General features: G+C 38.4%; 4 protein-coding genes across 5 annotated transcripts in view; 1 reads left to right on the top strand and 3 right to left on the bottom strand.

Moving 5' to 3' along the window:
* Window positions 1-41642: 41642 nt before the first annotated feature.
* LOC110702698 lies at window positions 41643-42362 on the bottom strand. The gene has a single exon (XM_021880453.1). The coding sequence runs from the start codon at window positions 42360-42362 to the stop codon at window positions 41643-41645; it is 720 nt and encodes a 239-aa protein (XP_021736145.1).
* Window positions 42363-42511: 149 nt separating this feature from the next.
* On the bottom strand, window positions 42512-43078 carry LOC110702699 (zinc finger MYM-type protein 1-like). Its single transcript, XM_021880454.1, has one exon. It carries the CDS (start codon window positions 43076-43078, stop codon window positions 42512-42514), a length of 567 nt encoding a protein of 188 aa, XP_021736146.1.
* A 3843-nt stretch (window positions 43079-46921) lies between these two features.
* On the top strand, window positions 46922-50961 carry LOC110702719. Its single transcript, XM_021880472.1, has 4 exons — window positions 46922-47232; window positions 49086-49381; window positions 49557-49673; window positions 50291-50961. The coding sequence occupies exons 2-4, from the start codon at window positions 49379-49381 to the stop codon at window positions 50750-50752; spliced, it is 582 nt and encodes a 193-aa protein (XP_021736164.1). The 5' UTR covers window positions 46922-47232; window positions 49086-49378; the 3' UTR covers window positions 50753-50961.
* A 13697-nt stretch (window positions 50962-64658) lies between these two features.
* Window positions 64659-66359, bottom strand: part of LOC110702720 (nuclear transcription factor Y subunit B-10-like) — a 14919-nt gene continuing 13218 nt past the window's right edge. The window contains exons 8-9 of one of the 2 annotated variants that reach the window (XM_021880475.1): window positions 65830-65883; window positions 64659-65713 (exon numbers count right to left, since the gene is read on the bottom strand). In XM_021880475.1, the coding sequence (XP_021736167.1) occupies window positions 65874-65883 (10 nt within the window). In that variant the 3' untranslated portion in view covers window positions 64659-65713; window positions 65830-65873. Of the gene's footprint in view, window positions 65884-66359 lie in introns of both variants that reach the window. The other variant, XM_021880474.1, reaches the window with a different exon arrangement.

Below are 66359 nucleotides of genomic sequence, written 5' to 3' on the forward strand. Positions count from 1 at the left end.
GAAAGAGGTTGTGCTGGCTGGGGATGAGGCCAAGAAGAAAGTTGATGAACTTGAGCTCAAGGTCAAGGACCTCCAGGCTGATCTCAGAGCTCTGGAAGGAGCTGACAAGGAAAATGCCAACCTCCGCCAGAAGAACAGCGAGCTGACTGTCCAACTCACTAATATTCAGGCGGCCCACAAAAAGGAGCTGAACGAGGAACTCAGCCGCCTGATTACAGAGAATGAAGCCGACTGCGAGGAGCGCATGAAGCTGGCTTGGGCCTCATCCATCCGGACTCTGACTTTGACTATTTCAACCTCCGTTACTTGTATGCTTCTGAAGTTTATGAAGCTCGAGTACTCGGCACTCCTGCCCCTCCTCCTTTCGACGAGTGGGCTGAGAAGGGGTTAGGGTCAGAGCCGGATGGGGTGCCAATGGGAAACCAGCCGGAGCAGCTGCAGGAGCAGACGGCTGAGACTCAGGTTGGGCAAGCTCAAGGGTTGGAGCAGCCTCAGCAACAAGAGCAACAGCAAGATTGATATTTTCTTTCTTTTTTTACCGGCCTGCGTGCCGTGTATTTTCGATGTATCTTTCCCGGACAGGGGTCCGGCTAACATTTCAATTAATCTATTAACCGACACAGTCGGTTTTTCTATCTATTATTAGCATTTTTTTTATATGCATTTTTAAAAGTATTTCAGCCGTTCTATATATGCCGGATGAAGAAGCGATACCACAATATGCCCCTGAAATGGCTACCTGTTTACCCCAACAGTAGACTGGCAGTCGTTTCATGGAAGCCGGATGGGGGGTCAGTGACTGAACCTAACCTTGCCCCGTCTGGTACAATTATATATAGGATGGGATGTAAAAACGTTTAGGTGGTTACGGTGGCCCATTAGGAATTTCATTTTTCCGGATGGACCTCTTTTGGGTCCTTGCCGGATGAATGCTAGATGCAAAGGATCATTTCTAACGGCTGCAAAATTGTTTTAGACAAATGCCGTTGAGTTATTGGATCGCTAGAACAATGTTCCACCCAGAAGGGAGCTGTTCTCTCCAGTGATTCACCCGGATGGACCTCTTTTGGGTCCTTGCCGGATGAATCTCAGATGCAAAGGATCATTTCTAACGGCAGCAAAATCGTTTTAGACAAACGCCGTTTGAGTTATGGGATCGCTAGAACAATGTTCCACCCAGAAGGGAGCTGTTCTCTTCAGTGATTCACCCGGATGGGTGTCACCGGATGACTGCTCTTTTTGGAGCAGTGGTTTTAACAAGTGTTCTTCCGTCTGTGTTCTTGCACTAGACAGGTGCAAATACAATTGTATGAATGGAAATTATATGCTTTCACATTTCAATCCTTAGAAGTAGTACTTTTTCAAGTTATCTACATTCCAGGTACGAGGCAGCCGCATTCCGTCTGGGGTTTCCAGGCGGTATGTGCCGTTTCTAACTTCTTCAAAAATCCGGTAGGGTCCCTCCCAGTTTGGGGTCAGTTTCCCTTGTTCGTATGCCCTACCGGTTGCTTCAAGCTTCCGTAATACAAAATCTCCAACTTTGAGGGGGCGTTTAAGCACCTTTTTGTTATAGGCCCTCGTCATTCGAAGGCGGTAGATTTCATGACGCAAGGCGGCGTTGCCCCTTCTTTCTGGAAGAGTATCCAGAGACAGGCGCATGGCTTCCCAATTTGCCTCTTCATCATACAACATGATTCGAAGTGTTGGCTCATATAATTCAATGGGAAGCACCGCCTCTGTGCCATATGCCATAAGGAATGGAGTTTCACCGGTTGACCCCTTCTCAGTAGTTCTGATGGACCAAAGAACGTGAGTTAACTCTTCTGCCCAAAGCCCGCCTGCCTTCTCGATCTTTTTCTTTATGCCGCCTGAGATGAGCTTGTTGAAAGCTTCAACTTGACCGTTTGCTTGCGGACGGCCAACGGATGCAAAGTAGTAGGAAATTCCTTGGTCTTGCAACCAAGTCTTTAGGACAGGCGTTTCGAACTGGGGGCCATTGTCAAAGACCATTGACATTGGTACACCGAACCGGGTGATGACATTTCTCCAAATGAAGGAGATGACATCCTTAGTTTTGATGCCCTTTACCGCCTCGGCCTCAACCCACTTGGTGAAGTAATCAACAGCCACCAAAATGTATCTTCTGCTGCCTGGGGCAGGAGTGTATGGCCCCAAAATATCCATGCCCCATTTTGCAAAGGGAATTGGGCTGTGAATAGCTGTCATATCAGTTGCCGGCTGCCTTATCAGCCGGCCGAACCTCTGGCACTTGTCGCATCTTTTCACCAGATCTAATGCATCCGCCTCTAGTGTAGGCCAAAAGTATCCTTGCCGCCGGGTTCTTTTGGCGAGGGTCCTCCCGCCAATGTGAGATCCACAGAAGCCGGCGTGGAGATCTTCCAGTAGTTCCTTGCCCCGTTCTGGGGTAACACACTTGAATAGCGGCTGCAAGTAACCCTTCCGGAACAGTTCACCCTTGTGCATTGCGAAGCTTAATGCTCGTCTTTTAAGAGCAGCTGCTTCGGATGAGGTTTCCGGTAGAGTGTCGTCTACCAAGTAATTACGGATGAGGTCCATCTATGTGGAGCTTCGATCTAGAACTCCAATGGGGTCATGTTCAATGCTTTTCTTTTCCATGACTTCCCAGAAGACTGATCTAGGCGTATCACATGTGGCGGAGGATGCAAGTTTGGATAGTGCATCCGCCTGATTATTCTCGGATCTGGGTACTTGACTTAGTTTGAATTCATCAAATGCCCCAGCCTCCTCTTTGACCGCCTGCAGATACATAATCATCACCGGATGGGTGGCCTCGTAGTCACCGTTGTACTAGCTAACGATGAGTTGGGAATCTGAGCAGGCATCAACTTTCCTTGCCCCGACTGCCTTACACATGCGTATACCGGCTAGCAGGGCTTCGTATTCAGCTTCATTATTCGAAGCTTGAAACTTGAATCGTAGAGCATACTCGTATTTGTCCCCCTCCGGAGAGTGAATAATTACACCCGCTCCGCAACCATTCAGCGTAGAGCTCCCGTCTACATAAACCCTTCAAACTTCATCAGTTTTATCCGGCTGTATTGGCCTTGTCATTTCAACAATGAAGTCGGCAAACGCCTGACCCTTCACTGCTCGCCTGGGTTCGAAAGTGATTTCTAAGCTTTGGATTTCCACAGCCCATTTAATCATTCTTCCGGATGACTCTAAAGTGGTCATAGGCCTTTTGAGCGGCTGATCAGTGTAAACGGTCACCGGATGTGCTAAAAAATACGGTTTCAGCCGCTTGACTGCTTTGAACAAAGCCAGACCGAATTTTTCGATCATGGGATAACGAAGTTCAGCATTCCGGAGTACATGGCTTATAAAGTATACCGGGAGCTGATTACCGTCTCTCTCAGCAAGGAGGACGGCGCTCAAGGAGTGATCCGAGACGGCCAAGTACATGTAGAGAGCCTCCTGGGGTAAGGGACTCACCAATCTTGGCAAAGAATGCAGGTGTTGCTTCAGCCGTTGAAATGTCGCCTCAGCCTCTTCACCCCATTCAAACCTTGACCTCTTTTTGATTGCTTGAAAGAAATACAGGCACTTGTCACCTGACCGGCTGAGGAATCTCCCCAATGCCGCCAGGCAACCGGTAAGCTTTTGAGCTTCCCTGACGGTACGTGGCGACTGCATGTCAATCACCGCCTGTACTTTGTCCGGATTGGCCTCTATGCCCCTCTGATCAATCAAAAATCCGAGAAACTTCCCGGACTCAACTCCAAAGACGCATTTTTTTGGATTTAACATGACTTTATGCCGTCTGAGGGTGGTGAGAGTTTCTCGGAGGTCGGCTAGATGATTCGCCTGCAGCTTTGATTTGACAATCATGTCATCAATGTACACCTCCACGTTCCTTCCAATCTGATCATAAAAGACCGAGTTCATCATTCGCTGGAAAGTAGCAGGCGCATTCTTCAACCCAAACGGCATCACCTTGTAGCAATATAGCCCTTGATCTGTGACGAAAGCCGTCTTCTCTTGGTCTTTCTTCCACAAGGGTATCTGATGGAAGCCGGAATAGGCGTCCATGAAACTCATCAGGGCATGGCCGGCTGTAGAGTCTACCAAATGATCTATCTTTGGAAGCGGGTAGCTATCCTTTGGACAAGCCCTGTTGAGGTCCGTGTAATCTACACACATCCGCCAGGTTCCATTCGGCTTTTTCACAAGGACGACATTGGCTACCCAATCCGGGTAGTAACATTGCCGGATGAATCCAGCATCCAAGAGTTTCTTGACCTCGGTCGCTGCCGCCTGGGACCTTTCCTCGCCATGGTTCCGTTTCTTTTGCCTGACCGGCTTCTTCTTAGGATCCACAGCGAGTCTATGTACAGCAAGATCCGGACTTACACCCGGCATCTCTTCTACTTCAAAGGCAAACACATCTTTGAACTCCTTCAGCAAAAGGAGCAAACCTGATCCCAAACTTTCAAACGCAGCCGTTCCAACCTTGACGGTTCTGTCTGGCCGACAGTCTTCAAGGACAACATCAATTATTTCTCCTGCCGGCTGAGGGCGAAGGACGTTTGTCCTCTCCCCGGACAGTGATTGCTATTGTTTCTCCTTCACAGGCGCCAGTTGGTCCGCCTTCCTCTTTTTACCGGCTGGCTTTGTAGCCGGTAAGCTTTGATCACAGTCGTCAAGTTCAACAATTTCTTTCTCTTGACCGCCTGTGTCAAGCGTTGGTTTGATGTCCGAGAGGTAACACTCTCTCGCCATCTTTTGGTCCCCACTCAAGGAACCGACTGTGCCATCATCCCTTTCAAACTTTATCAACATTAGAGATGGGATGATGACTGCCTTTGAGAGGTTAAGGGTTGGACGGCCAATAATCAGATTGTAGGCAGTCAGCTCTTCTACAACAAGAAACTTGACAACCATATGCCGGCCCTTACCCTTCTCTCCGAACCGGATGGGTAGATCAATCATGCCCACCGGATGTACTACTCCTCCCCCAAAACCTACAAGAGGGTATGAGGCCGGAAGCATGCTACTGGGCTTATACTTGAGTTTCTCCAAGCACCGGTAGCTGATGAGGTCGGATGAGCTCCCGGTATCAATCAAGATCCGGCCAACTCTTTGATTGGCGATTTTGCACTCGATGACTATGGGGTCATCATGAGGCCGCCTGACCTCGCCCCTATCTCTCTCGGAGATGTTAACTTCCGGAAATGAATATTCAGACGACTGGCCCTCATCCACCGAGTTGACCAGTTTCCGAATGTTGTCTTTTGTACCCCGGATGGTAGGCCCACCTCCCGCAAAGCCACCGGCTATGGTCAGGATGGTTTCCTCATCCGTATCCGATTGAGTAGCCGTCTTCTTTGGGGGCGGTCCTCTTGCTTGTTTAGGTGTACCCCTTGACTTGGAAAGATAAGATTTGAGAGCCCCCTCATCAGCGAGCCGGTCGAAGAGCCGCCTGAGGCTAAAGCAACCCTCAGTGTCGTGGCCAATTTCCTCGTGAAAAAGACAATATTTGCTCTTATCCCGGGCGCTTAGAGGACTCTTCATAGGAGACGGTTTTTCAAGATTCAACCGGTCCTTTACTTCATTGAGAATGGAGGCACAGTCCTTGTTGAACTCGTACTTTGGCACATACGGATCCGACCTCTTCCTTTTCTGGAAAGGTTGTCCGGATGAGTCTGCCGCCCATACCCCCTTTCTCTTGTCTTCCTTTTTGGCCGACTGGGTAGGCCGATTCTCTTTTTTATCGGATCTTTTGTAATCCGTTGGAAGTTTAACAGCACACAATTCCACTGCCTGAATGTAGGCCTCCGCCTTCATGAGTGCCTCGTGAAGAGTGGAGACCCTCTTCCTAACCAAGTCAAACTTAAAAGTTGATCCATCTTTTAAGCCTTTGAAGAAATCAGTATAGGCAACGTCATCAGACAATCCATGGATTTGGATCCTCATCAGGTTAAACCGCCTGACATATGACCGGAGCCCCTCTTTGTCTCCCTGTTGTATTGCCCCTAGATCAAGGCTTGTTTTCTTGGCAGGGATGTTCATAGAAAAGTTGGACGTAAACCAGTAGGCCAAGGTCCTGAAATTATTGATGCATCCGGCTGGGAGGTTACCAAACCAACGTTGAGCAATCCCTTTCAACGTAGCCGGGAAGCACCGGCACCATGCGGCATCATCCAAACCCTGCAAATACATCAGGTTGGTGTATGCCATAAGGTGATCTTCCGGGTTGGTGGTACCGTCGTAGGCGCCTACCAACACGTTTTTGATTTTAGACGGCTGGGTCATCTCGGTGATTTCTCTGGAGAACGCCGTTGGCTGTTCCCCAAGGTTGAGCAGCCGGAGCTGCCAGTCCATAGGCTGGACGGGCGACTGATGCTGCCCCCCGAAAATACCTGCCTGTGCATAGGGGGATCCAAAGGGCGTATACGGTGTTCCATGCACTGCCGGTTGGATCATATGGGGGCCGGATCGAGCGGAAACCTCGCTCTTCCGGCTGTCATTGTTTGTTCTCGAGTGCCTTCCTGAGGTGGCATTGAAGCTGTCTCGAAAGGTCGATGTTGATGCCGACTCGGATCGCTGAGTCTTTTTATCTTGGATGAGCGTCCGGGCATCAGAATAGACTTTCTTGGTTCCATCCGGCTGAATGTGCCGGACGGGCTTTCTGACTCCATCTATAGGAGTGTGCATCTTTGAGAAATCAAAGAGCCTAGCTGGCATGTCTGACTTCGGATGTGGGGTAGATGCTCTACCCTTTACTGTTTTGGCTGTCTTTTTACCGTGACGCCTTTCTTCCGCCTGACCCTTACGGGGGCCGGCTGTGTAGTCCAGAAGGCCTTTGATCTCTCCTTTGAAGCTCATCATCATATTCATGAGCTCATCTCTGGAGACTGGAGAGTCTCCAGCGGTAGAGGTTAACCCAAGCGGCCCCCTAGTTGGCTTGCTAGGAGCCGCCTGGTTCCCTTCCCGTTCTCTCTTATCTTTGGAACGGGTGTTCTTGGTCCTCAAAGAGCCATCCGCAGCAGTGTAGGCTTCCAAGTCATAGTTATCGGCTGTATCTTGGTCCGAATGGACCTCAACCTCCCCAGTAGGCAGATTGCCTTTACCAGGTAGTATAGGCTCAGATGTCATCTAGAAAGTACTCTCCCCACAGACGGCGCCAGATGTTTGGGGGTTTTCTATGTGTCCTTCGGGAGAGTTACAATTTCCTAGCAGACTTCCTTCTTACGCCTGTACCTGCACCTAGCAGACTTCCTTCTTACGCCTGTACCTGCACAAGTAACGGAGACTCCGGATGGGGGGTGGGAGTTCCGCCTCCGAAGATTAAGTTAGTATCTTTTCGAAGTGGAATAAGAACAGTAAAAGCTTCTCGATTCGAGAGCGTTTCAGTAGGTTTGGGCTTTGTTTGGTGTTTTTGTGGTTGCAATTAATGTATGTGTGTCATAAATGAGGTCTACCCTTACTATTTATAGTAAGGGAGAACTGTACCTCAATTAGGGTATAAGGGACACGTGTCTGCAAAGGAATTGGGCCTTTGCAGACCGCTGAAAGATTGACACGTGTCAAGCCTTTATTGGGCCACGTGTCTTAGGGTATTTTCACCCTAAACAGTTATATATATACATTTTTTCCAATGTTTTCTTTTAATGATCATCATCTTTGTCATGAAATTTTCTTCTCACAAACCATTATACATATGTTTGTTGTTTGAAATAGGACATAGTTCAAGACATCTTAATACAATTGGCAACTTAGAATCTAATATTTCAACAAACTTCAATGAGAAAATAAGGCAAGAATATGAAGCAGATTATACTAATCATGATGGGATACCCTCGCAATGTGGTTATAATACCATAATTAGGAGGAGAATTCAAGCAACTCGTCCAAGGAATGAGAAAGGTCGTTGTGCTAATAAAACTAAGGTTTTGAAGCATCGTGTGTTTGTTGAGGTCAATAGATATGGACAACCTGTTGGTGACACAGAGAGGAAATTGTCCTCTTTAATTGGTTGTCTAGCACGAGATCCTAGAAGATTGCCATTAGATTGTTGGGATTGGAGGTTTCTAAGTAAAAAAAAAACAAAAGATTGTTTGTGGGAGGAAGCAAAGGTAATTAGTAAATAATAATTACTATCTAATCTGCACTGACACTTTGTATATTTACTATGTATTTTTTGGTACAGCAATCATTTGAGTTTCCCATAGGACGAGAGCCTTATGATTGGGCAATGAAGACTATGAATTGTGCATGGAGACTCCAAAAATTAGGGGTGAAAGTAAATTGGATAAAAACCGAACCAAACCAAACCAAATAAGCAATTCGGTTCGGTTTTTTTCGGTTTTCGGTTTGGATCGGTTTGAAAAAATGGAAACCGAAATATATCAGTTTGGATTCGGTTTTGGGATTTGAAAAACCGAAAACCGAACCGAAGTTTATTAAGCCCACTAATCCCAGCCCATTTTCCTACATATGTATATCCAAAACCCTAAACTGTTCCCCTCTTTTCCCATTTCCCTTTCACTTTCTCTCGGCACTTTCCTCACCAAATCCTTAGATTTTCCCTCTTTTCTCCCTCACCACCTCACTCCGTCCGTCCACCACCAATCTAGAAGTCCACTTAAGGTATCTCACCACCAGTTCTTGTTTCGGTGTTTGTGCTCTCAACGTATCTCAAAGTTGTTCGCTGGCCGCTCGTGTTCCATTGTTCGTTTTCCCTCATATCACCACCACTTCACCGCCGACCACCACCACATCTCCTCACCACCACCTCTCTGGTCAGTCACTCAAAGGAAATGATATTAGTAAAGAGGTGCAGAAGCAGAAGATTTTATTTTTCTATTTAATTTTTTTATAACTCAAAGGAAATTATATTAGGAAATGAATAGATCTGAGGTTTTGAGCCAAATTATTGAAGGAATGCATGAAGCAGAAGATCTGATTTATTTATTTAATTTCTTTTTTAATCGGTGGACAAATTTATAATGGTTGATTGTATGGAATTAATTCTCAGTTTAGTTTGTGTAATTTTGTGTTTATAATTATAAAGATTGCTTAGTTTTCTTATACTTCAATTTGCATCTGGTAAAAAATTTGGTTTATGGATCGATTTCGGTTTGCTAATCAGAAATTCGGTTCGGTTTGGTTTGGACCGAATTAAAATTTGGTGTGGATTTAGATTGAAAAATGTAAAGCCGAATTATTTCGGTTTGGTTTCGGTTTGGGCCATAATCCAAACCGAACACCGAAATTTCACCCCTACCAAAAATGTGAGTTAAAGATAAGATATTTTGATAGAAGAACCCATGAAGAAACAATAGCTCAAAGGGAATTACAAATACCATATATACCTGAAAACATGTGGAAGAATCTGGTGGAGTTTTGGGAATCTCCTAAAGGCCAGGTAAAACCTTAAATCTAAATCTTGTACTACATAAGTAGAAAATACAACATTTACAGTTACTTTTTTTTCTGCTTATCCTGAAATCAAGTTCGTTTAAATAAACTTTAGGAAAGAAGCAAAAGAAATATTAAAAATAGGAGCAAGTCGATGATGTGTCATTATGCTGGTTCTAAGAGTTTTGCATGTATACGAGCAGAAAAAAAGGTATCTTACCAATATCTATTATTTCATTTTATTTCAATGAATGGATTGTGGTTTGATTATATCATTGTACATTTTTTTTTACACTGTATCAGGAAAAAGAAGGAAAAGAGCCTGATCCTCTTGACGTAAGGCTGGAAACCCATGAACCAAAACAGGGTTCTCGACTTGATAATGCATCAGCTACTGTAAAAGTATGGTTTTGTCTTTATTATATTTGGTTGATTATGGAAACTTAGAGCAAGCTACTGTCAAATTATAAATTATTTTTTATTTTCTTTGGTCTTTTAAAATATGTAGAAGGCAATTCAAGAAGATTTGGCTCGCCTCCCTCAAAGTTCTAGCTCATGTGCTAATGAAGAACAACGCATAGCCATTTTCAGAAAATATGTGGGAGAAGATAAAAATGGTTTTGCTAAGACTTTTGGATTGGGGGTTAAGGTTCCTCGATCTCGTACAAAGAGATGTGCTTTGGAGGAAGAGCGTGCCAAGAGAATTGAAGGTGAGATGAAAGTACAAAACGTGGAGATGAAGCTTGATAAAATGACCAATTTGATGACAAAATTTTTACAGCTTCAGGTAATAAATTTTGTGATATTAATTCCATTGTCTTTATACATTTATTTTCGTTTAATTTACAATATCTCTAAAATTCCACACTTTCTAATATAATTTCAATTTCTTTACCTCCCCTTTCATTTAGTTATTTAGTTTCAGATTACAAGAAAATGTTAGAATACCACAAAGTAAAGTACTGCAGTTGTCTTCTTAACTTAGGTTGTTATTGTTTTTATTATTTATCTTATTCATTTAATGAATGGTTTATTTTATTTTTAGGGTATGTCAAAAGATGAAATTCTTATTCTTCTAGAAGACGAAGATGATGGGGAAAATGCTGAAAATGAGGAAAATGTTGGTAGTGAATGCAATGATGAAAATGAGAAAGATAATTAAGACTTTAATGACTATGGAGGTGAGGAACATGACTATCATGCACAAAATGATGAAGACATGTAATTTTATGATTATGATGAGTGATGAAGACCATGCACAAATATAGATTTTGGGTGGAATGAATCTTGCTTATGCCTAGCTCTATATGATGTACATTTGACAAAAAAATAAAGGTATTTTGTAGACCATAAGCTCTCTTTTGAAACTAACTTGTAATGAAGAGTATTATGGCTCACCTTATTTTGAATTGTTATATTCATGTAAATTAAACAAGTTTCACAATTTATTAATGAAATTTACTTTCTTATAATGGTGTGTGATAGTAGTTATGTGAAATTTTATAATATAGAAAAAAAATAGCAAATAAGCTTAGCTTGATAGTATTACCAACACATTTAGTTCAATGAAACAGTTAAAAAAGACATTGGAAAAAGTTATTACCAATAAACTATATGTATTGGTAAAACCAATACCATCATTACTATATATGTTGGTAAACACATTTCCAACATTGAGTAATTGTTGGTAAAAGCATTACCAACAAAAGGGTATCTATTGTAACAAATAATAATACCAACAGATCTTTAAATAAAAGCAACTCCCCTTCCTCTTTTCCATGATGCTCAGGATAGGATTAATTGGTCTTTAAGCAATTCAGGATCCTTCTCTATCAAATCTGCCTACCACTCTATCTCCCCTCCCCCTAACCTTCCCGCTTCCTTTTCTTCTCAGTTTTCTTGGAAAAAATTCTGGAAAATTAATGTGTCGTATAAATACAAAATGCTTGGTTAGAACATTATTTCGTGGGATACTTCCTGTTGGTTTATCCCTCTCTAAGAAAATCCCTTATTTTGACCCAATTTGTGAAAGATGCACTCACCCTACGGAAGATAATCTGCATATTTTCAGAGAATGTCCGAATAGCTCAGCCTTTTGGTCCATAATTTTTGAAAAAATGCCACAGCATGATTTAAGTCTTCACTTGTTTTACTCTCATGGTTTTGAACAATGGATTCAGTTTAATTTTAAACAACCAAAAGATTGGAAAGTTATTTTTTTAACAACCCTCTGGTATCTTTGGAATATTAGAAATAAAGCTATTTTTGATAACAGCTTCCCCTCCGTTTATTCTAGCTATAACAGATTTTTTGTGGACCTACAAATTATCATGAAAATGTCACAAGTTGAGGCTACTTCTTCACGCTCCAACCCTTCCCCAAGAACTTGGGCTCCTCCCCCAGTTGGCTTCTACAAAATCAACACGGATGGATCATGGATTGACATCAATAATGATGGTGCTGGTGGAGTCCTTCGATGCCACAAAAGGAAATGGCAAATTGGATTCTCTATGCGCCTTAACACTGTTGGGCCAGTTTCTGCTGTGTTACTTGCCATCAGGGAAGGGCTTTCTACTGCGTGGGAAAGACAGATCAGATTTGTTCAGTTGGAGATTGATGCCAAGGCCCTAAAGTATATGCTAGAAAACCCGACAAGATACATGGATGATAAGCTAGCTGCTATTATTGGTGACATCTCCAAGCTTCTTGCAAAAGAATGGGTGGTTAACATCTTACATGTCAAACGCACCGGAAACAAAATTGCCCATGGCCTTGCAAATTTGGGAAGACGCTTACCGGAGGATAGTGATACTGTCTATCACTTCTACTCTCCCTCTTCTCTCACTGAAGTGTACATGAAGGAGCTGACTACCTCCATGGACATGCTCAATGTCGGCTGATCCTGATGTTTCCTCTTCCAAGCCTTCTGGCTACTCTATTTATATTAATTCTGCTGTAGTTTTATTTTTTCAGCTTTCTTTTTATTGTTGCGGAGCCTTTACAGGGCACTTAACCCCCAATTCTGCAATTTTTCCTTTTTAAAGCTTCTTGGGGTTTTATTTTGGTACTATGAACTCTTTCAGATTTGCTGGGCCTCTATGACCAGCTAGTAATATATTGACTTTCCTTTCTTTGTTAAAAAAAATAATACCAACAGATCTTATATATTTGTTGGTCATACTTTTACCAATGGAATTTTTGCCAACAAATGACCAACAGTAAATTATCCGTTGGCAAAGACCATTAACAACAGATAAATAGCATTTCCCAACAAATACTACTCTGTTGTAAAAAGCTATTTTTCTTGTGGTATTGGTTCGGACGAGGTAGTTAATGAAAAGGGTGAAGAGTTCAAAGTAAATGGTCAACGATTGAAGGTGTATCATGAAGGAGCTACTGTTAGGGAGGTGGAGGAAACTCTCCTAACACCACTCTCACCTTAGAGCCAAGCGTAATAGGGTCGTGCAGGACCTATATAAACCAGCGCTTTGCGGGAGGCAACCCGTATTTCTTGCTTTCTAGACTAATTTTTTTTTTCCTTTCTTTTCTTTTATTTTATAATTTTATTTTGAGAGGTGAGGAGAGTGCAATTTTACCTTTTCAAAGTGTTTTTTGCACAGGTTTAGGACAAGTAAAGAGTATTCAAGATAAAAAAGTTAGAGAAGATTGAGTGTCCCGAACTTGGCAGGGGCCCGATCAAGCGGACCTCACCCGATCGGGCGCGAGAGTAAGGTTCAGATCCAGCCTTATCATGCCCGATCGGGCGCGCAAGCAAGCCAAAATGGAGCGAGAAATTTCCCGATCAGGCGACCCCTGCCCGATCAGGCGCACAAGTGAAGGAGAAATCGAGAGAAATATCGCCCGATCGGGAGCAAAATCGGAGAAATCGAGCGCCCAAAAAAAAAAGTAATCCCATGCAAAGCTCGTTCGATCGGGCTAGTGAATTGAGCAAAATTCGACTCCCTCTCACGCCCGATCGGGCGGAGCTCGCCCGATCGGGCGCGCAAGTTGAGAACAGGAGTGTTGAAGGTTCGCCCTTTTTATTTTCACTTTCTTCTTTATTTCTCCTCCTTCAAACACTCTTTCTCTCTCTAAACTCCATTAACAAACACTCAAACCTCATCTTCTCTTCAAGATCTCCTCAAATTCTTCAATCCAAACTGTAGACACCCATTTGTGTCTCCCCAAAACCAAACCCAGTGATGAGTACCTTTCACGTCGAATCATAATCGAATGAAGCGAAAGTGTGGAAAGTTTAGTGTTGCGGATAGTTTTAATTTCTTTTCTCTTCTCTCTGTTTTTGAAAACTTATTTTAAGAAAACAGTCAATCTAGTTTGGTTGGTCCATGATATGGGTCCAATAGTAGTGTAGTTGGATGGGGCTTGACAAGAGCTTTCCAACGATATATTATAAGCACAATTCCGATGAATATTGAGGAAGTTATGGCCAATTTACTAAACTGGGCCCGGTTTGAGCCTTATATGCGGCCCAATGATCTAGGGGAGGGCCTAATATGATTTATCATTCCTAATACAATTAGGAAAGGTTTTAGTCTTCTAGATTCTTCTAGAAGGTTCTTTTTGTTCCTAATTCAATTAGCATTGATAAATTGACTTTTGGTGACTTTTTAGAGTTTTAATTAAAATCAAAGAACGTTTTTGAGGAAAAATACGATTTTATCCTCCTACACGGCAAAATTTATCTGATTTTAGGAAACGCGTCAAAAACAGGATTAGCGCCTAACGCTAGCATTGGAGCATGACGCTAATGTTGGCGCCTGGCCCCAATAAGCCAGCGTTGGCGCCAGCTCTGTTTTAGGTGCGTCAGACTCTGTTTTGATATTTTATCTTTTTGGCTGATTTTCTCTATAAATAACGTCGTAAAAACTCCGTTTTCATTCACCTACAACCAGTTTTCAATTCTCTTTCATTCTCTTCAATTATTCACCATCTCGCTCTCTCTTTTTACATACAAAATTCCGCATTCATTAGATCTAGACACACCTAACCATATTCGAAGTTGCCTTCGCCCTAGACGTGAGAGGTTTAATTTCTGAGGGTTTGGTCCCAAATCTCTCTTTCAATTATTTAATTCAATTGTTTTGTTTATTATTTTCCTTGAAGTTACTAACGCGTGTATTTTGTTATTAGAAAGAGGTACGAGGCATCAAAGTAAGTGCTTTAATGGTTTTTTATTATGTTATGATATAGAGTTCATGCTTAGATTGTTATTTTGATTCCTAGTATCATGTCTAGGGTAATTTTAATATCAAGTATGATTAGTACGATGCCTTTTATGTTTTTCCTAATATTTATGATTGTTATTATCATGTTAAGCTTAAAGATTTGATTTTTATTGCTTAGTCACAAGCTAGGGTTTGTTATTAATCTTGTTAGTATCATGCCTAGGATCTTACTATTATTATGCTTTAACATGATTATTTTAATTATTATGATTGTTATTATGATTATAATTATTGTTATTATAATTATTACTATAATTATTATTTTGATGATTATTATGTTGCTTGATATTTATTTTTATTGCTTGATCACGCCTTTTATGCATGTTTAAAGGGAATTTGTACTTGTAATCACGCTTAATAAGATAATTAATAATCTTGTTAGGGTTAATATGATTATAATTCAAGTGATCGCCAATAATAGATCTATTTGTGCATTTATATTCAACCAACATATATAAACAGGTTTAGGGTTAACCTATTGATTGTATGTTAGTCAAAAAACGCACATGAATACGATCAGAATAAAGTAGAGGCCTATTATTAGGGCAGGTTCAATCTCTTTTAGGTTGGATTTGTACCTTCATCCCCGAACCCTTATTTGGTTCAAGACCTTATGGAGTTGACGATCTCTTGGATCGTTAAGGGGTGTAACCTTCACCCTGTGAACGGTTTACAAGTTCCTAAAACTTGTTGGCGACTCTTTTGCTCTATCTTCTTCCCTTTTGGACGCCACCGTACTTTAGTATATGATCACAGTGGGGTTCAAGATAGGGGGTTAACGCTTGAAATTATTCCCCACAGTTTTTTGGCGACTCCGCTGGGGAGGATTTCTATTTTAATTCCTGAATTTGTTTCGGCAATGATTTAGAATGAGTGGATGAGACTCGAAACGTTCTAAGTATTTCATGTGCGTAATTTTGATTAACATTATTGTCATATGCATAAAAAAGGATCTCATTGGAAAGACCATCCGTAATGAGTTAAAAATATAGGATTTTACACGTAGGAAATTTGAGAAATATCTTTCACAACTAGGACAGAAATAACACTGCACAAAACTGGAAAATTTTATCGAGCACAGAAAGCTGCTGAGGCATGTAGGAATTAGCGCCAGAGGCCAGAGAATTGGCGCCAGAATTTTGACTGTAGCTCTAGACCCCAGCGCCAGGCGCTACAGCTAAAATCTAGCGCCAGTCTCTGTTTGATGGCGCCAAATTCCTCCAATACCAAGCCAGAAATATGAGTTCTAATTTCGACCAGTTTTTCGTATTGTTTGCTCGATCCTACTTCCTGAGTGAATTTTCTCTCACTTTTTTGAAACCCATATGTGTTCTACATATGGACATAACCCTCTGGGAATTCATGCTCCATCTACCCGATTGAACGCTCTGAGCAACAAAGGGTACATCCGAGATGTTAAATTCCCCAAACCATGGAAGCGAGTTTTTTCTAAAACTCGCGGTGTCCCATCCACACGCGCCAACCCTTCACGGTTAGGCTTCCGCGCGGTGCATCCGGACAATTAACCATGGACCCTCTATTGACTAAACCATATCCCGAACTTTAGAGAACTAGAGTCATGGTTAGGTTGCAAACTCATTGCATCATATTGTGCCTACTTGACTAATTGTGCATTATTTGTTGTGCATATATTTTATGTTTCTCTTATCCGTTTGTTTGACTTGTGTTGACATTAAATAAATTAATGACTTAAAGAACTTTGCCTAATTAATTAATTAATTTAAGTCAATAAAGTCTAATACTTTAATCAGAATTCACCTAGTACGACTTTAGGCATACCCTTGTTGATTAATAACACCGAAAACAGTTCCAGATTGAAGCTCCAGCATTGGCGCCAAAGTCTGGACTGTAGCACCGCTCTGTGGAGTGTGGCGCCTGGCGACAGCTCTGTCGTCTGGCGCTACACTACACAGTGCGGTGCCAGTCCTGTCGTTTTGCTGATTGTTCAGATTATTGATCGAGTCATCACCTAGTGTCTAATTAACCAGTTTGCTAATTAATTCGGTTGATTTTCGCGGTCAATCATACCTTGTCGAGTCATTAATTTAGTCTAGTCACATAGTCTAGCCACATGGTCATGACACGAGTGTTAACATGTCACCTACACTCACTAGTCTTAGCACACACTTTGAGTATACATCACCATGACCATGTCTTAGGTTCATGCATGAGTCGGTCTTTCCGTCATTTGAGTTGGGGGTACATTAGATTCCTAATTTTTCATTTCCCTCCATCTACATCATTTTTCTTCACACTTTCTTCCAATCTTTCTTCACTTCCTCCATCCATTTCATGTTGAATAAAGTTTGAGTCAAATAATTAATAATAAATATCCCCAAATTCCTTTTCCACAGTACTTGGTTGAGGAGAGAAGGGCGATTAATCAAGGACAACCTCTTTATTCAAGTCTCACTTTTTGATAAACCGATTCGTCAAAAGAGGAAGGCTAAAAAGATAATGGCAAGTCAAGAAGAAGTCAATGAGCTTAGGAACCAATTGGTTACCGTGACTGAGACACTGAAGCTACTTACACTCAAGATCGATGATCCCGTGAAGCAACAACAAATGAACCTCATGCAAGAAAGTTTGAGAAAGCTATCTAGTGACTATAAATTTCATGGGATGAGTTCACAAGGGGTCTCGCTGGACAAGGAACTTCTTCCGCATAAGTTCAATGCCACTGACATCCCTAAATTCAAGGCAACAGATAACCCTTACTTCCATCTAAGAGCTTTCGAAACTACAATGAGTATTAAGAGTATCAATAATAAGGTTTTCCCCTCTCTGTTCTCACTATCTCTTGAGACCGTTTGTCAACAACGGTACTTCTCCCTTGACAAAGAGAAAACCTCTACCTGGGAATCGATAGTAAACGCTTTCATTGATAGGTACAAGTGCAATATTCAAATTGAAACCGACCATAGACAACTTGAGATGCTAAGACAAAAAGAGAATGAAGGTTTTACTTATTTCTTTAATAAGTGGAGGGAAACTTCCGCTAAGATGATTGAGGTCCCCACCGAAAAGGAGTCTGTGAGGATGTTTATCAAGAATCTCCAAGAGAAGTATTCGAAGCATTTAAAATATCAACACAATCTGAATACTTTCAAGGCCGTTTATGACATCGGAATTGAAATCGAAGATGACCTCGCAAAGCAAAAAGCTACTAACAATAGTAACCACAGTGGCTAGAAAGGAAAGAAGAATGGCAATCCTTCTTCTTCCGAAAATGCCCACTCTAGTAATAATGTTATTACCTTATACCATAATGGTGTCTTAGTCATGGATAATCAAGGATCTAAAAGGAAACCCGGGTGAGAGTTCACACCCATTGGAATGACCTATGACGCTGCTTTTGATCGTCTCTATGATCAAGGATTAATCAAACCTATTGGCCCTACCGAGGATCCAACACCAGAAATTCGGTTTTCGAGATGGAATCCAAACTCCTATTGCAATTACCATCGAGGAAACAGACATACCACTGATGAATGCTACAGGTTTCAAAACCTCATTCAAGATCTCATAGAGGCAAATAAGATCCCATTGCCTCTAGCTAGCGAGAAGACTGGGTGATGATGAAGCGAATGACACAAGACAATAGGTGAGCTTCAACGACAAGATTTCGTGACCTCTTTTTTCTATTTCTTTTTTATTTACCCTTTCCCCAATAAGTCTAGCATAGGCACCTTTTTATTCTCCTTAGATTTATTTTGTAGGATCATTATGTATTTTCTTTTAATATAAATGAGCATTTATTTCCTTATATATGATCATTTCATTATATTGATTCAAAACAAAAACAATTAAAAAACAAATAAAAAAAATAAATAAAAATCCATGTCAAATTAAGCACAAGGTATACCAATGATTTGAGGCACCCCTTGTAGCCACATCATATTACCTTTCACCTTTCTAATATGCAATCCTTTCTTCATAAACCACTTTGAGCCTCGTCTAACGATAGACCTTTCTTTTTTCAACCTACATCTACTTATCCTTGGGATGGGATGGTGTGTAACTAATGCAATTCTAAAAAAGGCTTGAGTAATTCAAAAGATTAATATAGTAAAAAAAAATATAATAATAAAAGTGTACAAAAGGGTAAGTGTTCCAATGTCTTTGATATGAAAATATCTTTGATAAGAATACGTCTCAGATTGCGTCTCTTATCGAGTGCTCGGTACCGTGCCTGAGAAACATGAATTCCAAGTGAGTGATAGACCGCATGATCGGGATTGCCCACACTTGCAAAAATAATAAAAAAAAAGAGAGCTAAAAAAAAATAGAAACTCAAGCATAAAAATACAAAGATTCAAAAGCAAGGTTGCACACCTTGCGGGCTTATCTAGGGTCTTGAGCCTTTATCCCCTTCTTCTATAACCTTTAGCCTAACCACGTTACAATCCCTAAAAAGACCTTTTTGAGGTATACATACACTTGTGCGAGGTTCGGCTTGAGCTACGTTCTGCCTGATTCCTAACGGATACGTAGGCAATCTCACATCGAGGTGCGGCCGTAATAAACATGCATTCATATTCACATTCACACACTTACACCATGATCATATCAAGGGATCTCCAATGCTCATCCCTACCCATGTAGAGCTAGACTTGGGGGCTTGATCCCTACATCATTAGCTTGAGTCACCACCATTTAACTCTTTTCAAAATCTTTTCCCACACAATTAGCTCTTGCGGCCTAGCTTTAGTGTCACTTTCACACACTGCACAGATACAAGACCAAATTTACTTCCCTTAGGAACCCTTTGTCATGAAATCTTAACATAACGATGAAGCATGCCTTGTCACATCACTCATCAATCATAATTGTCATTGCATCACGAATTATGAAGTACTTAGCCTCCGTGCCTAAGTTACCCAACTACTTTCATCATTGAGTCAACCATGGAGATAGCCTAGGATGGATTAATCCTTGCACCTTAAGAGATAGTATCAAACAACATTTGACTAAGCTCATTCAACATGCATCTTCAAACTTTCGATTCTTTTTCGCGTCTTTCATTTTCGGGAGAAAGTCGGTACCCTCCACAAAAATGACGGAAAATTTTTGCTTTTTTGCATTTTCGAGTCGCACAATCATAATACAATCCACACACGGGTCATGAGTCACACGTGTCATTTCACTTTGAGTCGAGTCAACCTCAAGTCAGTCAATCATATCAAGTCAAGTTTATACCTTGAGTCGTGTCGAGTCAATGAGTCAAGCGACGTTAAACCTTAGGTCAACCCTAAGATGATTAAAGATATTGGCAAAGTTCTATAGTCAAAATAAATACAGGAGCAGCAGAATAGGGAGGACCCTACTCCAATTTCTGGCGCCAGAGATATCTCAGCAACGACAGAGCTCGAAGCCTCTCAGAAAGGTGATTTCGACCTCATACAGCAATTTCGGGTTCCTTGGTACGCCAGTTAGCCCTATAAGAAATTTTACATGATTAAGTAGTCAGTTTGATTACAATCACAAGCAGTGGTCGACCTGATGAAAGATCGTCTCACTTAGCTTAAAACGCCTAAGATTGGCTCATCACGGAAACACCGACATACTGGTTTTAGCGGAAGCAAAGTTCAGGCGAGCTTTAGAGATCGACAAACATTGGTCTTCGGAAATTTTTCTTCAGAATATTATCGCAACAAACGTTCAAGTACCGAAGCTCTATTGTTCAGAGACACCTGAACATCTGCATCAAAGCTCTTTGCTCCAGAGACGCGTGGGCATATTATTCAAAGCTCTTTTGTTCAGAGACGCATGAACATTTCTCCATCAAAGCTCTTTGCTCCAGAGACGCGTGGGCATATTATTCAAAGCCCTTTTGTTCAGAGACACGTGAACATTTCTTCCATCAAGCTCTTTGTTCAGAGATGCGTGGGCATATCATCAAACCACTTTTGTTTAGAGACGCGTGTGTTGGGGTTTGGTGAGTCCGACTCACCGCGGAAACAAACCCCGACCCGAGGAACCACTTGCAATAATTAAAATCATAAAGCATAAATAAATAATCACAAAGAAAAGGTAACGAATCTTACCCTCGAAGCGAGCTTCGCCCAAAAACCGGGCTCTTACTTGAAAGCTACAAGCACGTCAAGCGCCGCGCCTTAGACGGTATCCACCCACAAAAAGGCGAACACAAATTTAAGGTCTACTACCTGGGGGTTAGCGAGGTCCGACCAAAACCCGAGTGTTATATGAGTTTAAGAGTTTTCCCAAAATTATGGAATACTCTTTTTAACTCCCACTCAAGCAAAGAATTCTCAAGTCATTCCATGACTATTTATAAGGAAGTATGCCTTGTGAATTTCACTCATCTTTCAATGTGGGACTTTTCACAAAAAGATCCCACATGGAAAGATTGGTGAATTCAACCCTTAGTTAAATAAACAAAGGAACAAGTGACAAGTGTCACATGGTTAGGTGTGGACCACTTTCTCACTTGGTCCCCAAGGCATTTCACATGCAATGTGAACTAACCATGTGTCACCCAACCTTGAGCCCCAAGTTGGGTTCGGTTGGCCCATTTTATTTTGGCCCGTGTCCATGACCTATCAACCCGGGTCCACGACCATAGCCACATGTGTCACCATCGTGGCGCGCCGCCACCATGGCGCTGCCACGTGGCACGCTGCCACTTGGTGGCTGCCACTAGGTGGCTTCCAATGTGGGCTGCCAACGTGGCGACTGCCAACGTGGCGGCCACGTGTGCTGCCACATGGCGTTTTGCCATGTGTGCTGCCACGTGGCATGCTCCTATTGGGCATGTATTCTTAGCCTTTTGCGTTGCTAGGATTTTACTTGTTACTTGATGCATTTTCCCATCTCGCCAAATCCTAAATTTTGGCTCGACATTTGAGATTCTCCGACGCTCGGTTTCGACGCTCCAAGCTCAAAATTTTGACGTCTAAATGTTTAACACTTGGGCGACGAATTAATTTCTTCCAAATTAATTCGTCGAGTCGGTTGTATATTTTGCTTGGGTGTGACCCAAAGGGTTCAGTCAAGATTAAGCTGTAATATTAACTATATTAATATTATTAATCGAAAGCGGCCTCCACCCAGGAATTCCGATCACTTGACCTTACTGAATATATTAGCTTTCTAGTAATTCTGAACCCGCTATCAGAATAATACACTTGTTCGAAGGACACTATTCCTTTCAATCTCCCACTTGTCCTTCCGGACAAGTGTGCATTTAGTGTATAGCCCTTATCCTATGTCTCTTCATGAACTACAGAGTAAGATTACTAGTCATCTCTGTTACATCCAGAAGTGTTTCTCGAAATCCGAGTTTGATTGTTAATAAGCAGATGATTTCTAAAATCCATCTGAGCACGGCCATGCATTTTTCACAGTCTCGCTCTTCGAGAGGCCTTGTAAACAACAAGACATGTTCCCTATTGTTAGTAGGGGGACATTTCCAGTCTTGTATTGTAGCTTCTCTTACTAAGAGGACTCACCCGCCCAATATCTGTCTTTATAATCCCCAGCTACGGCAGACGTTTGGCGGATACCAAAGCGGACCAGTACTCAAACAAGAGATCTCCCACTACTCATGGTCAAAGGAAAAGAGTTCCGATAGTAATAATGAGAAAATACTTATGACGATTTTTAAATCTCTTAAAGTATCCTCATAGGTCGATCCAGTATGGTTCTAAACCAATACCTGTGCAAATGATTAATTTCCTCATAGCACAAGAAACGATGCTACAAATCATACTACACACTAATCTCTGATGGTCATCAATCGTCCACAAAATATGACCTTGATTAGGGATAATTTTTTATTAAAATATTCAATGTTCACTTAATAGGTGTTTCTTTATCCAAGCCATTGACTTGATACCCTATTTTGAATATTTATTAAAATCGAATGGACTCATTATTTAATTCTAAACCACAATTAAATAGTTTTGTGGAATATTTAGAAATATTTTATTCCACTATGAAACTTCACAATATTTCATCTTATGATAAATGGTTTTTCCCAAATGTTTAAAGAGTAATACTCTTCATAAAACATTCATAGAAATCACACCCATATTTGATATGCTTGATTTCTTTCATGCAATTATGAATAATGTCGTTCACTTATTGCAAAGGTTTAGTTAAAATTACTTTGCAAACCTTAGCATCTTCATTATCCACCATTTCCATAATAAGATGATAAAATTTTGAGAGTGTTAATGGATTACATGTGATTCAGGATTTATTGTCCAAGCAATGGCTCCCACTCATTTTCATGATTTGAGACCTTCTACTTGACAACCTACAATCATTAATGTTCAACAACGAACCTTTCCATTTAACATCTATATTATTATTGCCTTTAAGGAAACAATATTCTCAACATATATTTTAGTAGACTCCCTGATGATGCCTTGCTTGGGTTTCACTCCAAGCGACTCACAACGATTTGGGATACCCTAATCACTTGTGATCATGGAAATTTTCCTTAAATTCCCGCACATTATACATGGATGCACATCCATGTTACCATTCTCAAGCCACGACACTTCTTGCCTCGTGCTTATAAATGGCTTCCTTGCTAAGGATCTAATCCTTGTTAAGGTTTGTGCTTGCAACATCAAAACTCAAATTATATTTGTTTCCATGCGTCAAGAACTCATCCAACTACTTATCTAAGTTCTTTGGATGTTCTTGACTATAATCTAATGATCTAATACTTAGGTTAATGTCGATTGGTATTATATACGTACTTCACATGCTCTAAGCATTTAAGTCATCTGACGATTCCATATCGTAGCTTTACATGATGGATTTAAATCTAGAATTATTCTCAATTTTATTCCATCCATGTAGCATTTAGCTCATACAGTTACACTGAGTCTTGCCAAATTGTTCGCTGTATGATATGATTAAAAGTCTCTTACTAGAGTCTTTCTTGTTTGATTTAGTACTTAGCCTAGCTTATAGTTAGTGCAAACATTTACTTAACTTCATACATATGGGTCGAAAGCCTTTCAAAGTCTTTCATGTTTAACATGGTAATTTCTTTTACTCATTTAAACATTTAATTAAGTCTATACCATAGAACTTAATTCCCAACATGTACTAAGTATCGTCTTTAGCTCGGTCCATTGTCGAAAATACTTTCAAATCTAAACATTTAGCATTTGATGGTTGTTTCACAATAGAGTTTGTAAACTTCTTGTTGGACGATTACTTTTGCTCCCACTAAACTTCGTGTTCATCAGATTTTTTTTTTAATTTTTTTTTTATGTTTCTCCATAAGTCAATCCTCTTATTAACTTTATGAGAAAACACGTTCCAATTCCTTCATGCAATGCTTCCTTCAATCCCATGACGGATTCCATGTGCTTGCTTTCAAATCTAGCATTATTTAGATTTTCAAAACCCTTAGACTATTCCATAGTCACTTCCAAAATTCCATTTTGGGAAGGCGGTTTTGGTATCTATTTTGCCATATTTCATATGCCCAATTTTGCTAGATCAATCATGAAAAGACTTAAGCATTCCGATTAGTGAATGGGATTTTATTAAAATCAACTCCTTGAAATTAATTATATCCTTTACAACTAATCTAGCTATGTATGCATATACATTTCCACATTTGTTAGTTTTCTCCTTGAAAACTTATTTGCAATCGATGGGTCTTTAACCTTTCATGCAAATTAATCAAGTTTCAAACATGATTTTCAAACATGGAGTCTATTTCGGATTTTCATGGTCTTTATCCATTATTCGGAATTTGGATTTGTCGTAGCTATCTTACAAGACATTATTCCTTTACTATCTAATATTAAATAGTATGTTTGTAAGTCTTAGGTTTGTTTCTAACTTAATAGAAAATTTATAGGATTCAATCCAAGCCTTTGGTGAATTCTATACCTATACGGGGCAATTGCATCAAACACTGAGTTTTAAGGCGCTTTCAAAGCCCTTTTATTATGTTGATCTTACTCCAACATCTTTAATGTTTTGTGAGTAATGAATTCTCTTTTAAGGCACTTGTAAAGTCCTTTTGAGTATTCTTGATCAAGCATTATCACGAAGTCCTTTAAGGTCTTCCGAGATTCTCAGTTCTAGTTTGTTGCTAAGATCGATGATCATCGAGTTAATTTTCCTCCCACTTGTCGTTTTGGAAACGTGTTACTTTCCAGAAAGACACTACTTAGAGCAACAAACAATTTTTTTTCTCAATTAGGATGTGGAGGTAATACCCGTAGTCTCACTTGAATGCTTACAAAGAGACATGTGTATTGTCTTTGGGTAAAAGTTCGTTGTGAAACAAACAGTTAGCTCCTACTTGAGCTATCTTAGTCTTTATTGAGCCATTCAGCTCCCACTGAGTCACCTAGCTCCCACTGAGCCACTTTGCTCCCACCGAGCTAGTGAACTCCCACTGAGACTAAGAGCCTTACACATGTACTTGAAAAGACTTTTAGAAGTTATTTCTATCCATAACAGAATATGGCGTCCTTTCTTAGCTTCGACACATTTTTTAGTGTAACATTAGTCATTTGTGAAAATCTTTAAGAACTTTATAGGAAGGGTTGTGAACCATCATTGTTCGAGTCATTTTCAAATGACACAGAGGTCTCCATGAAGACACACCATGTTCTTTGTGGAGTTATTTATGAAAATTTCCATTCATAACTTTGAGATAGTCATGCTTGGCTCAAGCAAACATCGCTCGATCTAATCTAGACATTTTGATATCTTGCCAAGTCGATTTTGTACTTCACCGAACTCTTGAGCTACTCAAGTCAAGTTTGTTCACATTTGATGAATATAGCCATATCCTTTCAAATTCTTTGTGAAACGTTGAAGTAATTGAATCCTCTTTAGCCTTCGGAGTCAATTTTCTATACCAAGAACAATAGCTCTATGCTTTGTCGGTTTCAACAAGTAAGACTTTCTTGTCTTAGAACGATTCCAATTCAAGCAACTATCAAGAGCCTATTTAATAGAGCCTTGAGTAAGTTCTTGTCGATGTGACATTGCTAAAGATGTTTGGAACGCAAATCAAGCCCATGACTTGAACTTAGTGAGTTTATCATGTTAGAGAAATGTTTGTTTATATAATCAAGCATTCTTAACTCAACGCTTGGATAACCATCCCATTCAAATAAATCTTGCAACTATTGCTCATTACTTTGAATGTGAGTCTTTCCGTGTGTAAACGGATCAGTTGCTGATTATGGAACATAATAACCATTACTTGTTCCAGCCTTTGGCTTTAAAGGTCTTTAAACAAAACATACGACCTTACAATTGATGTAGCTCTTCTTGCTTCATTCTAAGCTTGTAAGTCGATAACTTAGCTTAACTTCAATAGTTTGAGGTCACTATCATAGTGGAACACTCAAGCAGTATCCGATACTTGTGAAGATAACGAATTGCTAAGTAAATAACATGAACTCATGAGTTGAAATGAAATCTAATTCCTTTTCTTCGTTCCTTCTTTCCTATATTTCTTATCATACAACATATCATAATCTTACTTTAAGAATAATTTCTTTAAGTACCTTGACTCTTATACTTTGTTAGGCATAATCAAGCACCTAGTGCGCCATTAAACAAAGTTTCATCTTTTCCATTAATTCTTACTCGAATTACTACATCAATGAGTCCTACTCAATTGTGATGCGAAAAGATACGTTGGTTGTTAAACATTGACAATCTTGAGTTTGAAACTCAATACCTCATGTTTTATCAAAACTACCTAGTATTTTGAATACATGATGTCCAACCGTCCTTTCGGACTTAATTATAAAAGTCATTCATGAGAATTGTATTTTAGAAATGCTTTTCCTTTCTTTGAGAACTATTCTCAAGGATTTCCTTTACCAATCATGGAAACAATATTATTTAATTTAGAATACTATAAATATAAGTGCTAAGTATAACCATTTATCAAGAACATAATAAGTTTGAAATTTAATAGTATTCATGCAAACTTCAATCTTATTAAACGTCTTATTTACGCATAATAATTGTCCCTATTTGGCGAAAATAAGGCGATTCCAAGATCCGAAGAAACAAAGAGTGGTTAAGCATGCTTTGGCTTGTCTTAAACACTCAATCTTCTAGGGTAAGCATTGCCTTGCTAATGGCTCTAAGCCAATCTTGGTTAGATAATCATCGCATCTAATGCATCTTTGACGATGTATCTCTTTTTCCACAGTATGTGAGGACTCCTCACTCATACCGATGAGTTAAACCAAAACCAACGTGCACACCCGGTGTGCCTTATGCCCCTTGGAGAAGTGATGGCACCTCGCTTTGGCGTAGCCTACCATCACTCTCGTTCGGTTAGTAAGTGTTGTTTCGGAAAGGCAAGATTGACTCAATATTATTAGGGACCTAGGATTTCTATGTTGGTTGATTTAAGTGAACTTAACTAATCATCGCAACATCAAGAAAACCTAAACATCCATCTAACGAATAATTCACACACATATATATAAGCATAAAATATAAAGCGAAATTATAGATGCATATTGGCAACTAGCATGACCCCTTGAGATCTTCATATCTTCAAAAGGTCTTCATTTGCAATTCAAGGCTTTGTCTTCCAAGATACGTCGTCTTCAAGACTTAACCAAACTATGCAAAAAAAAAAACTAGTGTCTACAACTAGGAATAATCTAAATATTAAAGTACAAAAATATTTAACGGTGCGTAGACCGTATTTAGATTTACAAAAATACATAACGGCACGTAGTCCGTATTTTCTATCCTAGTCGGGTCCCACTAGTTGCCATTTCATAAAACCTGTGAGAGAGAATATATATATTCCATTCATCCATTCACTATTTGTGAATGACCCATGCAATTTACAAATTAAAACAAAGTAAAATGCAATTAAACAACGCGCGCACTAGTAACTAAACTAGGTGGTTAATCCGATTAACACGCCTAATTAAAACTAGTCAAAGTTGTTTAACCGATTATATAATTTACGTCATTAATAATTGAAGCTCCCACTAAATTCCGCATTTCCTTAATTAATCTAGTTAATTAAGTCGGTAGCACCCAAACTTGTCAAAATGAAATTTTGCCAATGCCGCTCAAAACCGAGGCCTAGCCTCCCAAAATTTTAATTAAAATAAACAAAATTAATTAAAATAAATAAAATGGCAAAATAAGCAATATTACGGCTAGTCACCTCAACGCACCAAGCATACACACACGCCAAGACCACGAACACACGGCCCACGGCACACGGCCGCGAGCTGCTGCCATGGCACAGCCGCGCGTGGCTGCTGCAGCCCGCACCTGCTGCCACGCGTGTGGCCGCAAGTAAGGCATCACTACCACCTTGGCAGCCACATATGGGCTGCTATGCAGCCCAGCTCGCCAAGGTGATGCAATGCCTCGTTTTGCGTGCCACGGCCTCGGGATTTGATCCCTTATCGCGAGACAACAATAATTAATTCTAAATTAATTTTAGAACTAATTTAGAGAGCAAAATAAAATTTTAAACAAGTCTAACTTAATAAAATTTTTAAAGTGCAAATAACCAAAATAATTCCAAGAACCATTCTTAATTAAATTGGTTTATCTTGGTACAACATAAAATTGAGGCAATTTCTCACTTTCAATTTAATCAATTTAAATTAAACTTGAGAATTTGACAAAGTAAAGGGAAGTTGGAAAAATATGAACTTTAATGTTGAAATGAAAATTCCAACATCTAAATTTTGTGAATCCTTGAAAATTATATCTTCCAACATGAAGATAACCAAATTTCTATCACAAAAATCGAAACTTTATGTTTCCAATCAACTCAAAAAGATTAAAACATCAAAGTTTAACACAAAATAACATGGAATTTAGTGGTTTTTAAAGTTTCAATCACTTATCACAAATAAAGATTGAATCTTTAACACTTAGGAAGCCTCAAAAAATAAAACTTTCACACTAAAAAGCAATTAGTTTGCAATTATGTGAAAATAAATCAACCTTTAAGCATCAAATACTACCAAGTAAGTGTGCTTTAAGGGGACATAAAAATTCAGAAAATAATGCAAATAATCAACCATATAATAAACTATTTATGCCATTAATTTCAAGGTTAGAAAAGACTTAAAATTTTTCGTCAAAAACGAAAAACCCCTTGAAAAAGGCATTTCCAGTCAGAATTTGGCTAAAATCACAGGCCATTGGGGTAAAACCTTTCCAGAACACGTTTTCCACCCAAAATTCACTAGTCTTGGGAAAAAATCTGGGTTCTGGGCCAAACTCGACATTAAAAACAGGATTAAAATAAATAAAACCGGGCTACTAATCTAATTAGCAACTTAAACCAGAAAATTAAGCCAAAATAAACCTTGAAAAACATGATTATAAAAATAAACGAGCGGGGCTCCGATACCGCTGTTGGGGTTTGGTTGGGTCCGACTCACCGCGGAAACAAACCCCGACCCGAGGAACCACTCGCAATAATTAAAATTATAAAGCATAAATAAATAATCACAAAGAAAAGATAACGAATCTTACCCTCGAAGCGAGCTTCGCCCAAAAACTGGGGCTCTTACTTGAAAGCTACGAGCACGTCAAGCGCCGCGCCTCCGACGGTATCCACCCACAAAAAGGCGAACACAACTTTAAGGTCTACTACCTGGGGGTTAGCGAGGTCCAACAAAAACCCGAGTGTTATATGTGTTTAAGAGTTTTTCCAAAATTATGGAATGCTCTTTTTAACTCCCACTCAAGCAAAGAATTCTCAAGTCATTCCATTACTATTAATAAGAAAGTATGCCTTGTGAATTTCACTCATCTTTCAATGTGGGACTTTTCACAAAAAGATCCCACATGGAAAGATTGGTGAATTCAACCCTTAGTTAAATAAACAAAGGAACAAGTGACAAGTGTCACATGGTTAGGTGTGGATCACTTTCTCACTTGGTCCCCAAGGCATTCCACATGAAATGTGAACTAACCATGTGTCACCCAACCTTGAGCCCCAAGTTGGGTTCGGTTGGCCCATTTTATTTTGGCCCGTGTCCATGACCCATCAACCCGGGTCCACGGCCATAGCCACATGTGTCGCCACCGTGGCGCGCCACCACCATGGCGCTGCCACTTGGTGGCTGCCACTAGGTGGCTGCCAATGTGGCGGCTGCCAACGTGGCTGCTGCCACTTGGCGACTGCCAACGTGGCATCCACGTGTGCTGCCACATGGCCTTTTGCCATGTGTGCTGCCACGTGGCATGCTCCTATTGGGCATGTATTCTTAGCCTTTTGCGTGGCTAGGATTTTACTTGTTACTTGATGCATTTTCCCATCTCGCCAAATCCTAAATTTTGGCTCGACATTTGAGATTCTCCGACGCTCGGTTTCGACTCTCCAAGCTCGAAATTCCGACGCTAAATGTTTAACACTCGGGCGACGAATTAATTTCTTCCGAATTAATTCGTCGAGTTGGTTCGTATATTTTGCGTGGGTGTGACCCGAAGGGTTCAGTCAAGATTAAGCTGTAATATTAATTATATTAATATTACTGATCGGAAGCGGCCTCCACCCAGGCATTCCGATCACTTGACCTTACTGAATATATTAGCTTTCTAGTAATCCTGAACCCGCTATCAGAATAATACACTTGTTCGAAGGACACTATTCCTTTCAGCGTGGACAATCCTTTTCAAGCTCTTTTGTTCAGAGACGCGAGGACATTTCCTACAAGCTCTTTTGCTCAGAGATGCGTGGGCATCCTATTATCAAGCTCTTCGTTCAGAGACGCGTGAACATATCAAAAAGAAGCTCTTTGTTCAGAGACGAGTGAACATCAAAACAGCAAGATGGCGTTCCGTAGATTGTGGAAAGTTGTCAAAAAAGCAACTGAAGGTGATTTCAGGCGAAGTTATCTTCGATAGTATTCCCTTGGACGTGGAATATTATCAATGCGGATGAGGATTGTTTCAAGAAAAGCAATCTTCGATAGTATTCCCTTGGACGTGGAATACTATCAATGCGGATGAGGATTGTTTCAAAAGAAGCAATCTTCGATAGTATTCCCTTGGATGTGGAATATTATCAATGCGGATGAGGATTGTTTCAAGAAAATAAATCTTCTATAGTATTCCCTTGGACGTGGAATATTATCAATGCGGATGAGGATTGTTTCAAAAGAAGCAATCTTCGATAGTATTCCCTTGGACGTGGAATATTATCAATGCGGATAAGGATTGTTTCAAGAGAAGCAATCTTCGATAGTATTCCCTTGGACGTGGAATATTATCATAGCGAAGGAGGATCGTTTAAAGCAAATCAGTCTTCCATATTGGAAGTAGTTACAAGCGTAGCGGTTTTCAAGCGGGATGGCATTCTTTAGCTTGCAGGAGGTCATCAAAACAATCGGTTACTTTCAGAGACGTGTGATAAACGGTGCAAGATACGTGTTTCTTAACTCTTTTATCTATTTAACTAACGCTAGTTTTGCAGGTCTCGGCTTTACAAGAGTGATTTAGGATCGCAGAACGTTCTGAATCATTCTCCGTCCCTATCGATACTTTGACTTTCGTTTTCGAAACTCGCGTTTCTCCAAACTCAGTCAAAGTGGGGGCTTCTGTAGACACCCATTTGTGTCTCCCCAAAACCAAAACCGGTGATGAGTACCTTTGACGTCAAATCATAATCGAATGAAGCGAAAGTGTGGAAAGTTTAGTGTTGCGGATAGTTTTAATTTCTTTTCTCTTCTCTTTGTTTTTGAAAACTTATTTTAAGAAAACAGCCAATCTAGTTTGGTTGGTCCAAGATATGGGTCCAATAGTAGTGTAGTTGGATGAAGCTTGACAAGAGCTTTCCAACGATATATTATAAGCCCAATTCCGATGAATATTGAGGAAGTTATGGCCAATTTACTAAACTGGGCCCGGTTTGAGCCTTATATGCGGCCCAATGAGATAGGGGAGGGCCTAATATGATTTATCATTCCTAATGCAATTAGGAATGGTTTTAGTATTCTAGATTCTTCTAGAAGGTTCTTTTCGTTCCTAATTCAATTAGCATTGATAAATTGACTTTTGTTTACTTTTCAGAGTTTTAATTAAAATCAAAGAAAATTTTTGAGGAAAAGATACAATTTTATCCTCCTGTACGGCAAAATTTATCTGATTTTAGAAAACCCGTCAAAAACAGGATTAGCGCCTAACGCAAGACATTGGCGCCTGGCGCTAGCATTGGCGCATGGCGCTAATGTTGGCGCATGGCGCCAATAAGCTAGCGTTGGCGCCAACTCTGTTTTAGGTGCGCAAGACTCTGTTTTGATATTTTATCTTTTTGGCTGATTTTCTCTATAAATAATGTCGTAAAAACTCCGTTTTCATTCACCTACAACAAGTTTTCAATTCTTTTTCATTCTCTTCAATCGTTCACCATCTCTCTCTCTTTTTACATACCAAATTCCGCATTCATTAGATCTAGACACACCTAGCCATATTCGAAAATGCCTTCGCCCTAGACGTGAATGGTTTAATTTTTGAGGGTTTGGTCCCAAATCTCTCTTTCAATTATTTAATTTAATTGTTTTGTTTATTATTTTCCTTGAAGTTACTAACGCGTGTATTTTTTTCTTCGAAAGAGGTACGAGGCATCAAAGTAAGTGCCTTAATGGTTTTTTATTGATGTTATGATAAGAGTTCATGCTTAGGCTGTTATTTTGATTCCTAGTATCTTGTCTAGGCTAATTTTAATATCAAGTACGATAAGTACGATGCCTTTTATGTTCTTCCTAATATTTATGATTTTTAGTATCATGTTAGGGTTAAAGATTTGATTTTTATTGCTTAGTGACATGCTAGGGTTTGTTATTAATCTTGTTAGTATCATGCCTAGGATCTTGCTATTATTATGCTTTAACATGATTATTTTAATTATTATGATTGTTATTATGATTATAATTATTGTTATTATAATTATTGTTATAATTTTTATTTTGATGATTTTTATGTTGCTTGATATTTATTTTTATTGCTTGATCACGCCTTTTATGCATGTTTAAAGGGAATTTGTACTTGTAATCACGCTTAATAAGATAATTAATAATCTTGTTAGGGTTAATATGATTATAATTCAAGTGATCGCCAATAATAGATCTATTTGTGCATTAATATTCAACCAACATAGATAAAAAGGTTTAGGGTTAACCTATTGATTGTATGTAAGTAAAAAAGCGCACATGAATACGATCAGAATAAAGTAGAGGCCTATTATTAGGGTAGGTTCAATCTCTTTTAGGTTGGATTTTTACCTTCATCCCCGAACCCTTATTTGGTTCAAGACCTTATGGAGTTGACGATCTCTTGGATCGTTAAGGGGTGTAACCTTCACCCTGTGAACGGTTTACAATTCCTAAAACTTGTTGGCGACTCTTTTGCTCTATCTTCTTCCCTTTTGGACGCCACCGTACTTTAGTGTATGATGACAGTGGGGTTCAAGCTAGGGGGTTAACGCTTGAAATTATTCCCCACACAAACTCAAATATTTTTACATATTTTTAATCCTCTCACCTTGCTCAACATTATCAAAATATTTTCCACTACTTTCTCTCATAATTTTTAAAACCCTAAGAGAGAGAAAGCTTTAAAGGTTGTCATATAGGAATTAGCGCCAGAGGCCAGAGAATTAGCGCCTGACTTTTAACTGTAGCGCTAGACGCCAGCATTGGCGCCAGGCGCTACAGCTAAAATCTGGCGCTAGTCTCTGTTTGCTGGCGCTAAATTCCTCCAATACCGAGCCAGAAATATGAGTTCTAATTTCGATTAGTTTTTCGTATTGTTTGCTCGATCCTACTTCCTGATTGAATTTTCTCTCACTTTCCGAAACCCATATGTGTTCTACATATGGACATAACCCTCTGGGAATTCATGCTCCATCTACCCGATTGAACGCTCTGAGCAACAAAGGGTACATCCGAGATGTTAAATTCACCAAACCATGGAAGAGAGTTTTTTGTAAAACTCGTTGTGTCCCATCCACTTGCGCCAACCCTTCACTGTTAGGCTTCCGCGTGGTGCATCCAGACAATTAACCATGGACCCTCTATTGACTAAACCATATCCCGAACTTTAGAGAACTAGAGCCATGGTTAGGTTGCAAACTCATTGCATCATATTGTGCCTACTTGACTAATTGTGCATTATTTGTTGTGCATATATTTTATGTTTCTCTTAACCGTTTTTTTGACTTGTGTTGAGATTAAATAAATTAATGACTTAAAGAAATTTGCCTAATTAATTTGAGTCAATAAAGTCTAATATTTTAATCAGAATTGACCTAGTACGACTTTAGGCATACCCTTGTTGATTAATAACACCGAAAACAATCCCAGATTGAAGCTCCAGCATTGGCGCCAAAGGCTGGACTGTAGCGCCAATCTGTGGAGTGTGGCGCCTGGCGACAGCTCTGTCGTCTGGCGCTACACTACACAATGCGGCGCCAGTTCTGTCGTTTTGCCGACAGTTCAGATTATTGATCGAGTCATCACCTAGTGTCTAATTAACCAGTTTGCTAATTAATTCGGTTAATTTTTGTTGTCAATCATACCTTGTCCAGTCATTAATTGAGTCTAGTCACATAGTCTAGCCACATGGTCATGACACGAGTGTTAACATGTCACCTACACTCACTAGTCTTAGCACACACTTTGAGTATACATCACCATGACCATGTCTTAGGTTCATGCATGAGTCGGGCTTTCCGTCATTTGAGTTGGGGGTACATTATATTCCTAATTTTTCATATCCCTCCATCTACATCATTTTTCTACACATTCTCTTCCAATCTTTCTCCACTTCCTCCATCCATTGCATGTTGAATAAAGTTTGAATCAAATAATTAATAATAAATATCCCCAAATTCCTTTTCCACAGTACTTGGTCGAGGAGAGAAGGGCGATTAATCAAGGACAACCTCTTTATTCAAGTCTCACTTTTTGATAAACCGATTCGTCAAAAGAGGAAGGCTAAAAAGATAATGGCAAGTCAAGAAGAAGTCAATGAGCTTAGGAACCAATTGGTTACCGTGACTAAGACGCTGAAGCTACTTACACTCAAGATCGATGATCCCGTGAAGCAACAACAAATGAACCTCATGCAAGAAAGTTTGAGAAAGCTATCTAGTGACTATAAATTTCAGGGCATGAGTTCACAAGGGTCTCTCTAGACAAGGAACTTCTTCCGCATAAGTTCAATGCCACTGACATCCCTAAATTCAAGGCAACAGATAACCCTTACTTCCATCTAAGAGCTTTCGAAACTATAATGAGTATTAAGAGTATCGATAAGAAGGTTTTCCCCACTCTGTTCTCACTATCTCTTGAGACTGTTTGCCAACAATGGTACTTCTCCCTTGACAAAGAGAAAACCTCTACCTGGGAATCGAAAGAAATAGATAGAATATAGAATTCGATTATAGAGTAGGAATTCTCTTATCCCATTCGGAAGGACCTCATTTCATAATTATCCATGACTGTTTATGTCTCTAGCACGACCACTTGATGAAATGTGGAGGGAAGTGGGGTAAATGGCCGATACTACTGGACGAATTCCTCTTTGGATAATAGGTACTGTAGCTGGTATTCTTGTGATCGGTTTACTAGGTATTTTCTTTTATGGTTCATATTCTGGATTAGGCTCATCTCTGTAGTAAGTAGTAATTTGATTAATCGAGGTATAGACATGAAAGTATAAGAACTCAACGGGACCTTCCTTCCCCCTCGAATTAGACAAACAAAGAAGGGGGAGGTCCCATTTAATTCTTTTTTTAATTATCATAATTTTTTATTCGAATTTTTTCCTATAAATGAAAAACAGACCCCTTTTTCGATGTTTTTGAAAAGTGTATTTGGTTATTCAGAACATATATTCCTCGATCATACTTATTGGTCCTTCCTAAATTGTTAAGTTAAAAGAAAGAGAAAAAGGCAATCAATTGATTTATTGAATGACCAAATAGAAGCTCTATTTTTCTAGAGTAAACGCTTTCATTGATAGGTACAAGAGCAATATTCAAGTTGAAACCGACCAAAGACAACTTGAGATGCTAAGACAAAAATAGAATTAAGTTTTTACTTCTTTCTTTAATAAGTGGAGGGAAACTTCTGCTAAGATGATTGAGGTCCCCACCAAAACGGAGTTTGTTAGGATGTTTATCAAGAATCTCCAAGAGAAGTATTCAAAGCATTTAAAATATCAACACAATCTGAATACTTTCAAGGCCGTTTATGACATCGGAATTGAAATTGAAGATGACCTCGCAAAGCGAAAAGCTACTAACAATAGTAACCACAGTGGCTAGAAAGGAAAGAAGAACGACAATCCTTCTTCTTCCGAAAACGCCCACTCTAGTAATAATGTTAGTACCTTAGATCTAAAAGGAAACCCAGGTGAGAGTTCACACCCATTGGAATGACCTATGATGCTGCTTTTGATCGTCTCTATGATCAAGGATTAATCAAACCTATTGGCCCTACCGAGGATCCAACACCAGAAAATCGGTCTTAAAGATGGAATCCAAACTCCTATTGCAAGTACCACCGAGGAAACGGTCATACCACTGATGAATGCTACAGGTTTCAAAACCTCATTCAAGATCTCATAGAGGCAAATAAGATCCCATTGCCTCTAGCTAGCAAGAAGACTGGGTGATGATGAAGCGAATGACACAAGACAAGAGGCGAGCTGCAACGACATGATTTCGTGACCTCTTTTTTCTATTTCTTTTTTATTTACCCTTTCCCCAATAAGTCTAGCATAAACACCTTTTTATTGTCCTTAGATTTATTTTGTAGGATCATTATATATTTTCTTTTAATAAAAATGAGCATTTATTTTCTTATATAAGATCATTTCATTATATTGATTCAAAAAATAAATAAATAAAAATCCATGTCGAATTAAGCACAAGGTATACCAATGATTTGAGGCAACCCTTGTAGCCACATCATATTACCTTTCACCTTTCTAATATGCAATCCTTTCTTCATAAACCACTTTGAGCCTCGTCTAACGATAGACCTTTCTTTTTTCAACATACATCTACCTAACCTTGGGATGGGATGGTGTGTAACTAATGCAATTCTAAAAAAGGCTTGAATAATTCAAAAGATTAAAAATAGCAAAAAAAAATATAATAATAAAATTGAACAAAAGGGTAAGTGTTCCAATGTCTTTGATATGAAAATATCTTCGATAAGAACACGTCTCAGATTGCGTCTCTTATCGAGTGCTCGGTACCGTGCCTGAGAAACATGAATGCCAAGTGAGTGATAGGCCGCATGATCGGGATTTCCCACACTTGCAAAAATAATAAAAAAAAGAGAGCTAAAAAAAAGTAGAAACTCAAGCATAAAAATACAAAGATTCAAAAGCAAGGTTGCACACCTTGAGGGCTTATATAGGCTCTTGAGCCTTTATCCCCTTCTTCTATAACCTTTAGCCTAACCACGTTACAATCCTTAAAAAGACCTTTTTGAGGTATACATACACTTGTGCGAGGTTCGGCAAGAGCTACGTTCGGCCTGATTCCTAACGGATACGTAGGTAATCTCACATCGAGGTGCGGCCGTAATAAACATGCATTCATATTCACACTCACACACTTACACCATGATCATATCAAGGGATCTCCAATTCTCATCCTTACCCATGTAGAGCTAAACTTGGGGGCTTGATCCCAACATCATTAGCTTGAGTCGCCACCATTTGACTGTTTTCAAAATATTTTCCCACACATTTAGCTCTTGAGGCCTAGCTTTAGTGTCACTTTCACACATTGCACAGATACATGACCAAATTTACTTCCCTTAGGAACCTTTTGTCCTGAAATCTTAACATAATGATGAAGCATGCCTTGTCACATCACTCATCAATCATAATTGTCATTGCATCACGAAGTATGAAGTACTTAGCCTCCGTGCCTAAGTTACCCAACTACTTTCATCATTGAGTCAACCATGGAGATAGCCTAGGATGGATTAATCCTTGCACCTTGAGAGATAGTATCAAACAACATTTGACTAAGCTCATTCAGCATGCATCTTCAAACTTTCGATTCTTTTTCGCGTCTTTCTTTTTCGATAGAAAGTCGGTACCCTCCACAACAATGACGGAAAATTTTTGCTTTTTTGCATTTTCGAGTCGCACAATCATAATACAATGCACACACGGGTAATGAGTCACACGTGTCATTTCACTTTGAGTCGAGTCAACCTCGAGTCAGTCAATCATATCAAGTCAAGTTTATACCTTGAGTCGTGTCGGGTCAATGAGTCAAGCCACGTTAAACCTTAGGTCAACCCTAAGATGATTAAAGATATTGGCAAAGTTCTATAGTCAAAATAAATACAGGTGCAGCAAAATAGGGAGGACCCTACTCCAATTTCTGGCGCCAGAGATATCTCAGCAACGACAGAGCTCGAAGCCTCTCAGAAAGGTGATTTCGACCTCATACAACAATTTCGGGTTTCTTGGTACGCCAGTTAGCCCCTATAAGCAATTTGACATGATTTAGTTGCCAGTTTGATTACAATCACAATAAGTGGTCGACCTGATGAAAGATCGTCTCACTTAGCTTAAAACGCCTAAGAATTGGCTCATCACGGAAACACCGACATACTGGTTTTAGCGAAAGCAAAGTTCAGGCGAGCTTTAGAGATCGACAAACGTTGGTCTTCGGAAATTTTTCTTCAGAATATTATCGCAACAAACGTTCAAGTACCGAAGCTCTATTTTTCTGAGACGTGTGAACATCTCCATCAAAGCCCTTTGCTCCAGAGACGCGTGAGCATATTATTCAAAGCTCTTTTGTTCAGAGACGCGTGAACATTTCTTCATCAAAGCTCTTTGCTCCAGAGACGAGTGGGCATATTATTCAAAGATATTTTGTTCAGAGACGCGTGAAAAATTCTTCCATCAAGCTCTTTGTTCAGAGACGCGTGGGCATATCATAAAAGCTCTTTTGTTCAGAGACGCGTGGACAATCCTTTTCAAGCTCTTTTGTTCAGAGACGCAAGGACATTTCCTACAAGCTCTTTTGCTCAGAGACGCGTGGGCATCCTATTATCAAGCTCTTCGTTCAGAGACGCGTGAACATATCAAAGAGAAGCTCTTTGTTCAGAGACGAGTGAACATCAAAACAACAAGATGGCGTTCCGTAGATTGTGGAAAGTTGTCAAAAAAGCAACTGAAGGTGATTTCAGGCGAAGTTATCTTCGATAGTATTCCCTTGGAAGTGGAATATTATCAATGCGGATGAGGATTGTTTCAAGAAAAGCGATCTTCTATAGTATTCCCTTGGACGTGGAATATTATCAATGCGGATGAGGATTGTTTCAAACGAAGCAATCTTCGATAGTATTCCCTTGGACGTGGAATATTATCAATGCGGAGGAGGATTGTTTCAAGAGAAGCAATCTTCGATAGTATTCCCTTGGACGTGGAATATTATCAATGCGGGTGAGGATTGTTTCAAAAGAAGCAATCTTCGATAGTATTCCCTTGGACGTGGAATATTATCAATGCGGATGAGGATTGTTTCAAGAGAAGCAATATTTGATAGTATTCCCTTGGACGTGGAATATTATCATAGTGGAGGAGGATCGTTTCAAGCAAAGCAGTCTTCTATATTGGAAGTAGTTACAAGCGTAGCGGTTTTCAAGCAGGATGGCATTCTCTAGCATGCAGGAGGTCATCAAAACAATCGGTTACTTTTAGAGACGTGTGATAAACGGTGCAAGATACGCGTTTCTTAATTCTTTTATCTATTTAACTAACGCTAGTTTTGCAGGTATCAGCTTTACAAGAGTGATTTAGGATCGCAGAACGTTTTGAATCACTCTCCGTCCCTATCGATAATTTGACTATCGTTTTCGAAACTCGCGTTTCTCCAAACTCAGTCAAAGTGGGGGCTTCTGTAGACACTTATTTGTGTCTCCCCAAAACCAAACCCGGTGATGAGTACCTTTCACGTCAAATCATAATCGAATGAAGCGAAAGTGTGGAAAGTTTAGTGTTGCGGATAGTTTTAATTTCTTTTCTCTTCTCTCTGTTTTTGAAAACTTATTTTAAGAAAACAGCCAATATGGTTTGGTTGGTCCATGATATAGGTCCAATAGTAGTGAGGTTGTCAATTCACCTTCAACGGCTCTCAAGCGATCAAGAACACAATGGAGTGAGAGTTCAAGGTAGCAACAACCCCCTATGGTTGACCTGGAACTCCAAATTCCGAGGTGGAGCGAGGTGGTGGTCACTTCCGCTGAACAAAAGGTTAGGATGCTCAACCTCATTACGAGGCAGGTAATTTCTACCCGTTTTGTTCATCATCCCACTCTAGCTAGATTAGGAATTGATAAACCTGTGGAAAAATTGTTTAAAGGCATTGGCATGAGTGGTTGCTTTCAAATGCATTATGATACATATGATTATTTGACCGTGGAATTTATTTCTAGTTTTAACGTGATTAAATCTAATGCTATAATTACTCATGTTCAATTCCGATTGCTTAACAAAGATGTGAGAATGACTTTGAAAGAATTTGGTAAATTGTTTGAGTTAAAATTGGATAAACCCATTGAACCTTCCCAAGACCATATTGTCGTGGTCTATCAAAAACTCACAGGGGAGGGTTTAACTAATGGAAAATTTGAAAATGCAGCCATTTAAAGTTTGTAATTTGCAAATTGCAACCATTTAAATTTTTTTTTTTTTTTGCAAATTGCAACCCAAAAGTTCGTATAAATTGTAAATTGCAGCCCGATTCATATTTTTCATCGGTTTACATGTTGAAAAATCTCCGGTTAAGGTTTTACGGGTCATTTTAGCTCTTAGGGGCCCGAATTGAGCTCGAAATTAGAAGAAAAAAAAAATAAGTGTCTCATTTTTACAGTTTCCCACAAATCGATACATTTTTGTTAAGCAAAACGAGATACTTGCGTTATTTTTTTGCTAATTCTGAGCTCAATTCGGGTCCCTAAGAGTTAAAATGGCCCCTAAAACCTTAATCGAAGATTTTTCAACTTGTAAACCGATGAAAAAGTTGAATCGGGCTGCAATTTACAATTTAAATGAACTTTTGGGCTGCAATTTGTAATTTTTTTTAAAATGGCTACAATTTGCAAAATACAAATTTTAAATGGCTGCAATTTGCAAATTTTCCTTAACTAATCTCCAACATGCCAAGAGAACTTGGATTCAACATCCCGTGCTAAAATTTCGGCAACGGTTTGTTAGCCTCACCATCTTTGTGAGGCATGAACCGGCTAATGTATGGAGGGATGAGCTAGAGTTTTTGGCCTCCTATGTGATCCCTAGAGGCGAAAAATTGAACATCCCGCATAGGATAGCCCAACACTTCCAACGGGCGGCCAATGTGGCCGAGGGGGGAAGGTCTAGGGCACCTATTTATTTTGGTGGGTTGGTTACCCACATTGCGGTCAAACATCTAGGTTTCACCCCTACCAACCATAGGAAAGTAGAAGGTTCTACCCTTATGGACCTTGCTAACCTAGGAGGCCTTAATTGGATCCAACTCATGGGTGGTGAGACGTGGTGGATAATCCACCAAGAGTCAGGTAGGAGGGACCAAGCCTGTAAGCTACCCAACCCCACCTTGACTAAGTTTGAGAAGGGTAAGCCTTCCTAGACATTCGAGTTATATGGTCAAGGGGAGGCTCAAGCGGCTCACCATACACAACCCCACTCTCAACCTCAATGCCAACCACCACCCCAACCCTACACACATGATATCCCTACCTCTTCCATTGATTATAACCAGTGGCGGAGCCAGGATTTTCAACTTGGGGGGACAAAATGCTTAACTTACAAAAAGCTTAACAAAAAATAAAAAATCAAAAAAAAAAAACTCAAACACACAAATTGGTTAATACTTAATATTAAAATTTCAAAATAAAAAAAATGCTTAGTCATACAATTCAAAATGATGAAAAAAATTACATAAACATTACATAAAAATTACACTTTCATTCTTCGAGTCTTCATATTTTGGAAGCGATCAACAATTTTTTCATCAGCAACTCGTAAGAAGACATCCTTCTCAATAAAAGTGACCAAACAATCATTCATAAGTTGATCACCCATGCTATTTCGCAACTTATTTTTGACACATGTCATTGCGGAAAACACTCTTTCAACACTTGCCGTGGCAACGGGAAGAATCAACATCAACTTGATAAGCAAATGAATAAGAGGAAAATTCTTATGCTTATTGGTTTTAAAAAGCATCATAGAAAGAGAATTAAGGTCATTTACACCTTGAAATCTTTCATCATTTAGCATGTTCTCCATGAATATATCAAGTTGACATTCAAGAGTCATCAAATCAAAGCTTGAAAATTCTTCGGGATAAAAAGAGGCAAGTTTAAGTACCTTATCTTTATCAAAGGATGAGAAGTTATCTTTAGGACTTAAACAAGCCAAACATATTAGTATCTCTATATTCCTCTCATTAAATCGATCATCAAGTTCTTGAAGATGCAAATCAATCACTCTTAAAAAAATTCCAACCCGAAAATGATGTTGATTTGTTGCTTCTTCAACAAAACGTCTTGATCTCCCTTGAGGAACATAAGGAGAATCCATAGTGAGAACAACAATACCATGTTTAGCACAAAATGAAGTTACCTTGTTTAAGAGAGTATCCCATCCTTGCTCCCTCATTTTTTGCAACACCATTTTTGTGTAAGTGACAAGTTCCATGACATTTACAATATCTTGCTCCTTTCTTTGCAAAGCAACACATAAATCATTAGTGTATCAAAAAATAGTCAACATCAAGTGAGAAATAAAATAAAGTCAAATGACTCTAATTGTCCTAAAACAATTTAAGCTTTGAACTTATCTTTCGATATACCATGCTTCCCAATGTGTAAAAGTACCTTACCAATTGTGGGAAATAAGAGGATGATGTTTGAAAGAGACTTGTAATGATAACTCCAACGAGTATCCCCGGGCCTCTTCAAACCAAGTTCTTGATTTAAACCGGATCCACTCCCAATATCCCCTACATCCAATGCTCGAGCAACTTCTTGAGCTTTTAATCTTGTCGATCGAATCATTCCTCTTCTCTTGCAAGAAACTCCAACCACATTCAATAATTTTGCAAGTATCTCAAAAAGCCAACCACAACTATCATTCTTTTTAGCAACGGCAACTAGTGTTAGTTGAAGTTGATGAGCAAAACAATGTATGTAGTAGGCACTTGGAGTATCATTCATAATCAAAGTCTTAAGACCATTTATTTCACCTTTCATGTTGCTAGCTCCATTGTACCCTTTCCCTATTATCATAGACGGACTCAATGAATGTTCAACAAGTAAAGACATGATTGCATCTTTAAGAGTTAAAGCGATAGTATTACCAACATGAACAATGCCTAAAAATCGCTCCATTACCTTTCCACTACCTCTATTAACAAAGCGCAAAACAAGAGCTAGTTGTTCTTTTTGGGACACGTCACTTGACTCATCGGCTAATATGACAAAGTAATCATCACCAACTTCTTCTATTATGCACCTAGTTATTTCTTTGGCACAACAATTAATAATATTCCTTTTGAATAGAAGGGGAAATCATTTGAAAATTTTTAGGTGCATTTTCAAGAGTATGTTGTCTTACTTCCTCAACCTTTTCTCCTAACCATTTCAAAAGCTCAAGGAAATTACCCCTATTATATGACTCCCCGCTTTCATCATGTCCACGAAATGTCAAACCTTGCCCCAAAAGAAATCTTAAACAAGTTAAAGATGCATTCAAGCGAATAAAATATTCACTTTTAATCACCTCACTTGCATTGGCAAACACATTCAAGATTGATTTTTTTTTCCATCTCTTAAATTCACATATTTCTCATAAGCAAGATTATGAGCACTGTTAATTCCACCCACATGCTTCTCAAATCTTTCCGGTTTATTCCATGCCCTAAACCCTCCATCAACAAATGCATCACCCCCCGAATAACTATCAACTTCGTTCTTGAACAAGTAACATACAAAACAAAATGTGGCATCTTTTTCAATACTATACTCAAGCCAATCCCATTTCTTGAACCAATGAATACTAAAGCGACGTAAACCAGACACTTGTCTTTGAGGAAAGTCATGAGTTTTTGGTTGGCAAGGTTTTTTAAGAATATAACCCCTCCTAACTGCATTTCGTTCATTTGCGGGGTAATCCATTATGTTTATTCTTTTTCCCGGATCATGAGGAAGAAGGTCAACATCGTATACCAAATCTTCCTCCAATGGTACATTACTAGTACTTGAACCACCCATTTCCATATCATTTTCTTGACTTTGAGGGGAGCTTAATGAAGGGGAGTTATTGGACTCATTTTTCATGGAGTTTCTTTCTTTTAAACATGAATTGCCGAAGATCGGGTTGTTTTCTAGTAGCCTTGGATTTGTTTGAATTAGGTGAATCATTTGACATTTCCTAATTAAATTGAAAAATATATATCGATTTCCACAATCCACATCATTGCATAATAATAAAACCTAAGATTAAAATTGCAATTAAATTAAAATTCAACAAAGATTGCAATTAAAATTAACAATAATTCAACAAAAATCTGGAAATTAGGAATAACAATTGGGGATTTCAAATTAGGGATTTCGAATTAGGGTTAACAAGACATACCATTGATGGATTTGATGGAGCGAAAACGGCCGAGGCTCGACGGTCGGACGATGAGGGCATGAGGAAGTGCGCACGCGGCGCAGCTAGTGAAGTGGTGACTGGTGAGGACAGAGGACCAACTGACCGAGCCACCGAGGACGGTCAATCACACAATTACAGCAGTACTGGAGGGCGGTGGAGGCTGGACTAGCGAGGCAGCGTCGCAGTGCGGCAGCGAAGAACGGAGGTCGTCGATCTACTAGAGGAGACGAGGAGTAGAGGCAGTGGCGAATTGGAGGAGTGAAGATGGAGCAGCGCAGCTTCAGTTCTTCGTTTCATCCGTTCATATCCAGCATTTTGTTTTTTTGTTTTTTTTTTTACTTTTTTTTTAATTTTTTTTTAAATTTGGGGGACAGTTGTCCCCCCATGTCACTTAACTGGGTCCGCCCCTGATTATAACATTGATCCTCATGTCCCATATGACTTTTCGGCTTTAAGGAGCCAACTCGATAGGATTAAGAGGGGACAAGGAAGAGTAGAGGGTTTAGTGAGAAACCTTGACACTAGAGTAGGTTCTCTAGATAGACCATGTGGAGAGAAACCTAAGGAGGGGTTTATACCCCATGTATGATGACTATGCCCGCCGAGGGGATTTCCCCCGAGGCTCTTGTTCCCGCTTGGTTTCAATACCCCCAAGGAGGGTATTCAACCCTCGGTGCCTATGGTAGTTATGTGGACTATTCTTCGTTCCATGGTTATGGGGCCGATGCTCCTTTTGGTGGGATTGGGAGGAATGTGGACCCTAACTACTTTGCAGGTGGTTTGGGTTATGGTGGCATTGGTTCGAGCCATGGAGGTGCCTGCTCTAGCCATGGAGGTGCCGGCTCTAGCCATGGAGGTGGCTATTCTACCATGGATGGGGATGATGATGAGGAGTAGCTACTCCTAGCTACACCCCCAAGTCATTGAGGGCATTGCTTGATTTGGCTAGGGGGAGATGATCATGTACATATGGTAACTCTCTCTTTTCTCTATTTAATGCTTTTTAGTATAGATTTTTTTTTTTTTTTTTTTTTTTTGCTTTCTAGAGTAGTTTTATTGCTTTCATATATGAAAAATACTATAAAAAATAAAAAAATAAAAAAAATCCAAAAATACGTTCTAATGAATTGTAAATCATGCCTCCCTGTGCCCCATACTTGAAAAATATTGTTTTGATTCTTGGTATATGATAATGAGCATTGTGAAGTTGTTGATCATGATTTGAAGTTTTATTGTTCGGATGCCTAAAAATGCGTCAATTTTGCCTAACTATTTGTGAATATAGTGCTTGACTAGTTGATTTGGTTAGGAATTGTGTGATAGTTTCTAGTATGTCAATGAATTTGAGTATTGGTTTGCAACTATGAGTAATGTTTGTATGGGCTCAATATTATGCACATTGATGAGGACGAAGGCATTTGTTCTTTTAGGTAGCCTTCAGACGATATTAGATACATTTTTTCCCTTCTTGCTACCTGTAGGGAATATTTCAAGCATTATCCCTAGCTTGAAACCCACTGTGATCATACACTAAGGTACGGTGAGTCGCCAACAAGTTTTATGAACTTGTAAACCGTTCATGAGGTGAAGGTTACCCCCCTTAACGATCAAGGAGATCGTCAACTCCAATAGGTATGGAACCATGACTGGTAGTTCGGTGATGAAGGTACAAATCCAACCTAAAATAGATTGAACCTGCCCTAATAATAGGCCTCTACTTTATTCTGATCGTATTCATGTGCGCTTTCTGACTAACATGCAATCAATAGGTTTAACCCTAAACATGTTTAATCTATGTTGGTTGAATATTAATGCACAAACAAAATATTATTGGCGATCACTTGAATTATAATCAAATTAACCCTAAATAAGATTAATAATTATCTTATTAAGCGTGATTACAAGTACCAATTCCCTTTAAACATGCATAAAAGGCGTGATTAAGCAATAACAATAATATATATTCCAAGCAACATAATAATCAAATTATATAATAATAATAATTAAAATAATCATATTTATCATAATCATGTTAAAACATAATAATAGCAAGATCCTAGGCATGATACTGACAAGATTAATAACAAACCTTAGCATGTCACTAAGCAATAAAAATCAAAGCTTTCAATACAAGAAAAAGGGAAATTAGCAACTGATTTTTGCGACTACCATAATAATTAGTCGCACGCAAAAAATATTTTTGCGACTGAAAAAGACGAGTAGTTGCAAATTTTGCAACCGATTTTGCAGTAGTTGCTATGCGGTCACTAATTAGCGACTGATTTTTGCGACTACCATAATAATCAGTCGCAAAAATTATTTTTGCGACTGAAAAAAAACGAGTAGTTGCAACTTTTGCAACTGATTTTGAAGTAGTTGCTACGCGGTTGCTAATTAGCAACTAATTTTTGCGACTACCATAATAATTAGTCGCATGAAGTATTTTGTGACTGAAAAAAACGAGTAGTTGCCAATTTTGCAACCGACTTTGTAATAGTTGCTATGCGGTCGCTAATCTGCGACGCTCTTATAACTTTTTGCGACTAAATTTTAGGTGCTAAGGTTAATAATTTTGAAACCATTTTTTAAAAAAAAAATTGCAACTACTATTGTAACTCGCTACCATTGTTTTTAAAATTTATTAATAAAGAAATAAAAAACCCTTAATATAATAAGTTGTTGCCACAAAAAAAAACAAAAACTCCCGTCACTACTTATTCTTATTCCTTTATTCATAATCATACAAGACTCTTTTTTCCGGAAAAAAAAAAAAAAAAAAAAAAAAAAAAAAAAAAAAAAAACCCGGCTTCCATTCTGAATTTCAGAACAACAAACCTTTTGTCGTCATCGTCAACAGCCGCCTTTGCGCCACCACATCTCCTCCCAGGTGAGTAACTCATTCTTCTCCTTCATATAGTCCATTCCATCTTTCTCTTACTGTAATTTGCCAATTGCGAATTTTAGGGTTATCATTGTGTTTTTCTTTTTCCATTTTTTGATTTTAATTTGATATCCATTGCTAATTGCGAATTGGTTTTAATTTGGTTATTGATTGAATTGCGAGTTGATTGATTTGCGATTTTTTTTTATCTGATTATAATACAAAGCATAAATTGTTCTTAAAAGTTGCAAATTGAAGTATGTTATATGCACATTTTTTTTTTTTACAGAATATGGCAGTAGCAAGAATTGTTTTTTATCTGATACTTATATGCGAATTGCAAATTGGTTTTAATTGTTTTTTATATGATACTTATACGGGAATTGCAAATATGGAAGTAGCAAGAATTGTTTTTATTCATTTATTTATTTATTTATTTATTTATTACTTACCTGATACTTATATGCGAATTGCAAGCAAGTATTTCTCAATTATTATTATGGGTTAATGGGGCTTAAAAGTTGTGGTGAGTTGTCAAATTGAATACTTTGAATAAAGTGATATGATAATTATATTCTAGCATTGCAACTCATATCATGTTTGGTGAACAATCTGATTAATTGTGAAGTTTTAACTTTCTAATTCATATTTTCGATTAATATTCTATGTGGGGATTTGAACACTAGAGGTGTGTTGGTTTTACCTACTTTATACTGCTTATCACTCCTAATTATTAAAGCTCTATTTACCTTTAATTTGATTCTCACTTACTTTGATTATCTCTGATAAACATTATCTTTTATTATGAGGCACCCAGGGAGATGTTAAGTAGCCAAACATATCAAATTCTGAACATGCCAAAAAAATTGTAGTAGTCAGTGGTTTTGATTTGTGCTTCTGATTTGTTTGAATATAGGTAGTAAAATCTGATTCTTGGGTCATTTAATTAAAGAGACTGATATTTCAATAGCATCTCTCTCACTCACCCCCCCCCCCCAAGATTGAGTTAGCTAGAATGTCAACAATATTACATATGTCTCTCCCTATAGCATCTCTCTCTCTCTCTCTCTCTATAGCAAGTGTGATAATTTATGAGCATATAAAGAAGACTATATTACATATGTGTAGATCGGCTATCTATCTATAGCTATAGTTGTGTACTAAATTACATATATAAGAGTTTCTTGGAGTAGAGCTGTCGAGCGTACTTATGGAATTATGGACAATGGTATCAATGAACCTATCATAGTTTTGTTCTTCTTGTTTCACTATAAGCATATGCAAATCGTGGATATCATACACTGATGTATAATGAGGTTGCTTATGCTGTTGAACCAGATTCTCTTAGAAGTTAGATAGAAATCCTAAGAACAATGCTTTTGCAAGCTGCTTAGCCCTTACAACTTAGTAATAAGTTTGATCAATTTCAAAAGTTTATCTTCGCGTTTTAGTTTGTATTGTTATGGTATGATGGGCACTATATTTGTTTCCCATCAAGTGGTTTTCTAATCAGTATTTTACAGTTCTTTTCCAGTTTCCTTTCCAAGGGAACAGAAATAATTCAGGTGCCTAACTACATCTACGTTGTTACTAATGAGCATGTCTGGCATGCATGAGTCTATATAAAGATGTTGTAGCTTACTGGATACAGGAAGTTGTATGCTGGCTCTTTGATGCTTGTTTATAAATGTAGAAGTGTCTTCTTTTGTTATAGACTGTTTTTGTATCAAAATCTTAAACTCTCCATAAGCTTAAACTCTCCCATCAAAATCTTGTTTATAAATTAGAAATAAAATTATATATGTATAATATGCTATTTTGAGTTAAAATTATAAGCTTTACATGTTAATTATGTGCAGCGTACATATACTTGGAGAACTGAGTTCGATGCTAAGGCTAGGAGAGAATTTGACAAAAAAGCTGGGGACCGACTTAGGGGCACATTGAACCAAGTTTACAAAATGCCTCTCCATAAGGAAGTTAGTTTCATGACTGACACTGTTCGAGCTAATTCATAAATAAGCGTAAGCATCCTGATTTTCTGAAACGTTCTAACCAAGCAAGAGATAATCGGTTATCTGGCCAAACATTAGAAAAGTTTGACCCTGGCCATCGCCAAGGTAGTGTATCTACTCCTCAAGTGGTTAAAAAAATGGTAAGTGTATGATTTTAGCAGCTAACTTGTGATTTTATATAAGATTGAAGCAAGTAGAAAATTTTTAGCCACTAAGAGATGACAATAACTAGTCTTTATTACAATTGCTCTGTAGTCTATGTTCCCTATTTTTTGTTGTATTTTTTTTAGTGCTAACAAATTCTTCTAATACAAGGCAAAGAAAAAGGATGGAATTTTACCAACTGCTGCTGAAGTATATGAGAGCACTCATTCTGTTTGTGTGGGCAATGATGAAGTTGAATTGATGGGTGACAAGTCTCAAAAAGTCATGGTATGAGTATACTTCTATATTTTGCTAAGATTACAAAAAAAAAAAATATGTGGTATTTAATGTTTGGAGATATTATAGATTGTTTATTTGTTTGTGTGATTGAGTTGGAGGATGAGAATGATTTGCCGGCATTAATCATATGATTAATGTGGTATGGCACAATGTGAATTGAGACAGGTTTATTTTGAAGCCATACCCTATAGGAGGGGATTCTTCAATTTACAAAGGAGACTCTGCCGAAATTTTTACTAATAACTGCTTACATAAATTATTTTGCTATAAGTGTTACCTTTTTTATTTAAAAAAACAACTATAATAAAAATACCCATGATCCACTGTTCCCAATAGTTGTACCTTTGTAGTCTGGAACATCTATTAAGAGGTAACTCTGACTGTACTTGTATTCATGTTCTTGCATCATTGATGGGTAATACTCTATTAGCTGCTCTAAAGCAATTAAATTAAATTGTGTTTTAGAAGTCCAAACAAGTTTTTATCCCGGACGATGTCCCGAGTCATTGCTTGTATTTTTATTATAGTTGTTTTTTTTAAATGTATTTAGTTTATTAAAGTTTTAACATTTGAGATCATAGTTACTAATACATATCTTAATGCAGGGAGAATATATGGAAAAACTTGAGGAATATAAGAATAAAGGAATTGAGATAAACCCCGACAAAGTCTACTTGGAGGTTGTAGGTGGGAAAAAGAAAGGAAAAGTCTACGGTTTAGGGAGTGCTTCACAAATGTATTACAAGAGTGATCCTACTTCTCAATCTACTGCATCATCTTCCACTCCTTCCATGATTTCTCAATTAAGTTCTCAAGTTGAAGAACTAAAGAAGATGGCGGAAGAAAACCATAACAAGGTAGAAGAAAGCCAAAAAATAGCGGCAGAGAGCTTAAAATGTGCTAAGGAATTCGTCGAAAATCATGAGATCGAAAAAGCTACATGGAAGAAGGAAAAATTAGCTATGCAAAAAACATTGCAGGAAATGGCATCACTTGTAAAACAAGTTTACCGTCCTTATAAGCCTCCTACGCCTGCAGTCACTCGCTCTCGTGATACAACTAAGTGATTTTTATATTCTTGGTGGTAATTTTATGAACAACTGGTCTTTTACATTGTCATTAATTCTTGTTTGAAGTAGCTTTTTTTTTTATATGAGAGGTGACTTTTGGAACAATTAGTCTTATAAGTTAAATATTGTTTTTTAATACATTGATACAAAATTGATTGATATTTTGGATATTTGAATAAAATTAACATTTTGGTTATTTGAATTTATGCGTGGGTACCTTTTTTGCTTTGTGATTAATATTGGTTGTCGCTTAATTATGGTCTCAAATATTGATAGTTAGTCGCAAATATTTAGCGACTGCAAATTTGGTTTAGAGACTAATTGGTTAGTTGCAAAATCATTAGTCTCAGTAGTCGCTAATCTGTCACAAATAATTAGTTTTGTAGTCGCAAAAATTTGGTCTCGTATGTAGTTGCTAATCCGTCGCAAAAAACATTAGTCTCAATAGTCGCAAATCCGTCGCAATGAAACTAGTCTCTGTAGTCGCAAAAGTTTAGTCTCGTAGTTGCAAAAGTTTGGTCTTGTAGTCACTAATCCGTCACAAAAGGAGTCCTAAAACAATAGTCTAAGTAGTTGCTAATCCGTCGCAAATATTTTACGACGGACAATAATTTAGTTGCTAAAATTTGAAAGTTAGTCGCTAAATGGTAGTTGCAAAGGCGTTGCAAATCCGTCGCTAAATTTGCGACTGTCCAAAAATTAGTCGCAAAAATGGATTTGCGACGAGGTCTTTGGCAACGAACCAAAGTAGTCGCAAATCCGTCGCAAATCCATTTTTGCGACGGATTTGCGACTACATTGATCGTCGCTAATTACCCTTTTTCTTGTAGTGTTTAACCTTAACATGATACTAACATGAATATTAGGAAAGAATATAGGAAGCATCGTAGGAATCACAATTGTCATATTTGATATTAGAAATTATAGTTATTACCCTAAACATGACACTAGAATCATAATAACAATCTAGACATGATTTCTATATCATAAAATCAATTAATCAATTAAAGCACTTACTTGGATGCCTCGTATCTCTATCTAATAACAAAATACACGCGTTAGTAACTTCAAGGAAAATAATAAACAAAAAATTAAATTAAATAATTGAAAGAGAGATTTGGGACCAAACCCTCAGAAATTAAAACCTTTCACGTCTAGAGCGAAAGCAACTTCGAACATTGCTAGGTGCTTCTAGATCTTGAAATTGCGGAATTTGTATGCAAAAACTAGAGAGAAAGAAAGTGATCAAGAGATTCTTGATGAGAATTAAAAAACTAGAGAGTTGATAGTTGTTGATGATCGAAAACGGAGGTTTTAGGAGGCTATTTATAGAGAAAATCAGCCAGACGGATAGAAAAACAAATCAGAGTTTCGAAGAGAATAAAACAGATTAGCGCCAAACGCTGGACATTAGCGCCAGACGCTCAGGCGCTAATCCTGTCGTCAAGCGCTAGAAACTAATTTCGCATGTTTTCTTAATTTTGATAAAATTTAGCCGTACAGAAGGGCAAAAACGTATTTTCCTTAAAAACACTTCTTTTATTCTGATTAAAACTCAAGAAGTCAACTAAAGTCAATTTATCAATGCTAATTGAATTAAGAATGAAAATAACCTTTCTAGAAGAATCTAGAAGACTAAAATCAATTCTAATTGCATTAGGAATGATAAATCAATATTAGGCCCTCCTCTAGATCAATGGGCCGCATATAAAAATCAAACCGGACCTAGTTTAGTAATTTGGCCATAACTTCCTCATTATTCATCCGAATTGGGCTTATAATATATCGTTGGAAAGCTCTTTACAAGCCCTATCCAACTACCATTATTGGACCCTTGCCATGGACCAAACTAAACAGGAATGCACGTTTTTCAAAAATAAGGTAAGAAAAGAAATATTTTCAAAAACAGAAAGAAGAGATATTTTAATAAAAACATCCTCAACATTAGACTTGTCACACTTTTGCTTCATTCGATAATCAAATGATATGAAAGGTATTCATCACTGGGCTTGGTTTTGGGGAGACACAAATGGGTGTCTACAGAAGCCCCCACTTTGACTGAGTTTGGAGAAACGCAAGTTTCGAAAACAAAAGTCAAAGTATCGATAGGGACGGAGAATGATTCAGAACATTCTGCGATTATAAATCATTCTTGTAATGCCGATACCTGCAAACTAGCATTAGTTTAAACAGATAAGAGAGTTAAGAAACGCTTATCTTGCACCGTCGAGCACACGTCTCTGGAGGTAACCGATTTGTTGTTGTTGCATTGCTGCTGTTGTGACAACCTTCCACAATCTATGGAACGCCATCTTGCTGTTTTGATGTTGTGGTTGCGCTTTGCCGCTGTTGATGTTCACTCGTCTCTGAACAAAAGAGCTTTTTAGGATATGTTCACGCGTCTCTGAACAAAGAGCTTTGAATGACATGTCCACACGTCTTTGAATAAAAGAGCTTTGAATGATATGCCCACGCGTCTCTGAGCAAAAGAGATTTGATGAATATGTCCACGCGTCTTTAAACAAAGAGCTTTTGATATTCGAATGTCTGTTGCGATAATATTCCGAAGAAAACTTCCGAACACCTACGCCTATCGATCTTTAAAGCTCGCTTGAACTTTTCTTCTGTTATGCCAGTACGTCGACACTTTTGCTGCTTGTGAACCATTATGTCGGTGCCTCTGCTATTCATGAACCAGTGTGTTGGTGTCTTGCGATGAGCCAATGTTTAGGCGCTTTAAGCTAAGTAAGAAGATCTTTCGTCAGGTTAATCACTTATTGTGATTGTAATCAAGCCGACTACTTAATCATGTCAAATTGCTTATAGGGGCTAACTGGCATACCAAGGAACCCGAAATTGCTGAAAGAGGTCGAAATAACTGCTCTGAGTGGTTGAGTGTTCTATCGCCGTTGCAGTGCCTCAGGCGCCGCGATTTGGCTTTGTCGCCAGATGCTCGGATCTAGCGCCAGGCGCTGCATTACGCTAGATGTTGTCGTTTGGCGGCGCTGGAGTCGGGTCTTCCCTATTCTACTCTTGCTGCCGCTGGGATGCACCTGTATTTATCTTTGACTATAGGACTTTGCTAATCTCTTTAATTATTTTATGGTCGACCTAAGGCTTAGTGTTGCTTGACTCATTGACTTGACACGACTCAAGGTATAAACTTGACTTGCTGTGATTGACTCGAGGTTGACTCGACTCGAAGTGAAATGACACGTGTGACTCATGACCCGTGTGTGCATTTTATTGTGATCGTGCGACTCAAAATGCAAAAAAAAGCAAAAAATTTCCGTCATTTTTGTGCAGGGTATCGACTTTTCCCGAAAAAGAAAGACGCGAAAAAAGAAAGAAGCGAAGTTTTTGAAGGTGCATGTGGAATGAGCTTAATCCGTTAACGTTGTCTCTCATAGTACAAGGATTGTAACATCTTAATCTATCCTAGTTGACTTGATACTGAAAGTATTTAGGTGACTTAGGCGTGGAGGCTATGTACTTCACACTTTGTGATGCAATGATGATTGATGAGCGATTTTAACATGACAAGGCATGCTTCAGCGTTATGTTAAGATTTCATGACAAAGGGTTCCTAAGGGAAAGTATATTAGGTCATGTATCTGTGCGGTGTGTGAAAGTGATACTAAAGTTAGGCCGCAAGGGCTAAGTGTGTGGGAAAATATTATTTCAAGAAGAGTCAAATGATGGTGACTCTTTAGGCAAGGTAAGCTAATAATGTAAGGATCAAGACCTTAAGTCTAGCTGTAAATGAAAAAGGATGAGCATTGGAGATCCCTAGATATGATCATGGTGTGTGAATGTGAACGTGAATGCATTTTTATTTACGGTCGCACCTCGATGTGAGGTTGCCTACGTATCCGTTAGGAATCAGGCCGAACGTAACTCTAGCCGAACCTCGCACAAGTGTCTGTATACCTCAAAAAGGTCTTTTTAAGAGTTGTAACGTGGTTAGGCTAAAGGTTGAAGAAGAAGGGGATAAAAGGCTCAAGACCCTAGATAAGACCCCAAGGTGTGCAACCTTGCTTTTGAGTATTTGTATTTTCATGCTTGAGGTTTCTTACTTTTGAACTCTCTTTTGTTTATATTTTGCTCTCTATCTTTTTTCTTTTTCATTTATTTTATTTTTATAAGTGTGGGAAATCCCGATCATGCAGTTTATCACTCACTTGGCATTCATGTTTCTCAGGCACGGTACCGAGCACTCGATAAGAGACGCAATCTGAGACGTGTTCATATCAAAGACATGTTCATGTCAAAGACATTGGAGCACTTGCCCTTTTGTACACTTTTATTATTATTATTATTATTATTATTATTAAAATTATTATTATTATTAATATTTATTATTATTATTATTATTATTATTTTTTTTTTTTTTTTTTTTTTTTTTTTTTTTTGCTATTTTAATCTTTTGAAGTCACTCAAGCTTTTTATGAAATCGAAAATTGCATAAGTTGCACATCATTCCATCCCAAGGTTAGGTAGATATGGGTTGAAAAATGAAAGGGTCTATCGTTAGACGAGGCTCAAAGTGGTTTATCAAAAAAGGATTGTATATTTGAAAGGGTGAAAGGTAATATGATGTGACTACAAGCGGTGCCTCAAATCATTAATATACACCTTGTGCTTAGTTCGACATGATTTTTTTTTTTTTGCAATGTAATGAAATGATCATATAAATGCTCATTTTATTAAAAGGAAAAAGAAAAAAATTCTACAAAATGAATCTAAGGAAATAAATGTGTCTATGCTAGACTTATTGGGGAAAGGAAAAAATGAAAAGGAAATAGAAAAAAGAGGTCATGAAATCTTGTCGTTGAAGTTCGCCTCTTGTCTTGTGTCATTTGCTTCATCATCACTCAGTCTTCTCACCAGCTAGAGGCAATGGAATCTTGTTTGCTTCTATGAGATCTTGAATAAGGTTTTGAAGCCTATAGAATTCATCAGTGGTATGACCGTTTCCTCGATGGTACTTACAACAGGAATTGGGCCCATCTTAAAGATTGCTTTTCTGGTGTTGGATCCTCGGTAGGGCCAATAGGTTTGATTAATCCTCGATCATAGAGATGATCAAAAGTAGCATCATAGGTCATTCCAATGGGTGTGAGCTCTCTCCTGGGTTTCTTTTTATATCCTTGATTATCCATAGCTAAGACACCGTTATGGTCAAAGGTATTAACATTGTTACTATAGTGGGTGTTCTCAGAAGAAGAAGGATTGTTGTTCTTCTTTCGTTCCTTTCCATCCACTGGGGCTATTGTTACTAGCCTTGGCCTTCTTGTCGCGCGGAGGAATATGAAGGAGATTTGAATCAATGAGGTCTTGAACACGATCTTTGAGAGCAAGACATGCCTCAATGGTGTGACCACGACCTCTATGGTATCGGCAATAAGATTTTGGGTCCCAATTGGGATACCGTTTCTCAGGCGGAGGGTCTTGACTGGGACCAATGGGGTGAATGAGACCTTGATCGTGAAGACAGTCAAAAGCTTCATTGTAAGTTATTCCTATTGGTGTGTATTCTTCAATGGTCGGTTTTGCCCGTGGCTTAGGAGCATTGAATTTTTCATTAGATCCATGGTGAGAATTTTGTTCGATAACCATCATCCAATTTACTAGTCCTTCTACCACATTCAAGAGCATGGCAATGACATCTTGCAGTTTTCGAACGTCTTCTTTTAGACTTGACAAGTTTTCCCTGGTATTATCTAAGAAAATACTTTCATCCTCCTTAATCATGGCCACTTCATCAAGAGAGGTGATATAAGTTGTCTCGATCATGAGCTGACCTACAGGTGTAATAAGAAGTGAAGGATCAAAGGATGTTTGATCTTATGCGATGGCTAGAATCTCGGAAGTTTTATTGTCATCAATCAGATCTTTAGTAGCTTCTTTGAGTTTCCAACACTCCTCGGTGTCGTGACCCTTTCCTTGGTGATATTTGCAGTGCTTATTAGGATCCCACTTGGGTAGCCTAGCTTTTGGAACTGGATCATTGATAGGCCCTATGGGCATGACTAGTCCTTTATGGTGTAACTTTTCGAAAGCTGCTTCATAACTTATGCCAAGTGGAGTGAACACTCTTTTCGACCTTTGGATTCGTGATTTGGGGGTGTTCATAGTATGTACTTCATTAATGGGAGAGGAAGAAGAAGGATGGTCGTTCTTCTTTCCTCTCGCACTATTATCTTTCAAAAGGTCATCTTCAATGTCAATGCCTATATTATACACAGCCTTGAAAGTATTCAAGTTGTGTTGGTATTTTAAGTGCTTTGAATACTTCCCTTGGAGATTCTTGATAAACATCCTCACAAATTCTTTTTCGGTAGGAACCTTGACCATATTAGCAGAAGTTTCCCTCCATTTGTTGAAGAAAGAAGTGAACCCTTCGTTTTCCTTTTGTTTTAACATCTCAAGTTGTCTGTGGTCTGTTTCGTCTTGAATGTTTCACTTATATCTATCTATGAAAGCGTTTGTTATTGACTCCCAAGAAGAGGTTTTTTCTTTGTCAAGGGAAAAGAACCATTGTTAACAAACAGTTTCAAGAGATAAAGAAAACAAGGAATCAGGTCGAACGTAGCTCTAGCCGAACCTCGCACAAGTGTGTGTACACCTCAAAAAGGTCTTTTTAAGGGTTGTAACGTGGTTAGGCTAAAGGTTGAAGAAGAAGGGGATAAAAGGCTCAAGACCCTAGATAAGCCCCCAAGGTGTGCAACCTTGCTTTTGAATATTTGTACTTTCATGCTTTAGGTTTCTTACTTTTGAACTCTCTTTTGTTTATATTTTTCTCTCTCTCTTTTTGTTTTTGCATTTATTTTATTTTTTATAAGTGTGGGCAATCCCGATCATGCAGTCTATCACTCACTTGGCATTCATGTTTCTCAGGCACGGTACCGAGCACTCGATAAGAGACGCAATCTGAGACGTGTTCATATCAAAGACATGTTCATGTCAAATACATTGGAGCACTTGCCCTTTTGTACAATTTTATTATTATTATTAATTTTATTATTTTTTGCTATTTTAATCTTTTGATGTCACTCAAGCTTTTTATGAAATTGAAAATTGCATAAATTGCATATCATCCAATCCCAAGGTTAGGTAGATATGGGTTGAATGTGGGTTTTTAGTGGAATTCATATGTGGACTAAGCTCATGTATGGATATATTTCGCATGAGCAGTATATAGGTAGTGGGGAGAACTTAGGCTTAAAAATAGATAGTATTTTTTTGCATGGGAGGCTAGTATCCGTAGGTTGTGACTTGATTTCATGGGAGGAAGGCTCTTCTATTCATAGAACTTCCAAGACTAGGTTTGAGAGATATTTTGGGTGGCTGTTGCATAATGGTTCCTTGATTCTCTCACCCACTTTATTACGTGGTGGAGTAGTGGTTGATTCATTTACTTGGTCTTCCAATAAACTTAGACTTGGTCTAGGGTGTAGATACGTTGAACACTTATTCTTGTTGACTTATTATGTATCCTTGATTTTGGGGACCTTTGGTAACTGCCTTGACATAGTTTTGTACATCTTGGTCTTGACTGCCAACGTCGTTAATAGTCAAACAAAATGACCCATAACAATAGCCCCTATTTTCTTAGTTGGAGCACGGCGAAAACTAGAAAAATTATACTTATTTTAATTTTGACTCTGTCTTCATTTAGATGTTTGTGTCATGATCCTTGTGTCCTAAGTGTTGATTCCTTCATCATTGTCTTCTCCTAATGATGCACTTTGTTCATGTGTAACCTTTAAGTTGTTGCCATGTTGATGTCGATGATATTGTTGGACGTTGTTTGTTGAGTCGAAAGCTAGTGTCAACTCTGGAAGCAAGCGTCATCGATGACGGACAGAAGATGGTCGTCGACGGATGGAAGCAGGTGTCGTCGAAGAATGAAAGATGGTCGTCAAAGGAAGTTGATGTTGTCGACGGACGGAAGGCGGTCGTTGACGGAAGGCGGTCGTCGACGGATGGAAGGTAGTGTTCGACGGACGGAAGCTGATATCTTCGACGGGCGGAAGCTAATATCGTCGACGAACAGAAGCTAATATCGTCGACGAACGAAAGCTGATCGTCGACGGACGGAATTTGATCTCGTCGACGTCCGAAGGACTTTGTCAATGTTGAATGTTGGTTGTGATAATGATCACGACATTAGTCAGAGATTGTCAACAAATAATGAGCTGGCGACAAGGCCAAAATAGGAGTTTCGAGTGCTAAGACCATTGATGAAAGCGACGATGTCTGTGTACACTGGCGATAATGCCAAATCTCTAGTATTGTATCATAGATTGAGTACTCGGATAATTAGATGATAGAAATACTTTAATATGGATAATGATTATAGAAAGACAATAAATATACTTACTTTTGGTCCTCAATAACATATTGTTAGAGGATAATATAATAATTCATTAATACAAAAGACATTAGTTTATACCAAACCTTTTAATAATCGTAATGTTGCTTTAAGGTCGCTCAATTCGAGGGTAGAGCAATTGAATCGTTGTCATTATAGAAATAACCACGAATATTAAATAAACGATGATACGTTAGCTCTTTGTTATAACCTATGGTGTCGAACTTGGCCCATTTAGGCGACAAAAACTCTTTTCAACATGGTGTCTGGCGACGAGGCCACATATGTAATTTGAATGCAATCGATAAAGGATTTCTCGATGTGAGTTTTATAGTGTTAAAGCCAATCAGAGAACTTTGTTGCGATGTCCGACGCTAAGTTCATTGAATGCATTTAGTGTTCACACTTGGTGTCACAACCAAGTGGTGCTTTCGTCATAATAATTTTAGGCGTCAGAACCATTAACATTTCAAGAGTTGTCTTTGTACGGAGATGACATCCAATCGCTTTGTCTTGTACTTTAAAGCACAAAATATTTATCGTATGTGATAACTTTTGTAACATCGTTGAGAACAAAGACTTGTGAGAAAATATAATCATTGCATGACTTTGTATCGGAAGGTAAACTCTGATGTAGTTCCAGAGCTACCGATATTGGGCATCATGTGTCTATGTTACCGATGCATGACAATACCAAATTAAATTAGAGAACAAAAAATAAATGGTTCATGGATAATATGTTGAAGACATGCAAATGAACAAAAGAATGTTTTTCTAAAATGATTTTTATCAACACTAATGATATTCTACATGCTTATGACACTTTGTAGACATAAGACACTATATGTACTTAAGGACTTGCTCGCTTTGCGGTGTTTCATTTGTTAATATGATCAATCATTACGACCAATCCTTTCGGTGTACTTTTGAAGAATAACTTTGAAAAAAGTTATACTATCATTGTATGGCCATCATTGCATTGTGCGCCAATACCCCTTGCGCCCTGGCATCTGACGCTGAACACAGAGGATTAAATTGGTAGTTCAGGTACCGGGTGTTTGGCGTCTGAAACTAGGGCCTATTTTTCCCGGGATTCGTTTGCTACGATGTTCTTTTGAGCGGAAGTTTTTCTCATCCCTTTTTGGGACACCTTTGTCAGTAACCGTTGTTTGGAGCTTTGGTCATGAACTTTTTTTTTTCCTTTGACACCGTCGTTCATTGCATTCTGCAAAATATAGGATAAAGCAATGGATATTCACTACTAAAATTTGGCCAAATTGCGACCGCCTTTAACAATCGCAACAAAAACAAAAACGGTCGCTAAGAATGATTGTGACCGTCAACGGTCATAAAGGGGTGGTCGTTATTTACTTGGTCGCAAAAAGTCAAAATTACGACCACTTGGCGGTCGCAATTTTATTGCGGTCGTTTCCATTATTTTCAACGACCGTTTTAACAACGGTCGCAAATATTATGATTTACGACTGGAATAGCAGCGGTCGCAAAATTTACCATTTGTGATGGCTTAAGGCGATCGCTAAAAAATTAAAAAAAAAAAAAAAAAAAAAAGTCGAAACACCTAGCAGATCCAGCAGGCAGCAACACCCTCACGCCTCAACCACTTGTACCACCCATCGAAACCCAGCAAACATACACACAATCATACCCTAAACCCCCTTTACCCACCACCACCGCCAATTGCCTTCCCTAAACCCCGTCAACCCGCCACCACCGCCAATCGCCTTCACTAAACCCCGTCAACCCGCCACCACCGCCAACCACTTTAATCCAAAAACCACCAGAAAACTAATCCCACAATTTAAACCCAAATTACCAGAAAATTAAACCCATAAAAAAATACAACCCACAAAATTAAACCAAAATTACCATAAAATTAAACCCATAAAAAATATAACCCACAAAAATAAATCCACAAAATTAGTCACCAAAAAGGAACCACAAAACAAACCCAAATTCAAAATGAAAATCAAACCCAAACATAAAATATATCAAACCCAAAAATTTTTTAAAAAAAAAAAACGAATTCAAAAATCAATCCAAAAATGAACAAAAATCAAACAAAAAAAATCAACATTCATGGAAATTTGAACAAGAAATACAAAACAAATTCAAAAAAAAAAAAAACAAACAAATAAGTATAAACACGATAACATACTTTAAACCCCAAATAGACTTCGAATTTCATCTCAAAATTGGTTTAGAAGGCCAAATTGGACCATAAAAAGTCTAGATCTAGGCTTTTTCATGGTCCAATTTGAGCTTAAAAATTGTGACATGTTCAACCATAAGATTATGAAGGTGGAGATCATGGTGGTGGGCTCGTGATTGCAACGGTAGAGACCGTGGTGGTGACGTGGTTGAAGGTCGTGGTGGCTTAATGAAGAAAGGAGATGAAGAGATGAGAAAGAAAGAGGAGATGAAGAGAAAGGAGGGCGTGAGAAGGGAGAAGGAAAGAGAAGATGGAGAAAATGAGGAGAGAGAAAAAGATAGGTTTGGGGTGAGAAAAACAACTGCTTCCAACAAAGAATAGGGTTAGGGTGGGTTATGCACCACGTTTATACTCCATTTTATTAAAAAATCATAACTTTATTACGACCGCTCTTAGCGGTCGCAAATGGTCACAAATTGCGATCGTTTCTATAACGGTCGTACTTGTCGCAATTTGCGACCGTTTTTGGCGGTCGTAAATTGTGACCGTTTCTATAACGGTCGTAATAGTCGCAATTTGCGACCGTGTTTTGCTGTCGCAAAATGCGACCGTTTCTACAGCAGTTGTAATGGTCACAATTTGCGACCGTTTTGACGATCGTAATAGAATTGTTTTTATTTAGAATTATTTTTAACATGTATATTATTTTAAAGAAATTTTTAAATACTTTTGCGATTGTTAAATAGCCTAAAAATGGCCACAAATCTGCGACCGCCTTAAAAACGGTCGCAAATCTACAAGAGCCTTAAAAACGGTCGCAAATATTATATTTTGCGACCGTTTTAATGACGGTCGTAAAAAAAGATCGTAATTTGACCGAATTTTAGTAGTGATTCTTTTGACGACTTAGTTAGTGACTTATCGTAAGCATTTGAAATATTTTGTTAAAATTATCACTATTTCTAAGAATAGCATATTTCATAGATATGTAGGAAACATAAAGAAATAGTGATAAAGAACATACAAGATGATCAAATCAAATGTATTTAAGTGGTGTTGTCATGGTCCTTGATCATGATCATTTGATGTTTCGATCCCTTGTCAATATCACTACAGTTTGCTAGTGTTGAACCTTGGTTGTCATCACCATGACATAGAGGTTTCGTCTTCACACATGTCATCATGATCTTTGATTACGTCATTATCCTCATGGCATCAAGGTGGATGATGTTTTCATACATAATATTGAAATCATTATGCTTAATTTCGGCGTCGAGTAACCTGTTCGTCATCACTCTAAACATTCATGTCGGATTTTTGCATTAAGTCATAAATAAATTGAAAATGTGAATTGTAAACGATGTGTAAAAAGATTTAGATATTGCATATGACATTGATTCATAAATCAAGATGTAACCACATGTTTTGTCATGAGAATTACTGACAATCAATTAAGAATAATAAATAGGCCAAATAATGAAAACATAAATTAACTATGTGTATTACTACGTCAACAAAGATGATAGACATAACTTTAAGGCGGTAGAATCATGTCAATGACAATGCTAATTAGGGAATCAAATCAATAATACGTTAATGAAGGTGATCAATGGAAACATAAATAAATACTTCAAGCTAGGCAACACATTAAAGTGCATGATCATGACAATGTAAATGTAAAAACTAAAAGCGATAATGTGGTGTACCTCAATAGTGTCGGTGACTCCCACGGTTTGTGACAAGATTGATGGAATTTGACATACATTTTAAATATAGAAAGTTACCTTGATAAGAATTGATGTCATTTAAATCAAGCCCCCAATGTTGGATCACTCGGGAAGATTAAGTCCCCGACGTCATATTCTAGATTGGTGAATTATCTACAAGTGCATTCTCATATATACCTACTTGTTGTTAATTATTCATGAAATAATAACAAATAACATTATCCACCATATGTATTCGAAAAAACATTAAACATTCATAATTACATTAAGAATGAACCATAATCAAATCATCGACAGTTAATCAAAGTATAATGATCAAAGCGTCAAAAACTAAGTAAAAATAATCATAATAACCAAAGCATGATGTATTGAAGCATCAGGGATCAAATAACAAAATTTAATCAAAGCGTTAGATTGATAATCAGAGCATAGTATCTTGTCCCCTTGTGGCAACTTCATGAAAAAATGCAAACAATATGAAATGAAGTTAGCCACAAAATATAATGCTACCGTCAACTTGTTGATGACAATATTCCAATAACACAATCAATTAACATTATAAATCTCCACCTGTAACCTTACTTTATCTAAAAATACGCTTGGTACAACATAAATTAGTCATCATAAGATATAAAAATCTAAGCGCTACATAAGCTAATGTCATGAATTATAGATAAAAGTCAATGAAATTATTTTTAGAATCGAATAGTCTCAAGTAATAAATCTGAATTTTGCATTTAGGCAAAAGCTTATTTGCATCGTCGTTTAAAGCAACATTTGTCTTAATGTTGTCGTCACTAACTGATGATACTAGGTTGCTGACGACGTTAATTGACTGGTGTCGTTGAAACTGATTGATGTTGTCGTCGACACTAGTCGTTGTCGTCGTTTCTGTCGTCGTTGGAACTGGCTTTCGTCGTCGGAACTGACTGATGTCGTCGTCGACACTGGCTGTCGTCGGAACTGTTTGTCGTCGTCAAAATTGACTTTCGTCGAAACTTTAATATTGTTTTATTTAGCGACAACATAGCCTAAAACTAATGTTAGTTAAACAAAAAATAATATTGTGAATGACGACAGACCCTGAATTTTTGTGGCACATGAGACCCATGACTTAAAGCGGTGTTTTCCATGGCATCCTTCCCTTTAAGTGTGATGTTTACTTCGATAGTGATGATATAGTCTGTCGTAACGTAGCTTAAAGAATACACAAAATTAGTTAGTTAAATTAAACCACAAGAAGGAACATTACCAAAACTCTTAAGGTTGTCAAAGATAATCGCCCTTGTTGCAGCATATTGAGTTACGTTGGCGTCGATCACCACTTCTCATTGCCGGGACCACGAACAATAATTCTTATAAAGTCACTTTACGAGATTTGATATATCTTGATGATGGGAATGTGTTCGAATGTGTTTGGAGAGGAACTTTCATAGAATAAGATTTTAATCTAGTTGCATCCCCACAAACGTCAAATTGTTTATGCTAAATTTCTTCAAGTAGGATTTGATGTGGGATATGGGCTACAGTCAACTAAATTAAAATAGGGAGTATGGAATGCAGAAAATAAATGACAGAAAAATAAAGGGAGAGGGAGGAGACATGATATGGTGACGCGGAAAACCCCAATGAAGGTGGGTAAAAACCGCGGGTGGCATTGAGTCCACCAATCCACTATAGTACGGGCATAAAACCAATAATTACAAGTACAATGTGTGTTTGGTCCATATAAAATACAGCGTGGATAAATACAAAGTAAATGGAGTGTATCAATCTCGTAATATGGCTAGGAGGTATGAGACACATTTGTGGGTAAAAAGATGTTTGTATAGAGGTTCTAGAGGGTATAAAATATAGTAGATGGTGAGTGGATTATACAAGTGGTTTAGGAAATAATAAGAATAGTTACGAGGGCATATGGGAAATAAGGCTGCAAATTATACTGAGGTAACGTGGGTTTTTAGTGGAATCCATATGTGGACTAAGCTCATGTATGGATATACTCGCAAGAGCAGTATGTAGGTAGTGGGGAGAACGTAGGCTTAAAATAGATAGTATTTAGTTGCATGGGAGGCTAGTATCCGTAGGTTGTGACTTGATTTCATGAGAGGAAGACTCTTCTATTTATAGAACTTCCAAGAGTAGGTTGGAGAGATATTTTGGGTGGCTGTTGCATAGTGGTTCCTTGATTTTTTCACCCGCTTTATTAAGTGGTGGAGTAGTGGTTGATTCCTTTACTTGGTCTTCTAATGAACTTGGATTTGTTCTAGGGTGTAGATACGTTGTAACAACCTTGAACACTTATTCTTGTTGACTTATTATTTATCCTTGATTTTGGGGACCTTTGGTAACTGTCTTGACATAGTCTTGTACATCTTGGTCTTGACAGTAACCGTCGGTCAATAGTCGAACACAATGACCCATAACACCATGTATAAGTCTTGATTTATGTTACTCGGACTCTTCATTTCACCTCACATACCGGTGTCGGACCCTCGACACTTGGACATGAGTATGGCACCCGGACACTTCACTTTTAGTTCAAAATCATGTAAATTTTTCACAAAATAGCTGAGTCGGACGCTTGGACACGTACCCATGTTGGACATGGGTACCTGAGTTCAAGTAACATAGGTCTTGACCATGATATGGAGAGACGATAGGCATCTAATCCGAACATCTTCCTAAACAAACAACAATACAACATACATAAAAAGCCATCTATCAGCTCTAAAACTTATTATCTCATTCCGAAGAATATCAAGTTAAGATGTAAAAAGGGTCTAATATACTACATTACCTTAATTATGGTATTCATCAGCTGCTATGTCTCCATTTGCATCCTCAAATCGGCCTGATTTGTATTCAGTAGGACCAAATACAAAATTTAATATCTACTATATTGCTCTTCGATATCTTGAATTAGTCTTACATGTTATTTCTATATACTATTAAATCCAATTGAAGGGTAGATTTATCATATATGTTCCTACTCTAAAATCATGTCATTAACACTTAAGTTGCTTGCACAATCACATTTTTTAGGGCTTGTTCCGATTTATTGAATTGAACTGAATGAGACTAAACTAAATTGAAATGAATTTTTTATGAGAGAAGGAAGTTAGGAACTGAGCTGAACTAACTGAACTAAAATTAAGTTGAACTAAAAAGGCCCTTGTTGTCTCTGTTATTAATTGGTGCTTTCCCAATTTCAACTAAAAAATATTATTATAAAAGAGAGCAAGAATAATTTAATTCATAGTTGAGTATAATTGAGGCAGAAAAAGCAGTGAACCTGATAAGACAAAGTTCCAGGCCTTCCAGCACCCA

Source organism: Chenopodium quinoa, unplaced genomic scaffold (assembly GCF_001683475.1).
Source record: "Chenopodium quinoa cultivar QQ74 unplaced genomic scaffold, ASM168347v1, whole genome shotgun sequence".
NCBI lineage: Eukaryota > Viridiplantae > Streptophyta > Magnoliopsida > Caryophyllales > Amaranthaceae > Chenopodium > Chenopodium quinoa.

Excerpts from the sequence above, each read along its gene's own strand:
- LOC110702698 (XM_021880453.1), bottom strand. The coding sequence starts at position 42,362 with ATGGTGTTGCAAAAAATGAGGGAGCAAGGATGGGATACTCTCTTAAAC.
- LOC110702699 (XM_021880454.1), bottom strand. The coding sequence starts at position 43,078 with ATGGAGCGATTTTTAGGCATTGTTCATGTTGGTAATACTATCGCTTTA.
- LOC110702719 (XM_021880472.1), top strand. Across the intron at positions 49,674-50,290 it reads ACAAGTCTCAAAAAGTCATG|GGAGAATATATGGAAAAACT; the intron begins GTATGAGTATAC and ends ATCTTAATGCAG.